Source organism: Lactuca sativa, chromosome 8 (assembly GCF_002870075.4).
Source record: "Lactuca sativa cultivar Salinas chromosome 8, Lsat_Salinas_v11, whole genome shotgun sequence".
NCBI classification, from domain to species: Eukaryota; Viridiplantae; Streptophyta; class Magnoliopsida; order Asterales; family Asteraceae; genus Lactuca; species Lactuca sativa.
The window spans coordinates 77,964,591-78,036,679 of NC_056630.2; the positions used below are offsets into that span (position 1 = coordinate 77,964,591).

General features: G+C 37.4%; 4 protein-coding genes and 1 long non-coding RNA gene across 8 annotated transcripts; 2 read left to right on the forward strand and 3 right to left on the reverse strand.

Moving 5' to 3' along the window:
* Positions 1 to 20,365: 20,365 nt before the first annotated feature.
* Positions 20,366 to 25,160, forward strand: LOC111916984 (receptor-like protein EIX2). 2 transcript variants are annotated; one of them, XM_052766085.1, is made up of 2 exons: positions 20,366 to 21,470; positions 21,628 to 25,160. In XM_052766085.1, the coding sequence occupies exon 2, from the start codon at positions 21,865 to 21,867 to the stop codon at positions 25,000 to 25,002; it is 3,138 nt and encodes a 1,045-aa protein (XP_052622045.1). In that variant the 5' UTR covers positions 20,366 to 21,470; positions 21,628 to 21,864; the 3' UTR covers positions 25,003 to 25,160. The 2 variants fall into 2 exon arrangements, with proteins under 2 accessions (XP_052622045.1, XP_023768398.2); XM_023912630.2 differs by lacking the exon at positions 20,366 to 21,470 and having other exon boundaries at positions 22,165 to 22,303; positions 22,375 to 25,160.
* Positions 25,161 to 27,999: 2,839 nt separating this feature from the next.
* On the forward strand, positions 28,000 to 31,377 carry LOC111897154 (uncharacterized). 3 transcript variants are annotated; one of them, XR_008225421.1, is made up of 12 exons: positions 28,000 to 28,513; positions 28,745 to 28,816; positions 28,891 to 29,050; positions 29,142 to 29,323; positions 29,405 to 29,442; positions 29,530 to 29,672; positions 29,766 to 29,879; positions 29,989 to 30,127; positions 30,212 to 30,258; positions 30,354 to 30,424; positions 30,527 to 30,580; positions 31,165 to 31,377. It is a non-coding gene; the product is annotated as an uncharacterized LOC111897154 (long non-coding RNA). The 3 variants fall into 3 exon arrangements; XR_008225420.1 differs by lacking the exon at positions 28,745 to 28,816 and having other exon boundaries at positions 28,003 to 28,513; XR_008225422.1 differs by lacking the exon at positions 28,745 to 28,816 and having other exon boundaries at positions 28,003 to 28,513; positions 29,601 to 29,672.
* Positions 31,378 to 31,530: 153 nt separating this feature from the next.
* LOC128127542 (TMV resistance protein N-like) lies at positions 31,531 to 34,537 on the reverse strand. Its single transcript, XM_052766087.1, has 4 exons — positions 33,650 to 34,537; positions 32,997 to 33,566; positions 32,147 to 32,222; positions 31,531 to 32,052 (listed from the first exon to the last, which is right to left on the reverse strand). Exons 1-4 carry the CDS (start codon positions 34,511 to 34,513, stop codon positions 31,913 to 31,915), a joined length of 1,650 nt encoding a protein of 549 aa, XP_052622047.1. The 5' UTR covers positions 34,514 to 34,537; the 3' UTR covers positions 31,531 to 31,912.
* An 11,474-nt stretch (positions 34,538 to 46,011) lies between these two features.
* LOC128127765 (uncharacterized) lies at positions 46,012 to 47,610 on the reverse strand. Its single transcript, XM_052766449.1, has one exon. The coding sequence runs from the start codon at positions 47,608 to 47,610 to the stop codon at positions 46,012 to 46,014; it is 1,599 nt and encodes a 532-aa protein (XP_052622409.1).
* A 2,227-nt stretch (positions 47,611 to 49,837) lies between these two features.
* Positions 49,838 to 52,383, reverse strand: LOC128127766 (disease resistance protein Roq1-like). The gene is made up of 4 exons (XM_052766450.1): positions 51,737 to 52,383; positions 50,230 to 51,337; positions 49,930 to 50,136; positions 49,838 to 49,888 (listed from the first exon to the last, which is right to left on the reverse strand). The coding sequence occupies exons 1-4, from the start codon at positions 52,225 to 52,227 to the stop codon at positions 49,838 to 49,840; spliced, it is 1,857 nt and encodes a 618-aa protein (XP_052622410.1). The 5' UTR covers positions 52,228 to 52,383.
* Positions 52,384 to 72,089: the final 19,706 nt, after the last annotated feature.

Genomic DNA, 72,089 nt, shown 5'->3' on the forward strand with positions numbered 1-72,089 from the left:
AGTAACTTTAACAATTATAAGATGGACGACTCAAGGTCTGTTACTGAACAATTCAATGAACTCCTTGGCATATACAGTTACTTTAAACTGCACCATATGAATATGGATGAGTCCATTGTTGTGTCAACCATCATTGACAAACTGCATCCATCCTGGAAAGACTTCAAACATAACTTGAAACTAATGGGTTTATACAAACAATCATATGTGTGCATGCAACCCTAGAGTTGGATCTATGTTTTCACTATTAGTTATACAACTTTATGAACACAAAAAGAAACCTGGCATGCTATTATTATTTTCGAAATCCATATAAAAGAATAGAATACATAAGTTTTGTTGTTATATAGTAATAACAACTAGTTCCTTGAATTTCCTTAACTCTTGAAAGCAAGTACCACAAGTGTAGTACCTCTAATGGCTCACAAACACACTAGGTGAAATGACAAATATTGGAGAGAGGAGAAAAGGGTATCTTGCCCTAGATTTCGTCCCTTTTAGGGTTTCCTAAAGCTTGGACGAAATCTTAGTGCCTTAAGGTGCTATTTATACTTAAGGCTAACTAGGGTTTCAAGGTGTAAACCCTAATCCCTTAGCTTAGAGCCTAAGCAAGTCCATGGACTCCTTTCCTTAAGCCCTTGGACGAAAACTCCTAAATCCTTCTAGGATTTTCGTTCAAGCCTTAATAAAGGTGATCCAATGGCCCAAAGCCTCAACTATTGAATAATTACAAAATGGCCCCTACACTTTCAGTCAGTTCCTTTAATCCCAAAATTAATTCCTAATTAATTTCTGATTAAATACTAATTAATAATATGATTCCAAATTAATATATTAACCATATAATTTATTAAAAAAATCATATTTATACCCTAATTTATTATTCTTAACAATAAACCAGCCTCTCTCCTCAACAATCATCCTGTCTAGTCACCGGTGTGAAGGCAACCCAAAAGGACCATGCACCATCGGGTCAAGTACATACCAAAATAATTATGGACTTAGACACTAATCCAACAGTCTCCCACTTGGATAAGTCTAATAACTATTCTGCATATGACTTTAGATCCTGGTCTGCAATCGTAGCTTTCAAAAGCCGTTGTCAACTCTGATCTTATCAGAAGCATGTCCTTTAGATAAGGGATCATATGTTCCTCCATTCTAGATATCGTATAGACTGAGACATGGATTTAAACCATTCTCTCTATACTGTTCCCCGATTTATGACAACTGATAGCAGACTACAATTGAACACATCAAATTAGTCCATTTTGGCCAAGCGCTTATGTGACATCACTAAATCATCGAGGGGCCCACAGATATCGCTTTCATCCTACTTTGGATAAAAGGAACAGATAAACTTTGATTCAATGCTTTCTTGCACTCACTTACCGAATCACACATAACAATATGTTTTATAACACCAAGTTACTGGTGCGTTTACATATTATCAATGTGTAACCGACTCGCAAGATACAACTCACACATCTCGGTTTCAAGAATATAAGATGTTATCGTCTCACCAATCACTCATGATACAATTCATGAAGTGATCCAAGTGAGCGTAGGTTTAATCCAATGCTCAAATCATATTCATAAGCACTCATGAACGTTGCAACAAACATTTGCTTATGTCTAATACACTTTAGACAATCCACACACCAATTCACGACAGTCTTCATTCATACCTACTTCCAACATATGAACGACTGTGGTCCGTTCGAATAATTTGATTATTCTGAAATAATTAATTATTCAGGAAGTCAAAACATTCAAACTGAAACACAAGAATAATACTAATCCCATATGGCCCCAAACTCTGGGTATAAATAAAAACATTTTATTTAATCACCATATTGATTACTCATTATTTGTTGTTTCGGGTAATCAACTTCTTTCTTGAATTATTACTACACTTGTCCCATGCTCTCAGCATGCACACAATGTTTACTTATGGTCCTTACTTTGTGATCAAATGAACACATTTCCAATCATACTCATTTCACAACTCCCAATCCTTATCACAAGTGTAAGAATATCAAATTCTTGCCACTTATAGAATATGCTAGATTCTAACATTTTATGCAATGATCCTTTCGTAAAGTCATAGCTCAAAATCATCAAGACTTGGCCAATCTCTATGATGTCTCTCACTCAAAGTACATTCCTTTAAACATCCTTCTTGCATAAAAGTTTCTAATCTAGACATAGATTCTCAATATTCAGCTCCCAATATGGAAACATTTCCATATTTGCCATATGACAACTCATTCTTAATAGAATCTTATCTATTCATAATAATGTCGATATGGTCCATCCAATATCATATTTCCAACTACTCACAAGCGACCAATCCTCAGCGAGCTTTGGATCGTCCTTTGATAGTTGTTTAATTATCTTAGTCAAAACGGATTCTTGTCCTTTTTCCCTCTTAATGCGCTAGACATTTGGAAAATTTTAGAATGGTCAAATATTATAGCATTTTCAATCGATCCTATACCCGAAGTGTATGAGACACAATGCATAATGTCTTACATAAAGATACGATACTTTATCAATCTTCTGCCATAATATGTTATGTGTCACGTTCTTATAATTCGAATTATGAAGAGGGATGCCATAATCATAATCGAAATTTTGAGAAGGCACTATGTATCGTTGACTAAATTTATTAACATTCCACAATCTAAGCCTTTAGATTTGAAATGAAGCATAATATTCTCTCCCTTAATTATAGCAAAACAATTATTCAACCCTTACGACTTTGCAAAGTATAACTCTTGTTTTCTATAATTAATATTGCTAATTTGCAATACTTGCTTGAATAATCATACAAGCACAAAATTTATGCTCCCACTATCATGATGATTATTATCATATAAGCATAACACTTATGCTCCCACTAGCTTTGACATGTATTCAGAAACCAGCTTAACTTCCAGAAAAACAATACCTATTGAATTTCTTAAGTTCATATTTCTAATACCTAATGCTTTGATAATCCTTTATCTAAGCTTCTTAATCTTATACACCTTTGCCTTAGATAGCTCATATGTGTGTCTAAACAATTCAGACGAATTGCCAAATCTCACAATTCGAATCATGGAAAGGGATACCGTAACCATAATCGAATTTAAGAATGCAATTTTCACAATCACTATCTTCTTAAAATCTCTCTTAGTGAAAGCATTTCCTCACATTCATTTTCATGAAGGAGGGAATCTTATGACACTTAGATTTTAATGGTGTATGTGTTCCTATCTATGCGAATTTGTCAAAACCAAAGCTTGCGACAAATCCAAACTCATATGAACCGAACTTTCTCAATCTTGATTTCTTGCCTTATGGTAACACGAGTGCCCACCATGTCTTCCAAGTAGTTAAGCAGCTCACCCTTTCCTATCAATGTACTTTTCATTGATCAAGGTGCTTGCCTTTTATGTGTTCAATTTAGAACTCATAGAACTCACATGCATAATTAACTCAATTGGAATGGCACAGAAACAAAATAATGTCAACACGATAGGTTATAAACCTCAAATTGTGTGCTAGTGATGATCGATAAGGTTTATTCTTGATTTGTTCTTGAGACCTTTCAAGACCATTGAGACTCCCACTGGCTCCTTGACATGTAAGATTCTCTTGTCAATAAACATTTCTCGACAAACAAATATTCAAGAGTTGGTGTAGCTTTTATCAAGACAAAACACTTCACAAAATTGGTCCTAGTTTGTCTTTGTCTTCTTCAAGACATCACAACTTTCCAATTTCAAATGTGCAAGAATAAGAAAACCTTTTCAAATTCCACATTTGATGAATGTTATAAACCTTCTTAAGACTTGTCACTCAATGTCACAATCTTAACTCTAAGACTTGTTTTTGGAACGAAGTATGATTGACTTCTTGATTTAACCATTTCTTCAATTCTTGATTCCTCTTCTCAGACATACAATTGTACTAAGATTCATTTAGAGGATCAATTGAGATACAGTTCTTAATCATAAAGACCTATCATAAAACATAATAAAAGGTACTCTCCCTTCTTCTTAGAATAGAGAAACTTTTATCTTTCTGCCTACTTGATTCTTCTGCTATTTATTGAAACTCTTTCAATCAATTCAGAATTACACTTAATCTTATAAGTATAATCATATTTACTAAACCTTTAGTAAATCATGATGAATATCTTTGTCACTCTTGTGGCGGACTTGATCAACACACAACTTTGTGTACTTGATCTCATAGTCCTTCACTTGACACTTTGTCAACGAATTAGTCTAATTTCCAAATATGAAATTTTTCATTCATCATGCAACCAAGTTGCATGATTCCAAGTTTCTGTCCAATTGAAACTTGGGCGATGAGAAACTCTCCCTATTTGGTAAATTCTTGACATTTCCACAAATAACATACTCCATTATTGCTAATAACTGAAACATTCAAACATCAATTTTTCATACACACCATTGCAAGGATAAATAAATAATATAAAATCAAAATTTATTTTATTGCGGAAAAATTTGTCCTTACAATGCAATTCAATTGGAAACTATGTTAATACATATTTCATAGCAATCTATTCTAACTCCAAGTAGTAGCTCAAAATTCTAATCTTCAAGTAATGCGATCGAAATCCATTTCTTCACGATTAGATTCAGCTCGCGTCTTCCCTTAAGCTTCCTTTCTTTTCTTCGATTCTATAAAACATCAAAATGTAATCTTATCACATCATGTATTAAGAATCTAGAATAAGAACTTACAAGAGTTAGTTAATGGATTTTACCTAAAGCAGAGCCATACGTTTTAACTCTCCCATCTCTTAGACCTCTTAGGTAAATGGGGCAACTTCATCTCCAATGCCCTTTCTCTTGGCAATAGAAGCAAATTGACTCTTTTGGAACAGCACACGGAACTACTTTAGACTTTTCCTTTCTCTTATGATCAAACATTTCGATCATGGCATGTCTTTCGTTGCCATTGCCTATATCCATAGAGGTCTGGAAGGCAGATTCACCAATCAACTTTGCTTTTTCTAGTGCACCAAATCATTGTTGATTCAGCAGCAATAAGCATATAGGTGAGATCGATGAGGGTCACATCGTGGTTCATCATATAGTACTCTCTTACGAACTTACTATATGAGTCAGTAAGCGGCTGAAGAACCCAGTCAACAGCCAGCTCCTCACAAACAACGGATCCCAACATTCTTAACCTATCAATGTGTGACTTCATCTCTAGGACGTGTGCACACACTAACTTTCCTTCTTCATGTTTACTTGCCAAAAGGGCTTAAGCGAGTTTGAACTTTTCAAGGCTTCGAACTTGTGGGTTAGGGAGAGTAATTGGAGGAGGTGGAGGAAGTGAAGCATGATCTCTTGTTCCTCGATCATATCGCGGAATATCATCTTCATGTGGAAAGCTTGTTCCACGGGATTTGGGAAGGCCATAGCTGTCATACTTTGACATCTACAAAACGGGATATTATTCAAGTTAAGTTGATTCGAATCCTTGATGTGACACCCAAATGAAACATCAAGGCTAGGATCCAACACAATACTCTACAACCTAGAAGAGGGATGTCGTAATATAGTTACAGAATATTTGAAGGTAGGTAAATGACGATTTACCAATTTCTACCATGAAAAACGAAAAGGAAACTTAAGTTTTAAATGTATTGAAAACTCCTAGATCTTTTGAGATTCATTGAACTTTTCAATGGCATGTTTACATCTCGATATGCCCCTCGATTTGTGACTAGGATGCCGAGGATCACAAAACAGGGTGTGAATAACCATGCAAACTTACATGGTGCCCCCAATGTTACAATCACCTATTCGATGTCCCGGTTAACCACACACGCTCCACCGAACTATGACAAACATTGAGTCACCCTTTGCTATTTTTGCTTAGAACCATTTAGTGTGCCGGTTAACCACACACGCCCCACTAACGTCTTTGCAAGGGCACAAAGTGTAATTTCATGGAATTGCATCAATTCACTTTTGCCTAAAGTAACTAAGATTGGGAATTTTGTAAAACATTTAGTTACCTTATACTTCATTATACTTTTAATGGAAATGGTTTGCCCTATCCTACCCGTTCGGCTAACGACCCTCCACCAATCAAGGAAGCGGTGGGTGAGAGTGGACACCCATTAAACGGCCATTTTATAGGCCATAACCTTATACCCCCCTTTTCAAAACATAAGCAAGAACATTCTAGATCAAATTACAAATAATAATAATTAACCAATTAATTAGTAATTATCTAAATATGACCTAATTCAATTTCTTGCAAGATAATCTATCAAATAATTCAAATAAATCAAGTTTATCACATAAGGAAATGATTATCTAATTAATTTGACAATTATCTTTTACTTTGGTAAGGATATCTTTTAAACTAAATAATTAATTTAATCTAATCCTGTAAATCCCCTAGATTTTGAAATTATGGGATGGGATAAATCAAAATCTTTAATTACCAAATTTAAACATTTAAAGGATAATTACAAGATATTATCCAAATCCCTAAAATTTAGGATCTAACCTTGGGGAAGGAGGCAATTTCGAAATCCAAGGGTTGGATAACCCTAGATTTCAAAATCTTGGAGGCTAAGGAAAGGGTTTAAAAACCCTATCAAAAAAGCCAACTAGGGTTTTGCAACCCAAATTGCGAAAATTACCAAGCCCTAGGGTTTACGAGCTATAGAACCTAATTTGTCAAGTTCATACATTTGAATAATGCTAATTGAAAACAAAAACCAATGGCTCTGATACCACTGATGGGTTTTATACAAACAATCCTATGTGTGCATGCAACCCTAGAGTTGGATCTATGTTTTCACTATTAGTTATACAACTTTATATATGAACACAAAAAGAAACCTGGCATGCTACTATTATTTTCGAAATCCATATAAAAGAATAGAATACATAAGTTTTGTTGTTATATAGTAATAACAACTAGTTCCTTGAATTTCCTTAACTCTTGAAAGCAAGTACCACAAGTGTAGTACCTCTAATGGCTCACCAACACACTAGGTGAAATGACGAATATTGGAGAGAGGAGAAAAGGGTATCTTGCCCTAGATTTCGTCCCTTTTAGGGTTTCCTAAAGCTTGGACGAAATCTTAGTGCCTTAAGGTGCTATTTATACTTAAGGCTAACTAGGGTTTCAAGGTGTAAACCCTAATCCCTTAGCTTAGAGCCTAAGCAAGTCCATGGACTCCTTTCCTTAAGCCCTTGGACGAAAACTCCTAGATCCTTCTAGGATTTTCGTTCAAGCCTTAATAAAGGTGATCCAATGGCCCAAAGCCTCAACTATTGAATAATTACAAAATGGCCCCTACACTTTCAGTCAGTTCCTTTAATCCCAAAATTAATTCCTAATTAATTTCTGATTAAATACTAATTAATAATATGATTCCAAATTAATATATTAACCATATAATTTATTAAAAAAATCATATTTATACCCCAATTTATTATTCTTAACAATAAACCAGCCTCTCTCCTCAACAATCATCCTGTCTAGTCACCGGTGTGAAGGCAACCCAAAAGGACCATGCACCATCGGGTCAAGTACATACCAAAATAATTATGGACTTAGACACTAATCCAACAGAAACATCAAAAGGAGGAACTGTCTTTGGTTCAACTTTCTAGTCACATTCGTATTGAAGAATCTCTTTGTACGAAGGAAAGTGACAAATCTGAAAAACCCAAAGGAAAAGTTGAGCCTGGATAGCCCTCGGTTCATATGGTTGAAAACAAACCAAGGAACCAGAACCACAAAGGACATGACATACATAAGTAGGAACATGTCCCAAGCAACTCCAACAAAAAGAGAAAGGATCTGGTTTGTTGGAGGTGCAATCAGGTTGGGCATTGCAAGCGTGATTGTTGTGTGAATTGGGGCAACAATGGTGCTGGAAACAATGGAGTCAATGGGAAAGTGAACGGGTCTTCGGCCCAAGTTAAAGGAGGCCAGTTTTTGACTAACTTTGATAATTCTAATCAAAATTATGTTTACTATGTTTCATTTATCCCTGAATCATTCTATGTGCAGGATGATGATGTTGCTTGGTGGATCGACTTCGGAGCAAAGAACCATGTATGCAAGGATAAACGAATATTTGAATCATTAACTCCGCTTGAAGATGGGTCGGTGCTGAAAATGGGAGACGATTCTTTTATTCCTGTTTGTGGTTTAGGTGTCATTTGTCTTGAATTTACTTCTGGAAATACAATTAAGTTATTTGATGTTTTGTTTGTTCCCAAGATTCGCAAGAATCTTGTTAGTTCTATTTGTTTGAATTCTGCTGATTTTAAACAAGTTATTGAGTCGGATAAGTTTGTTTTGTCTAAGGGTGGAATGTTTATTGGCTTTGGATATTTAAATAATAGAATGTTTCGTTTAAATCTTGTTGACAAATCATTACCTGTTCAAAATTTTGCATTTGTATCTTTTGTTTCTAATGCTGATAAATCTATGATTTGGCATGTAAGATTAGGTCATGTCAACTCTAAAAGGATGCATGAGATGTCAAAAGACGGATTAATTCCAGTCTTTGATATGGCATCTGATAAATGTAAAACATGCATGCTTACAAAAGTGACAAAACATCCCTTTCATAGTGTCGATAGAAATTCAGCTGTTTTGGAACTTGTACACAATGACCCAATTAAAAAAACTCCTGCTTATATTTCGACTCACTCACATTATACTTTTAACCAAATTTGTACTGAATTCCTCTTGAAGGTTACATGAAAAGATTAATCACATTCTTTATTTATTTTCATTCTAGTTGCCCATTCATTTGTTTTTCCTAAGATTCAACGATTACTTTTTAGTACATATTTCAGCTTGTGTTATTCGCCTAATACCAATGCAAATTATATTTAGTTGGTGCTTAATATAATCAAATAAAAATAAGATTATTTATGTAATATCTGTTGGATTAAGGTGTCTAAGGTCCTAACTAAATTGGTGTAATGTTTATAAATAAAAGTAAGTCCTTTTTAGGTTGCCCTTGTTGGATTAAGTGTCTAATCCTTAACTATAATTGGTCTATACTTGATTTGATAGTAGCATGATCCTTTTGGGTTGCCTTTACTCATGCAACTTGACATGATGATTTTTGGAGAGAAAAGTTAAATTTATTATATGGAATAATAAATTGGAATAATTAATTTAATAATGTGTAAACCATAATATGCTCAATAATTTGCAATTATTGATGAAAAAATCAAGAATCGACCCAAAATCATGCATTGATTGGTGATATTCTACACCATGTTTAGCTATGGTCGTTAATTTTATAATTGACCCAAAATCATGCATTGATTGGCTTGATTCTTTGTTTTGCAGCTTCTCGATCTGTGTGTGAATGCTAACTCAGGTGATGCCTTCATTTGATCAACTTAGTGTGTTTAGCCTTAAAGAGAAATATTATATACTCCCTCTGTTTTAATGAAATTGTTTTAGGTTATGTATCTTTCATCTTATGACTTATATTTCATGTCACATTTGTTTTAAGGTTGCTAGAAGTTACATTTCTGGTATAAAGGGTGTCCCTGGTTGTACTTGCATACTTTGTTAGTCAGTATTAGATACATACCATATATAGGTTATGTTGTAATTTAGTTGCTACCTACAGTCAAAGTCAAACCATTCTTGTTCCATTCATATATGTTTTTTTACAATTAAGTTTCATCACGTGCATTGTAGCAATTATTCTAATAAACGTTTATGGGTTGTGGTCTTTAATGCTTGCAGATCTCGAAGTGGTGGTTCGATGGACTCACAAAGTGGGAAACGAAAGGAAGAACAAACGAAGAGACCGATAAGGGTAACAAAGTGGGCGTGATAAACTCATTAGGACATTGCTTTATTTATATAAGGGGGACCAGTAACGATGTGTCCAATCTAGGGGACCAAGGGTTGACTGTGGACCAGAGTCAATTGCCACATAAGCTGTGACTAGGCAACCACCTTACCGGTAAAAATACTGCTTTGTTATGGAAACGTTTTATTACAGGTCAAGGGACCATTTCAACCGGTCAATTTATATGTCGTTCCCTTAATGTACAAAAAAGATTAATTGGGTGACCTTTTAGTACAAACTTGACAAGTTCGTTAAGATAACATGACATTTTCCCTTTTCCTATTAACAAATCCACAAGTTCGTGTATCTCATTTCCGACTTAGATATATCGAAATCATAATATCGGTATTTAAATTTACAATTTCGTGTATCATTTCAAGAGATTGTAAGTATTAGATTACACTTTGGATAAGTTTCAACGTGCTCCCAACCTGTTTCTTTCTTTGCCACTTTAGCCCAACCAATTTATCACTTTTATTTTAAAAAGTTTGTCATCTTATTATTTATTTATTTATATATTTTGCATATGAAGGGAACCAACTTGTGTTTTACCGCTAATTTATGTAACAAACCCATTATAACCGGTTAGTTTGTTATTTGCCTTTTTTATTTGGCTAGAAAGTGTTGACATGTAGCTTCGTCATTCTAATTTCTTCCCATCTGTCAAACTTTCATCTACATATCAATCATATGGCGGTTGGTTTAGTGATAAACTGATAACAATTAAAAATTCTTCCCATATGTGGAGATAAAGGCAAGAGAAAGGCGCGCACACACATACATACACATTGCTCAGTTTCATCCCCTGCCTCCCCATTACCAAAACTCTGCCTCCCCATTACCAAAACTCTAGTGCGCACAGAGAAGATCAATGGAGAAGTACTTAGCAAACGAGTACACAAGAGATGCATGTGTTTATACACATCTCTTTCCTTTTCAATTTCAGTTATTTCTAACATTTTTCTCAATTTCTCGATGCCTTCCTTCGATTGTGTGTTTTGTCCGTTTAGTTTCTCATCGAACATAATCACTCTATTTCTATTTTAGGTATAAACAAATTGAGATTTTCTATTAGGGATTCTGATCATCAAATTTTACAGAAATGTTTTTCGTTTCATGTTTTAGAGTCCCATGGAAATTTAACTTGAAGTTCGATATATAAAAAGAATCGCTTGATATAAATTATGTGTTCTTTCTGCTTGTCAGTTTTCAAGATGAATTTGGGAATGGTTTCTGGTCGGTGGTCAGCTAACTTCAGGAAAATTGATTATCATGTTCAGAACCGTCAGAGCTCGTCCCATGTGTGTTACTGGAAGGAGGTTAATGTTGTCCAAACACGGTGGCGATTGAGTTGAGTTACACACTATAGTGATAAACGACCCCTACAAAGAATCTGGTAACTCCACCCTATACTAGGCTTTTGTGATCGTAGGAGGCGGTGGTTAGATCAGAGGGCGACATCGATGGGGGTTGTCGGAGATGATAACAAGGAGACATTGTTTTTTGAGAAGATTGATCACAAGCAAAGCAATTTCGAGTAGTTGATGATCTACAACGAGTATTTTGGTCTCAGAGTGTGTGAGAACGGTTGTTGAATCAGAACAGCAAAATAAAGTTCTTACATCGTCGGAACATTTGGTGTCAGCGTTGCTACCTGCAGTGGCAGCCAGGATACAAAGAATCATTGTGGTTCTCGTGTAAAGAACAATATGCAGAGGAGTAAGATGTTGGTGATTTTAGTTTCACCATGTCATTTTATATAACTTGAATTATCATGTGAGCTAAGGGGCTTCTTAGTTTGTTTTCTAATATGTGTACGGGTTGGTACGGAGTGCACGCATGTATAAGATCAACTTAGTAGCCGATTCGATGACTAGTCGGGGGTCTAGAGCCAGCGCCCCTGGGTCTGGGGTTTCCAAAAGGGCAACACCCCTTTGGCGGGGTCTAGGGGCAGCGCCCCTAGCGGGGTCCAAGGGGCATAGCCCTTAGCTGGTGTCCCGCTAGTGTGATATTTCGATTCTTGAGAGTGATTATGGTAAAACTAACGAAACTCGTTAGTTTTGGTAACCCTAAATCCTCATTAAAATCCGGATTACCCTAACTTCCTTCCAAAGGAATCCATAGCGGCCCAACCTTAATGAAACCCTAATATCGTTTATTATATAAACGACTATTCTTTTCAGAAAAATGGGACGATCTTAAGCTCTCGTTTTCATCATACTTTCAAAAATCCTCTAGCATATTGGCTTACGATTTCTGTGCCTAGAATCGTAAGTGTCCACTATGATTATCCTAGGATGAATTTCTTGTAACCCAGACCCAGGGTAGAAATATCAGTTCGGAAAGTGATATTACGATCCAAGTTGGTATCCAGATCTCCACCATAAACCCTAAATTTCCCAACATTCAAACTGATATTTACTATTTTTGGAGATGGGTGACTCATTCCGCGAGATAACCACTAAGTTTACAAAGCTGGAGAAGTTCGAAGGCGTCGACTTCAGGAGCTGGAAGAAGAAGATGCACTTCATGCTGACAACTCTGAAAGCAGCATAGGTGCTGGTACTCCAAGACCAGCGGAGCCAGAGGAAGGTGTTGTTGAGACTATTGAAGAGATAAGGAGACAGAAGTGGGACAACGATGACTACATCTGCAAAGGTCACATTCTTAACGGTATGCCTGATGCTTTATTTGATATCCATAGTGAAGCCTTGTGTGCCAAGGAGTTGTGGGGCACCCTTGAGTTGAAGTATATCATCGAGGATGCTTCTAGCAAGAAGTTTCTGGTCAGTACCTTTAACAATTATAAGATGGACGACTCAAGGTCTGTTACTGAACAATTCAATGAACTCCTTTACAGTTACTTTAAACTGCACCATATTAATATGGATGAGTCCATTGTTGTGTCAACCATCATTGACAAACTGCATCCATCCTGGAAAGACTTCAAACATAACTTGAAACTAATGGGTTTATACAAACAATCATATGTGTGCATGCAACCCTAGAGTTGGATCTATGTTTTCACTATTAGTTATACAACTTTATGAACACAAAAAGAAACCTGGCATGCTACTATTATTTTCGAAATCCATATAAAAGAATAGAATACATAAGTTTTGTTGTTATATAGTAATAACAACTAGTTCCTTGAATTTCCTTAACTCTTGAAAGCAAGTACCACAAGTGTAGTACCTCTAATGGCTCACAAACACACTAGGTGAAATGACGAATATTGGAGAGAGGAGAAAAGGGTATCTTGCCTAAGCAAGTCCATGGACTCCTTTCCTTAAGCCCTTGGACGAAAACTGCTAGATCCTTCTAGGATTTTCGTTCAAGCCTGAATAAAGGTGATCCAATGGCCCAAAGCCTCAACTATTGAATAATTACAAAATGGCCCCTACACTTTCAGTCAGTTCCTTTAATCCCAAAATTAATTCCTAATTAATTTCTGATTAAATACTAATTAATAATATGATTCCAAATTAATATATTAATCATATAATATATTAACAAATCATATTTATACCCCAATTTATTATTCTTAACAATAAACCAGCCTCTCTCCTCAACAATCATCATGTCTAGTCACCGGTGTGAAGGCAACCCAAAAGGACCATGCACCATCGGGTCAAGTACATACCAAAATAGTTATGGACTTAGACACTAATCCAACAGTCTCCCACTTGGATAAGTCTAATAACTATTCTGCATATGACTTCAGATCCTGGTCTGCAATCGTAGCTTTCAAAAGCCGTTGTCAACTCTGATCTTATCAGAAGCATCTCACAATTCGAATCATGGAAAGGGATACCGTAACCATAATCGAATTTAAGAATGCAATTTTCACAATCACTATCTTCTTAAAATCTCTCTTAGTGAAAGCATTTCCTCACAGTCATTTTCATGAAGGAGGGAATCTTATGACACTTAGATTTTAATGGTGTATGTGTTCCTATCTATGCGAATTTGTCAAAACCAAAGTTTGCGACAAATCCAAACTCATATGAACCGAACTTTCTCAATCTTGATTTCTTGCCTTATGGTAACACGAGTGCCCACCATGTCTTCCAAGTAGTTAAGCACCTCACCCTTTCCTATCAATGTACTTTTCATTGATCAAGGTGCTTGCCTTTTATGTGTTCAATTGAGAACTCATAGAACTCACATGCATAATTAACTCAATTGGAATGGCACAGAAACAAAATAATGTCAACACGATAGGTTATAAACCTCAAATTGTGTGCTAGTGATGATCGATAAGGTTTATTCTTGATTTGTTCTTGAGACCTTTCAAGACCATTGAGACTCCCACTGGCTCCTTGACATGTAAGATTCTCTTGTCAATAAACATTTCTCGACAAACAAATATTCAAGAGTTGGTGTAGCTTTTATCAAGACAAAACACTTCACAAAATTGGTCCTAGTTTGTCTTTGTCTTCTTCAAGACATCACAACTTTCCAATTTCAAATGTGCAAGAATAAGAAAACCTTTTCAAATTCCACATTTGATGAATGTTATAAACCTTCTTAAGACTTGTCACTCAATGTCACAATCTTAACTCTAAGACTTGTTTTTGGAACGAAGTATGATTGACTTCTTGATTTAACCATTTCTTCAATTCTTGATTCCTCTTCTCAGACATACAATTGTACTAAGATTCATTTAGAGGATCAATTGAGATACAGTTCTTAATCATAAAGACCTATCATAAAACATAATAAAAGGTACTCTCCCTTCTTCTTAGAATAGAGAAACTTTTATCTTTCTGCCTACTTGATTCTTCTGCTATTTATTGAAACTCTTTCAATCAATTCAGAATTACACTTAATCTTATAAGTATAATCATATTTACTAAACCTTTAGTAAATCATGATGAATATCTTTGTCACTCTTGTGGCGGACTTGATCAACACACAACTTTGTGTACTTGATCTCATAGTCCTTCACTTGACACTTTGTCAACGAATTAGTCTAATTTCCAAATATGAAATTTTTCATTCATCATGCAACCAAGTTGCATGATTCCAAGTTTCTGTCCAATTGAAACTTGGGCGATGAGAAACTCTCCCTATTTGGTAAATTCTTGACATTTCCACAAATAACATAATCCATTATTGCTAATAACTGAAACATTCAAACATCAATTTTTCATACACGCCATTGCAAGGATAAATAAATAATATAAAATCAAAATTTATTTTATTGCGGAAAAATTTGTCCTTACAATGCAATTCAATTGGAAACTATGTTAATACATATTTCATAGCAATCTATTCTAACTCCAAGTAGTAGCTCAAAATTCTAATCTTCAAGTAATGCGATCGAAATCCATTTCTTCACGATTAGATTCAGCTCGCGTCTTCCCTTAAGCTTCCTTTCTTTTCTTCGATTCTATAAAACATTTCATTTATAAATATAGTATGATAGTATGATATAATATGATATAGATATAGATACTTATTTTGATTTATTTTGATTAAGAGAAAATTAAAAAGGAACCACGACCAAAAGAATACACGATCGTTGATACAAATTGTCCATTGACTTCCATGTTGACTTTAAAGTCATGCGGGGCATACAAAGAAACTACTTGGATCTCTTATGTATCATTTTCCTGTGAACAAATTCACGAGTTCTGTGTATCATTTCCGACTTAAATCTATTAAAATAATAATATATCTTTTCTAAATTCATACAAGTTTATGCATTTCAATATATAAAAATAATACTATAGTTTTTAAATAATGTGATTCAAGAGATTATTGCAAGTATTAGATTACGATATAGTTTTTTCATCCACATGAAAAGAAAAATAGCCTATGGCCAAAAAAAAAAAATTTGTGGATACAAATCAAACGTCAATTTCCATGTATATTACGTTTGTCATTGGAAAAATAAATATAGATAAAGGCCAAATACATATGGATACAAAATTCCCATTGACTTTCAAGTCTCCCATCACAATGTTTGATTGATGTACTCATTAGTTTGTAACTTGTAACTTTAGTGTGATAAATTAAAATTATTGTTTTCATATTATAAAATAAGACAAATAAAACAACCAAATGAGACAAATAAACAAAGTGAATGTTGCATGTGATTTGGAGAGACTGATGTCTCAAATGTGAGGTCTACATTGAACATCTTGGTTAAATATCTTGAAATTTTTTTTAGAGTAAATTACAGAAACGGTCACTGCTATTTTTTAATCAACAACAGTGTTTTCAATTGTAACCCACCGCCATTATGATTTGATTTGGTTTTGGTTAGGCTATGCTCCCTAACAAATATTAAGTGATTAAATTGCCCCTAACATATTATTAATTTTTTTTTTCTAAATTATTCTTTTTATTTTTTATTTTAGGGTAAATTACAGAAAGAGTACCTGTGGTTATACAATAATTTTGGATTGGGTCCTTGAAAGATTTTTATTGCTGATTTGATCCCTAGGGTTTTAATTTATTTTGAATCAAGTCCCAATCATTAGCATTGTTTATTTTCTTCCGTTAAATACTTTTAAATTACTATTTCACCCTTGATGTATTATTCACAAACCCATGTCTGCCCACCAGCCCTTTTAGATCTCTTGTCGTCGGTTTCTCACACCCATAACAAAAAACAAGGGTATTCATTTATTTGGAATTTTTGTTCATGAAAGGAAAAATGTTTCATTTATAAGTTTACTAGACGAATTCACGTACGTTGCACAACATATATATTGTTAAAATATTGAAAAATATATGTTTAAAATGGTTATGTTGTTAACATTAACTTTGACATAATATTTTGAACAATATTATTCATTGACATCAACCCACATTCCTCATTAATAAAATTAAATACAATTACCAATTTAATATTATTTTTAACAACTGTTATGATTGGTTAATTTAAATTTTTTACTTAAGTGATTATTTTCTAATTTAAATAATGATGTTCATTTAAAATACAATTTATTTGTTGTTAACGTTATGTAATTTATAAATTGATGTTATTAGCATTTAAAATTATTGTTCTTTAGTTTTAAACCACTTATTACTATTATTAAGTTAAAGAATATTTTTAAGAAACACTTAATACTACTATTAAAATGTTAAACACACACTAAATAATAAATTAATAAGATAGACAATTTGCATTCAAAAGAGACCTACATGGATAATATGACATATCCATGATTTTTATAATTTGATTTTATTATTTATAATTATTGTTATTAGTTTTAAAACTACTTATTATTAATAATAAATAAAAGAAAACTTTTAAAAGACACTTATTATTATAATTAAAATGTTAAACATGTACTAAAATATAAAGTAATAAGATAGACAATTTGCATTTTAAAAGAGACTTACATGGATACTATGGATAATATTGCATATCCACGATTTTTAATTAATTATTACTTTGAAACAACACAAACATACAAACATATATACAATATTTAATTAAATATTATCTATATAACTTTCTATAACATATGATCGATAACATGAATCTAATCTAATTTACATTAAAGTTTCAACCACAACATGACTGTTTTAAAAGAATACTTAAACCAAGAAAAATATAAAATAAGAATTAATATATAACAAACTTACAAACTAAATCTTTAAAATAATAACATGGCTCGAAAAATGGTCCAAAGCCTTGAAACCAACACAAAACCTTTAAACTTATTTTCTTTGTAAATTATGCATGTGATTTGTATTTGTGTGTCTACTCAAATAGAATGACATTTTTATAGTAGACTGTATCTCATAGGTTTAACTGTGATGATAGTGGTCCGGTCGATTTATTTTATGTTTTCTTTCATCCATTGTTTAGACTTTATTGGGTCTATAGGATTTTCTGAGCAAACTTTTTTAAGTAAACTTTCAATTTTTGAAAAAATTTCTTGGTTAAGTAAAAAATTTGAACTCTTCCTCATTCTCCCACATTTTAAAAGACAAGGTTTCTTCAATTTTTCTTTGAGAGATGTTGACAGGTTATGGTTTTTTAAATTTTGTATTATTTTTCATTGATTCTAAAAATCCATGTTTTCCACTTCTATAAGCGTTTGTGATTTTATCAACAATGATTTGAGCACCATTGTTGTGGAAAGTAACTCTTTTGAAATTTTGTACAAATGGTCTATACAAAAGCATAAGTTATTTTCTAGGATGAAATTTATTCCACATTCTTGTTGGTATATAGAGGGGATATGGAATATTTCTCCAGCAAGTCTTATCTGTAAATCAACACATTTTTTGTTGATAATTACAGTTTCTTTTGCTATAGAAACCTTTATAGGTTTTGGAGTGTTAATCCAATGTTCTTTTGGAATAACATATTTACTTGCGATACAAAGACTGGCTCCTATATCAATATAACAATTTAAATCAATTTGTTTGTATCCGACGAATCTAAATTGTAACGACGTAAATTTTCAAAACAATTTTTCATTTTTCAAACAACATAATTATCATTTAAACATTCTCAAATCTCATGTTCAACAATTGTCATCAAATAAAAACATATCCCACGATCACAAATAAGGTCTTCTGTCTGTGTGTACGGATCATGTCGGCGCCTTCCCGCGATCGTCACTAGTACCTGAAACACATAACACATAACACTGTAAGCATAAATGCTTAGTGAGTTCCCCAAAATACCACATATAACACATATTAGCCACTCGAGGCTATAACTCTGTTTGACCCCCTGGTCAATATGTCTCAGTGGGACCCTCCAGTCCTATAACTCAGTGGGCCCTCTGGCCCTAACTCTGTGGACCTTCTGGTCCTAACTCTGTAAACTCTGGATCATACATAACACAAATCATATAAAATCATATCATATAGATAGCATACAAGATACTCTGTCACATAGCTCTAATTACCACTCTAGGTAAAGTACAGTGAGAAGACTCACCTCAGGTAACTCGGTAAATCTTGAACTCGGTAATACTGGTCTAGCCTCCCCCTAATTACATGGAATCATTACTCTAATCAATACAACTCTCAAGGCTAGACTAATCCCTCTCTAAGTTCTCCTAGAAGGTTAAAAGACCATTTTACCCCTCTCATGGCTCAAAGACCCAAACATTGACTAAACCCTAAAAGTCAACAAAAGTCAACTCTCCGGGTTACGCTGCGCGTGCCAAACCTGTAAGCTGGGTGTACCCGGCCACCTCACAGAATCGGGGAACGTGACCCCCTACGTTGCGCATACTGGGATTACGCCCCGCGTAAGTCCCAGTTTCATACTCCTTTGATTTTGGGTCTTAAACGGTTAAGACACACGTCTAACTTTCAGATCTGACTGTCCCTAAGCCTCTTAATCCATAAAGTCGGTGACTTTAAGCCTTTCCATGGCTGTAAAAGTCACCAACACCCAAATCATTCCATTTCCAATACTTTAAAGCCCATAACTCAAGCATGACTCCATAATGACGACCAAGTTGCGATTTTTATGGATCTGCAACACATATATCACTGAAATGGGACAGATCTAGGTCCATGAAGTCCCTTTTGCTCATAAAGTCTCCACCTTTGGAACTTAAACCCTAATAGATAAAGATATAGATATAGATATTAATATAGATACTTATTTTAATTAAGAGAAAATTAAAAAGGAACAAAGACCAAAAGAATACACGATTGTTGATACAAATTGTCCATTGACTTCGATGTTGACTTTAAAGTCATGCGGGGCATACAAAGAAACTACTTGGATCTCTTATGTATCATTTTCCTGTGAACAAATTCACGAGTTCTGTGTATCATTTCCGACTTAAATCTATTAAAATAATAATATATCTTTTCTAAATTCATACAGGTTTATGCATTTCAATATATAAAAATAATACTATAGTTTTTAAATAATGTGATTCAAGAGATTATTGCAAGTATTAGATTACGATATAGTTTTTTCATCCACATGAAAAGAAAAATAGCCAATGGCCAAAAAAAAAAATTAATTTTGTGGATACAAATCAAACGTCAACTTCCATGTATATTACGTTTGTCATTGGAAAAATAAATATAGATAAAGGCCAAATGCATATGGATACAAAATTCCCATTGACTTTCAAGTCTCCCATCACAATGTTTGATTGATGTACTCATTAGTTTGTAACTTGTAACTTTAGTGTGATAAATTAAAATTATTGTTTTCATATTATAAAATAAGACAAATAAAATAACCAAATGAGACAAATAAACAAAGTGAATGTTGCATGTGATTTGGAGAGACTGATGTCTCAAATGTGAGGTCTACGTTGAACATCTTGGTTAAATATCTTGAACAATTTTTTAGAGTAAATTACAAAAATGATCACTGCTATTTTTTAATCAACTACAGTGTTTTCAATTGTAACCAACCGCCGTTATGATTTGATTTGGTTTTGGTTAGGCTATGCTCCCTAACAAATATTATATGATTAAATTGTCCGTAACATATTATTAATTTTTTTTTTCTAAATTATTCTTTTCATTTTTTATTTTAGGGTAAATTACAGAAATAGTACCTGTGGTTATACAATAATTTTGGATTGGGTCCTTGAAAGATTTTTATTGCTGATTTGATCCCTAGGGTTTTAATTTATTTTGAATCAAGTCCCAATCATTAACATTGTTTATTTTCTTCCGTTAAATACTTTTAAATTACTATTTCACCCTTGATGTCCGGCCACCAGCCCTTTTAGATCTCTTGTCGTCGGTTTCTCACACCCATCACATTGTCTGTCACTACAACATCGACCCTCTGTCGTCACTCACCACCCCACTCAACCCCTAACCTAAGCACCCTTACCAGGTAGTTCTATTCCTTCTGTTCCCTCTCGTTCTTCTCTATTTGCGGATATCTGGAGGTAGAAGACGAACGCGTCGAAGCCATTAAAGTTGTTGTGGTTTTTTGTAAATCAATTTATGATTTTTTTTTTTGGTTTCTTGTTCATTGATATCTAGGGTGCGCAATCGATTTCTGGATTTCTTGTTCAGGAATTATTATTTTTTTGGTTAAACGAGTGTACTTGCGTTTTTTATTCATCGATTTGCACAGCCCAAAAACCCCATTCCCCAATCCAGGTTCTAAAATTTCGACCACAGCGGATGGTGCGCCAAAGCTCGTATCAGGAAGGAACCAAAAACAAGGGTATTCATTTATTTGGAATTTTTGTTCATGAAATGCATATGGGTCTTTTGTTAATGGTTTGTATTAGAAAGTAACACAAAAAGAGTGACGCCAAAACCTTTTGAAGATTTATGGACTGCATGTAAGATGAATATTGATGGATTTCCTGGAGAAGATGAAGTTGTGGTCTTGTGGGTGGTTTCCCGGAGAAGAAGATGGTGAGGGGTGGGTTGGGTAGAGGAGTAATGGGGTTAATATTTGGTTTATAGAATCGATTTGAAGATTGTCATGAATGTGCAGGTTTTTGAAAGGCTAATATGTAGGTCTGATGCTTGGCAATTGGTATCAATTTGCATATTTTATAAGGGATATTATTGAGCTTTTCATTTGGAATTGATTTGCAGGTCCAATGCTTGGGATCGATTTGCATTCATCCGGTGGATATGAAGATGTGGAGGAGAGGTAAGGCTATATAAGTAAATTCACATACTTTTAACATTTATGAACTAAACGGTGTTAATAATAGGTGACTTAACTCAAAATGAATTGAAGACCTAGGAATGAAATCAGCACTAAAAATCTTTTAGGGACCTAATCCAAAATTTTCATATAACTGCAGGGACGATTTCTATAATTTATCCTTTATTTTAAAAAGAGTTGGCCGGCCAAATTTTCATTTGAGTTGTGGATACAGATTCTCCATTGACTCAGTCTTCTAATACTGCAACAAGTTATTCTTCATTTATGTCTTTATAAATGTACTCGTTACTTGATCATAATAATCCATTCTTACATCATCACAACTCATCTTTCAGTTTAAACTTTCTTCTAAACTAAAATTGAGTTAGGGTTCATAATGGAAAATCGGAGGGGTTTGGGGCTCCATCTCATTTTCGTATGTGTTTTTTTGTTTGCAACCACATATACTTGTTTGGGGATTGGAAATGTTAGCGTCATCTGCTCTGAGCACGAACGACTTGCTCTTCTCAACTTCAAACACAGTATCCAAGATCCTTTTGAAATGTTGTCATCATGGGTTGGGAATGAGTGTTGCATGTGGGAAGGAATCCAGTGTGATGGTGTGACCGGAAATGTTCAACGCCTTAAACTTAATGCAGATTCCTACTATGACTTCTTTCCTCGTAATAAGGTGAGCTCTTCTTTGGCAGAGTTGAGGCATCTCAAATACCTTGACTTGAGTGGGAATGGTTTTTTTCTAGGAAGTCTGATCCCTGAGTTCATTGGATCCTTGAAACAGCTGACCTACCTCAATCTATTTGATGCTGGTTTTGAAGGTATTATTCCTCCTCAAATTGGAAATCTTTCTAATTTAAAGGTTCTTAATCTCGGTTCAAACTTTTTAAAGGCAGATGAAATTGCATGGATTTCTCGCCTTCCGTCACTCGAGCTTCTCGACTTGAGTTCAGTGGATCTTAGTGGAGCACAAAACTGGGATCAAACTTTGCTTCACATGACTCCCTTGTTGAAAGAGTTAAGTTTGTCGAATTGTCTACTTTCCAATGTTGACCTTGGTGCTTTTCTTAATTTGAGTAGAATACTTCCCAAAATCAAACACCTCGATCTTGGCTTCAATTCTTTCGAAGGTCCACTACCCACCTTTTTTCAAAACATGACCTCCCTCACATTCCTCGATCTTTCCGTCTTTAATCTTAGTTTGGCATGGAACTTTCCAGACCTACTAAGCATGATCCCTTCTCTATCAGAGCTGCATTTGTTTGATTGTGGGCTTGATAGGACACATCTATCTTCCCCTCGTCTTAATTTCAGTACACTTTCTAACATCCAACACCTCGATCTTAGCTATAATCCACTTGGAGGCATATTTCTGTCCTTTTTGACTAACATGAGCTCCCTAAGAGTCCTTGACCTTTCGGATACCATGTTGAATTCATCCCTTCCTATTATGCCTAAACTTCTAGAGCTTCATCTTTCTTATAACATGTTTAAGCAGATTGAGCATGTTGGAATCTGGAGACAGTGCCACCTGCAACAGTTGAGAGTGACAAATAATGAATTTGGTATGGAAATGATTGACTCACCAAAAAACACATCAGAATGCTCCCAGGATTCTTTGGCGAATTTAAGAGTTCTTGATCTATCGTACAACAGACTGGTTGGTTCAATCCCTGAATCTCTGAGTAGATTAAGATTTTTAGAAGTGCTAGATCTATCTCAAAATCACTTGACTGGTCCTGTTCCAGAGTTCCCTGGTAACCTTACCAAACTTGACCTTTCTTCTAACCAATTGACTGGTTCAATTCCAAAGTCCCTTGGAAAATTAGCAGCTTTAACAGATTTGAATCTAAGTTCTAATTTGTTAAATGGGTCTATTCCACTTTCAATAGGGAAACTTGCCAAACTCCGTTCTCTCGTTCTCTCCAACAATTCTTTAGAAGGAGTAGTTACCGAAGCCTATTTTGCCAACCTTTCCATGTTGAAGGACTTGGATGCTTCTTCTAACACTAAGTTGACATTCAATGTTTCACGTGGGTGGATACCTCCATTCCAATTAAAATCTCTTAATCTCAGTTCTTGCAATATCGGTAATGGATTCCCACAGTGGCTTCGAAAACAACGGAAGCTTCAAATCTTAGTGTTGTCAAATGCTACACTTTCAGGACCTCTGCCCACATGGTTGCGGAAGATGCCCATCATTCCTGTCTTAGATCTCTCTCACAACAAATTCAGTGGACCTCTGACAAACCTTCCCAATGGTGGAAATGATAAAGTGTATACATATTCTCCTGAGCCCGCATTACTTCTGGAATATAACCTTTTCAATGGGTCGATTCCAAGGTCATTGTGCAGAAGAACATATTTAGTAGGACTTGATCTTTCCAAAAATATGTTAAGTGGGAAAATTCCCAACTGTTTGGGGAATCTGAAGGATTTGACTAACATGATATTAAGCTCAAATCGGCTCTCTGGTGTCATTCCAAGTTCAATAGCTCTTAATTCATCATTATTTTGGTTAAGTTTGAATGACAATAACTTTATTGGTGAACTTCCACGAGAATTGGCAAATCTACAACTTTTGCAAGTCTTAGATTTGGGTGATAATAAGTTCTCTGGAAATATACCAAAATGGATTGGAGAAAAATTTATAGATTTGGTAGTTTTGAGGTTACACAAAAACAACTTCACCGGTAGAATTCCTCGATCTCTGTGCAAAATTTCAACTCTTCAAATTTTGGATCTTGCATACAACAACTTAACAGGGACCATCCCCCGTTGTGTAGGAAAGTTAAATGGCATGGTTGAGAGTCACTCAATACCTTTGTATCATTCCGCTTCCGATTATGATAAGAATGTGATTCAGGGCATGAAAGGTGTTGATCTTGAATATACAACAATTTGGGGTATGGTTTATAACATGGATGTTTCAAGCAATAAGCTTGTGGGAGAAATACCGGTCGAGCTAACTGCGCTTTCTAAGTTGGTGGGTCTCAATTTGTCTAATAATCATCTCAGTGGGGAGATTCCACACAACATTGGAAACATGACAGAGTTATTTTCTCTTGATTTCTCAAAAAACGAGTTGAGTGGGAGGATCCCTTCAAGCATGGCAGCTTTGACTTTTTTGAGCCATTTGAATTTGTCACACAACAACTTGTCGGGACAAATTCCAACAGGAAATCAACTGCAAACGCTTAATGATCCTTCAATATATGCTGGGAACAAACATCTATGTGGGCCTCCATTGCCAAACACTTGCTCAAATCATCAAGATCCAACAACAACAAGAAGCAAGAAGAAACACAAAGCAACTGATGAGTGGATGAAGGTATGGTTGTTTTACGGGGACATAATGAGTGGTTTTGTAATAGGGTTTTGGGGTGTTATTGGAGTTCTGTTGTTCAAGAAGCAGTGGAGACAGAAGCTTTTCATGTTTGCTGAGGTAATGGTAGACAAGATATATGTTGCAGTCATGGTAAGAGTTTCCAAAATCAGGAGAGGAAGAGAAGCTGCATAGATCCTCTGGAATGCAAGTAGGTCTCCAGTATATATTATCAATGATTGTTTTTCTTTTTAGAAATGCTATTGTGCTTATTATTATATAATAGTTTTTTGTATGACTTTTGTAATATATATGGTGTTGTTTAGAGGTGGCAATTTACAAAATTTATATTGTATTGGGTATTTATACATGATCAAGTTGTAGATTAGACTACTATGGATTTGAGTTGTAGGATTTTTTTTTTTCCTTTTAATTCTGCTATCTTGCTTCCGACCTTCTGTTGCTGCTCTTGCCCTTGACATGCTGTTGATCCATCAACTTTCATCCACATTGGTCCAGATAAGTAAGAACCAAGTAATCTACTCATTATTTATTTCTTCATTTGTAAATTTTCTAGTTTTTCTAGTGAAGAAGGATGTGTGGGTGAAAGGTGGAAATTTTTTGTTGGATTTGGTATTTATAAAAGATTAAGGTCTGCTTGTATGAATACGCAATGGTAGTGGTCTTGGTTGATTATTTGGTTCTACTGCTCTCATGAGTTTGCATGAAAGTTATGAGATTAGATGAAAGGTTAATCGGTATGTAAAATGTCATCCTTTTTTTGTTTGTATGTATCTAGCTCTTTTTCCTTATAAATTTTCCATCTATCTGTAATTTCTGATTTTTAACATCTTTGTAATATTTCACCTCTTGTTTTTGTCCTGCATGATTGATACGAATAGGTAGGAGTTTGTGCATGAACGATTCTTACGAAAGAAGAGGTAGATTTTATAACATTTAGTCAAATATATTTCCGCAAATATCCTTGTACTTTTCCTCTGAATTTAACCTGTTTGTGCAGTGAAAATAAACCCGAACATATTGCTTGAGTTTTTTTTTTCATCTCCTATATTTTTTTTGATTTGACTAAGATAGTTGTGTTATTACCATTTCATCGGGTGTTCAAGCCCTTGATGTGTATTTGAGCAATTTCTTGATGTTCCTTTTTAGTTTGTCAATGTGCATAGATTGACATGACTCATGAGTCCATGTCAATGATATAATGAATATTTGATTGAAAACTTCTTTTAAGAGAATGGACATTTAGTTTGTCAATGTACACAGGCTTGGTATCCTTTTTGTTGACTGCTTTTAGATGTAAGTAATGAGTCATTGAAGCATGCATAGTCTTTTGTTTGATAAAGTTGTTGTTCATCTCTACTATCTTGCTTCCTTGTTTCTTTTGAACCATCTCATCATTTTACTCAATTTTCTCGTCACATATGATTCATATTTATCATCTTTTGAGGCATGAAGTGAGTTACTTTTGAGTGCTACCCCTTTAACCGTCCTTCCTTGTAAACAGTTTCTGTTCAAAATTTTACAAAGACAATTGCTTCTTCAATAGTAGCAAATTTGAATTGTCCGGTAAAGATCTTAATGCTATGCTCACAACTAGTTTTCAAGAATTAATATCATGAAAAGTGTTGATCAAGAAAATGGAAGAAGTTGGCATATAGTTTGAACATGGACCTTTCAAGCAATAAACTTGTGGGAGAAATATTGCTTGAGCTAACTGTACTTTCTATGTTTATAATATAGCTTAAGATAACGTTTTATATTATCTTTTTATTAATTTATTATCGAGGGAAACAACCTATTTGTCAAATTTTTCATTTACACAAATAAAGAAATTTGTAGCTTTTTTTTCGTAAATGTTGGTGATTTAATCACCAAATATATTTTAGTGTAATGGATTTAACAAGTGTTTTAAGAAAAGTGTTTTAGTTATAATACAAGTTAGGAGGTATGGGAGTGCACACTTGTATTTACTAAATATTGTTAGTACCGAACCCTGATCTACTGTGTCAAGTCTGAAAGTTGAAAACTGTTCTCGTTTTATCCGTTGTGTGGATAAGTCCGGGAAACACAACGACTTCATTGAAACACAGAAAAACGGAAATCGATTTCTTCTTCATTCTCTATCAAAATTGATTCTGTGTTTTGTGCCTAAAATCATAACCATTTTTCAGGAATTATCCTAGTTTGGATTTTGTGATACCCAAGGCAATTAGGGTCAAAATATCAAACAAGGAAAGTGTATAACACAATTCCTGTTTGTGATCCAGATTTCTTATAACCAAATTTTCGAAATTCCCCAATAGTAAATGGAATAAGCATACAAGTATTGAAGTAAATATAAAAACATGTTTAATATATAAAGAAACATGAATGTTGTAATATTATCTTGAGGAAAAAAAATCAACCCATAGTTTTAATTACAAGATGAGGGTGAAAGTGGGAGACGTGCATACGGAAATGTCATTTAATGTTTATAATGATGTATGACGAAACCCCTGAATAAGTTGTATTCTGAGCAATTAATCTGTTGCAACTTTTTTTGTTTGAATTTTAATTTATGGCAAAATGAGGTAGAGTGTGGTCACTACAAGAAAATACCTTATTAGTGACTAATTTTTAGTGACGACCTGAAATTTGGTCACTAAAAGCATCTTTAAGTCACTAGAAATTAAGTGGTCACTAAATTTTGGTAATCCTACAAATTTAATAACGAATAATACGTGATGGTCACTAACTCGGTCACTAAAACGCGAAAAAATTAAACTGCTTTTGTTTCATATCATAACAGCTATTTCGTGACTAAAAATAATTGTCACTATGTTAACTATATAGTGACTAAGAATAATGGTCAATATGTTAGAAATTTAGTGACAAAAAAAGTGGTCACTGCATTGGAGGTTTAGTGACCAAAAATAATGGTCACTACCTATTCTTATTTAAAACTACACGTTTACTCTTTAAAATGGGGAAAAACAATTAGTGACCACCCAATAGTGGTCACTGATGGATTATAAGAAAAAAACAATTAGTGACTATAAAGCAGTAAATAAGGACACTTGACTAATTTTGACCAAATTATAATTACACAGATAATTTTTATAAATACGATTAATTGGTTTAGTAAGGGGGATAAACAAGGTTGACTAATTTTGACTACCAATAAAGATTACTATGCCCTAAATCGACTCAGCACATCTCTTTTGCCCTAAATTGATACACAATAATCTCCAGTTTGACAACATCGCGCCGACCTATCATTGTTGGACCATTGTCGCTGGTCCATCGCCGCCTGTCCGTCGCCGCCAGTCCATCGTCGCTCCATCACATCTCTCTCCAAGCATTCAGATACTCCGAGATAAGCGCCCTCATTCGCTACAATGGCGTTACAAATTCATCATGTTTGCCGGCCGATTCTGTCGCCGCCATCAACTGGATCACAGTCATTACGGCCGACTAAACAATTTACCATCGGCAGAGACGTTCAGCGATCCGTTGCTTCAACCAAGTCAGTCGATAGTAAAACCAAAAAATACTTGAGGTCTTTGGTGAAGGTGAGATCTCGCTTAGAGATGTCCGGTCCAACGGTCGTTGTAGGTTAGATTACCGAGGTTGATAAGGATACATTTTGGCCAATCGTTAATGTCGTCGGTGATAAGATCGTTGTTCTGGATATGTACACTCAATGGTAATTAATTAGCTCAATTATATTCTCCTGCATTTGCTATTATTTAATTCTTTGATTGCTTTTCTGAGGAGGTCAAATAGGGTATACTTCTCTGTTGTGATATCAAAACCCTAGACTTGGCTCCGTAGAGTGTTTGTTTATGGAATAAATCATCAGAATCAACAATTTACAAGTATCATAAAGGAAATTGGAAGTTAATGTCTTAATGAAGTTTTCATGTATGGAGGGCAGGGATTAAGGGATAAATGTGTTAAAAATATTCTTGTGTCCTAATGATTTTGAATATGGATGTAGGAAACAAATGTAAGCTTTCTTGAATCTTGACATACACCATTTTACTTAGTTTTCTACATCTATTCATAAACATACAAATCCAGGTTGGAAATTAAGCAATCAGCTGAAGGAACACAAAAAGTTCCTGGACTCTCAGAGGTCCCTGTGTACAAGACATGAAGTATGGGAACTGCTCAAAAGCGGGAGTCGTGTCAGATCTGTTGGATCTACCAATGCCAATGAGCTAAGTAGCCAATCTCACTGGTAAGTGTGTGTGCGTGTGTGTTCAGTTATAGCATTGTAGTTGTGAATATAAAATCAAGGTGGAATCTTTATGGAAAATATTGTTGTGTAGCTTATTGAGAGTGACAGTTCGTGGGGAGAATTTGGTGAATGGACAGTTCGTGGTTATTTAATTTGGTGGGAAGTGAACATGTGGAGAAGATTGAAGGAATCCGAATTCATAAATAAATCACTTTCAGCTTTAGGAGATGTGATTTCAGCTCTTGCATCAAAGATTTCTCACATTCCTTACAGGTATGTCTCTCATCTACCCCATCTTAGATTATTTATTTATTTATTTACTTCTTATTTCAATCTTCTTTTTGACCAAATCAGGAACTCAAAGCTTACCCATAATCTTCAGAGCTCTCTAGGTGAGCTTTCTTTGTACATAATGTTGTGATAAAATTACAATACTACAATAAATAAATTAGTAAAAGTAGATTGATATTTTCTTGCAGGAGGTGATTGTATGACATTGATTTTCATCGGATTTGGGAGAAATAATTTGTTCCCTGAATTTTGCATGCAGAGTGAGAGGTGTTGAATATGACCAGCTAGAAAACAACCTAATGTCACTGAGCTATTCAAGTACAAACAACTGGTAATTAATTAGCAAAATACTTTCATTTATTTATTATATTGTTTTCTTATATAATTAAATTAATTATTTGTTGTTTATTTTCTTAAAAAATAGACTGAGAAAGCAAAACATGATGAGAAAGAAACCAAAAAGTTGCAGGATAATCTTCAGTCTGTGCAACTCCGTCTTTCTGCAAGAGAACACATATGTAGAACTCTACAAGAAAAGGTAAATCAAGATATAATAACAACATTAAAGAACAATTATTGATTATTATTATTATTATTATTATTATTATTATTATTATTATCATTATCATTATCATTATCATTATCAGGTGCCTAACTACAATATCGGAAAAAATACCTCCCTCTCAGAAGAATCACAAAATTTGTGTCCACTCCCAATTTCAGCAACATTGCCTCAAATAAGTTCAAGATTGTATGTAGTGGGGAATCCTTTATAGTTTTCCTGAGGTTAGAGCTTTCTTCCTTTTAGTTAATAAATTTTTAGTTTTATTACAATTTTACTAAGATAAAAAAAAAACTTGATTGTGACAGGTTCAAACACATCCTATTGTTAGCTCTTTGGCTTATATCCTATTGAGGTAAAAAAATATTTGAGCTTGAAGAAATGGAAGAAAAAAAAATAAATGATTTCATTACTTTGTAACCATATATTATTTATGGTGTTGATAATTAGATTATTAGATACTCTTTCTTTGGGACAAAGGAGACATTTGGTTCTACTCCATACTGGCTTTTATGGCTCAGGTTTGACCTTCATTCTTTGGTCAACTAGGTTCAAGATTTTGTTTCTCATTATTTTTCTACTCTCTTTTATAAAAATTGTAACTTTTGGTTGTGTGAGTGTAGGTATAGCATCTCAGTGAAATTGCTATGATCTATAATGCATTACCTTATATGAAGGTAACAACCCTCTATTCCTACTACCATCTAATATGATCATTTTACTCTTTTCTTTTCCTTGACTTTTTGTATTAAGTAGAAAAGAGACACATATATAGATAGCTTACTAGATTTTTTCCCATGAAGTCGTGTATGGGTATCTAGTACTAGAATAAACTATCTGAATCCGAGTAAATGACCATTTTACCCATCTAATTAGAAATGATTCTTGTTAACAAAGAAGTAGTGTCTAACTCTTTCTTGAGTAAATGGTCATTTTACCCTTCTCTTTGGCCAATGATCATTTTACCTTTCTATTTAAAAACAATGCTTGCTAACAAGGAAACAGTATCTTAATTTTGTTAGATTAAATGATCGTTTAACCCTTCTATTTAGAAACAATGATTACTCACAAAAGAAATAGTATCTTACTCTTGTTTGAGAAAATGATCATTTTACCCTTCTATTTAGAAACAATGCTTACCAACAAAAGAAACAATATCCTACTCTCCTTTGACTACATGACCATTTTACCCTTCTATTTAATGAATGACTATTTGACCATTCTATTTGGTAAATGACCATTTTATCATTGTATTTTGCAGGAGTCTGAAAAGTATTCCATAAGGATGCCCAACAAATGGAACTTTTCATTTGATTACTTCTATTTTGCTTTTGTAGTGTTAGTAGCTCTATAATTTCATGTATAATTTAGGTGGGAAATCATCCGTTCTTATATGAAGATTTATTTGGTTATTGTTGTATTATAAACATTTATAGCATTTGCCTTTTCTTTTGTCTAATTGGATATTATTATATTTCGTTTTAAAAATGACATTTAATATTTCAAAATTTCTTAATTATTGACCCTTTTTTGTCTAAAAGGCTAAATCAGTGACGACCAGTTATAGTCACTAATTAGATAAACCAGTGACCACTTTCTATGGTCACTAATCAGATAAAACAGTGACGACTTTTATTGGACACTAAGTAGATAAAATAGGGACGACTTTCATTGATTAGTGACAACATTTAGTGACGAAGCGGGTCGTCACAGATTTAGTGACGACTATATTTTAGTCACTGTTTAGTGACCACATTTATATCTGGTCACTAAATCGGTTTTGTGACCGACCTATAGTGACGAAAAGTGACGACCGAAATTTTGGTCACTAAATCATTTAGTGACGACTCATTCTATTGTTAGTGACCATTTCGTTTTGGTCACTAATTGACATATTTTTTGTAGTGGGTATTGCTGACATCACTCCCTCAAGTCTAAGAGCTCAGATATAACACAATCATTGTGACACTCTTGTACGATTTCAGGATTGAAGGTCCTGCTGAAAGCTTCTACCAACCTTTGGCTGTTCCAATGGTCACTATCTCTGTGTGGCAATACTTTTTCAGTTTTCCGACGATAAAAACTGGATCAACGTCCCCAGTGACAGTCAGTGTCTTCTCTTTCATGCTGAAAGCTATGGACTCGACCCCTGTATGTATATATTTCAAAACGAGCTTTAGTCAAACATATGGTTTCACGTGAAAATAGAAGGAAAACAAAAACAAACACAATATATTATTAACCTGAAAGGGTGGAAACTGCCTTCAAAACCTTCCGCTTTCCTTTATCATCGTGTACATTCACTTTGACAACCACTTTCTGCAATTGAATACAAAGTAATAACAACCAACTATGAAAGTTATTCTCCAGAATTAATTTAAACGAGGCTAAAAAGAGTAAGTTTGGTTTTATTTTTGCAGCATGGTTTTAGGCTTTCTTCTGCAGATATAGACAACATATCCATGTTCTCATCTGTAATAGCTAGCTAGGTTCAGCAGCAATTTTATTTTACCTTTCCTAATTTCTTACTTCATTTTTTGGACCACAGGTATATGATTCCACGAGCCAACAATCTTTTTTATGAAATATCCCATTGAATATGTAGAGAATTAATTCACAAAAGTATTATATGTTGGAATGATATGTGACAAGAATCATTTCTTTTATTTTTTTGAAGTATTTATGCAGTTTGTGTAAAAAAAAAAATCAATTTTCAGGAAAGTAATTTAACAATTTTTATAATTATCTAAAATGATTAGTGAAACAGATAAGATAATTACGAAAGAAGAGCAATTTTGTCATTTACCATATATACATGTCAAATCCTTTGAAAGATTTACAAACCAGATTCAAATGAATGGACTTTAGTGGGTGTCCAAGAAAAAAAAAACATATTTGTTTGGAAAAACCGACAGTTGGTAAGATTTGGAATCTATAATGTGTTTGGTTGGTTGGTTGGATTTGAAAGTTGGAGACAGATGGAAATATTATTTTGTAGATCGACTTTGGTTTTCAAAAACACACGTTACCACTGACTATCAAATGAGAACATGCAAAAGAAGAAGTTTCAGAAAGTGAGTTAAGTCCACAGACCTGTGTGTAGTAAGGCCGCCATAAGATCTCAACAGAAGACTTTGAATCATGTTGTCGGATTTTAAATGTGTTTGAACCATCTTCATTTTCCTTGTCCCAAAATTCTGAGCAATTTGTTGTTTTCACCTCATCCCCTTTACTTCCCCAAGGAATGAGCTCACCTCCAACATAACTGTTAGCTGCTAAGCCACTCAGATGCCCTCCGTCTATGGAAAATGATATCATATTGTATGAAGAATTCAATAATGTTGTGTGCCTCAGTGAACTAAAGGAAACATATCCTATGATTGACCCACTTCCATCATATTTAGGATCTGCTGGTGCTTCACTAGACTCTTGCCAAAGCACGGAGAGAATATCTTCATCCACATCCTGCCTGATGATTATATTTATTCGCGGATGTCTTGCTTTGGTAACAATGCATATTAAGAACCCACAAAAGTCTTTGTACCAATCATATGGAAGACGCAATGTAAATGTTGTCCCCTTAAACAGCCTACCAACAAACCCCCTTGGAATCATCTTATATCCAAGATTGACACTGATAAAGTGATCTTCAAGAGCATTTCCCTGCCATGGAAAACACGTTCAATTATTCTGCTTTTTGGATTTTATATAAAGAGTGAAATTCCAAACGTAAAGGTAAAGTAAACCTGGAGCATGGAGTCTAGTAATATGTCACCAACAAGTGGACCAAGTTTGTTGTACCCACACAATGAGACTTTCCACAACCACTTACAGTTTGAAATATCTCCAAAGCTTTCAAGTGACCAACAATTATCCGCTATAACAACAGCTATACTTGATGGCAGATCCCACAATTCTACAAGTAATTGGCACCATGACACGTCCAGCCATTTGAGCTGAGGAAGTCGCCATCGACTAAAATTTAATCTTGAAAACTTATTTCCTTTTAGATTGAGTTCTTCCAAGTTGGGAAACTCCCAAACAGCAGAGTCAATGTCTTTATCTCCCAGACTGCAGTACCGGAGATTTAACTTTCTTAAGCCTCTGGGAAAAAACCGTAACACTGTATTGTTGTTGCGAGGTAAACAAGGCTCCTCTAAACAACATTCTTCTACATCAATCAGGTCCTCTGCTGGGTTTCTAATTTTTGTGTCACCACACGTCCAACAAGTAACGACAAAGTTTGAAGAATACTTTTTGTAGGATGCAACTTCTTTCCCACTAATATTTGAATGAAGATGCAGTAGACCGTTCATTTTCTGTTGGATCCCCAAGAGCTTAAAAAGTTTGGGGCAATCTGATAATGAAAGGGTCTCGAGTTTCTTTAGTCGCTTAATCGGTGGAAATATCTTAAGACCAGAACAAAACTCTATAGATAGGAAAATGAGCCTTTCCAAGTTTCCAATCGATGGATGAATCTTTTTTAAACGCTGGCATCCACGAAGAATGAGTCTTTCAAGATTTGGAATTCTATCAAAATCTGGTGTCATGATTAGGTTATTCAATCTAACAAGTTCCAAGATCTTCAGATTTGGAAGATGCTGTTCCATACAAGTGCAAACAAGTCAAAGTATATCAAGGTAATAAGAGCTTAAAGTAAATTAAAAAATATATACACATGAAACAAGCCAAAACATATGAAATATATACTAAAAAAATTATACTATTTGCAAAAGTTTGGGCTTCGGCCGGCCCTATTAAAAATGGGTACTGATTCATACACAACAAAAAATTTCCATACAAAAACATTCGACAACTCCATAAAACATAAATTGTTATGTATGGAGAAAAATTGTTGGGTGCGAATCACTTCCCATTGAAAATATATAAAACTGGGACTAAAACATCCGACAAGCTATTTATTTGGTTTCACCCGAAAATCAAAGAACAACACAATCCAAATAACCAGTTTAACAAATGAACTGGACAGGTTATAGTTGACCTGAATCATGAACACTTCTAACTTGACGAAGGGAGATTCCTACCTTACATAATGTGGATCTTTTTTAACAAGCCTTTGATATGTTTTGGTCGTGTTTATCACCACCACAAATGAAGAGGGTTACCTTTTATATTTAATTAAGATTAGTATTTCCTTAATAGTTATCAATTTAATTTTGGTAAGTAGGGTTCGACAAACATTATAAGTATGACGGAATTGAAGAATCGATTATTGGAACGCTTCCGACCATCTAATGACGGAACTATGATACAACTGGTCGTTTCGGTCATGTTTATCAGCGCCCAAATAAAGAGGGTTATATATATATATATATATATATATATATATATATATATATATATATATATATATATATATATATATATATATATATATATATATATATATGGGTAAAGTGAATATACCTAACAACCTTATATAAGCTTAGGTACCTAACTCCATAATACTACATCGGTTTGTATCATATTTACATTGTAATTTCCTAAGGTTCTTAAACTTCAACCCCATAACTTGATTACTTCCAAAATCTTTGGACTTTCAAGAATATATCTTTCTTTTACATCACGTTTTTTCTATCGAATACCACCTGATGGGCTTCATATACTACCGCTACAAATGAAAAGATATAGGAGAAATATAATGATGAATTTCCAAAATTTTTTGAAGTAAATCAAGTTTAGGGATGAACTTTAAGAACCTTGGATGATTGCAATGAAAATTTAATGCAAAATAACGTAGTTTGATGAGGTTAGGTACTTAAGCTCATTGTTTTGAAAACCGGACCGGACCGGCCGGTTCATCCGGTTTAACCGGGAATCGGTAGGTCTACCGGTTCTCTTAAGTCTGAAAACCGCTTGTAAACAAACCGGTAACGAACCAGCGGTTCAACCAAAAACCGGAAAAAACCGGACTGGTCAAACCGGACAAAACCGGAAACCCAATAAAATATTATAAATTTTATACTAAAAAGAAGTTAAAGGGACCCTCGCTGTAATATGGGAGATCCGTTCCTTGGTCTTTAAAAACCCACTCACTCCATTCGTTTTATACACCTTTCCAAAGCCTCCATTTTAGTTTTTTGGGCGATGTGGGATAGACTTGAACAGTGACTTTGAGGATTCTTTTCTACATTCAATAAAATATTTTTTTTTTCTTTTGGCATTTCCTTTTTTACAAGAGTTTAAGGAGTAAGTTTATAAATGATTTTAAGGAGTAGGCTTATAAATTATTTGAAGTTGAAATCGGAATGTGCCGTTTCATTTTAAATGTTCAAAAATCATGATATATATATATATATATATATATATATATATATATATATATATATATATCGTCCGGTTCATCCGGTTTTTAGGACCGGTTCGACCGGTCAAACCAGTTGAACCATAGAACCGGTAAGACGAGCGGTTCAATGTCCGGTCCGGTTTTCAAAACATTGCTTAAGCTTATATAAGATTGTTAGGTATATTCACTTTACCCATATATATATATATATATATATATATATATATATATATATATATATATATATATATATATATATATATAGAGAGAGAGAGAGAGAGAGAGAGAGAGGAAGGATCATTTGAGAACCTATAGTTTCCCGAGAACCCGAGAATTAAAAGTGGACCACTAGATCAAAAAACTGAACGGTCAAGATCAAAGATGGCAATATGGTAAATAAACATAGCTTCAATGGTATATGTGGTTTTTTAACAAAAAATTATAGGGGTAAATTAGGTGTATAGATTTTCTGAATTCCTAAAATCAAAACTACTAATTTATCATCACCATCCATACCTGTCGCCACCTCCTTTCCCTCTCCAGCAACGATGCCTGCTCCTCCTTCTCCTTCGCCGGAGACGATTGATGCTTCGCCAGATCTAGATACTCATGCCACTCATTCACCTTCCGATAGCAGCTCCGCCAGAGATCTCTCTTTTTCTTCCTGTTGTTTAGCCTTGAGAAAATCAACGCTAAATCCTCCATCTCCCGCCTCACATTTTCTCATCCTCACCGGCAATAAATCTTCGTCTCGTCTTTGATTGTCGATTCGCATCTCTGCTATAAGCTTCGATTGTTGAGCCTTGCTCTATTTGTAAGGTTTGCTTATCTCTCATAAGATTCGATCTTTTATGTTCTAATCTCGCTTAGCGGAATCCTTTTTTCTGGCCTTTTAATCTTCTCTCGTCTCCTTGAATTTCATATGTTGTACTACCATTGATGAATAGCAGCAGAGTTCCTATCGAGCTCTGAACCAAATTTTTATAGTTCATGGAAGTGGTTTTGACTTTTAACCTAAGTTTGATCTTACTCTGCTTTTCAATCGAACTCATTACACTTAATTTAATTGTTTAATAGGTGAATGTGATGCTAAAAAAAGCTAGTTTTCTAATCCATTATGATGATTTTGTTGCTGGCTCCAAGAATACCTGATAAGCATATATCTGGAATGGTTGATGAATCAACAAAACTTGCAAAGGTTGTTTTGCTCTGACTAAAATAAAGAGACACAGTAGGTATTAAAATAGTTCAGAGTTATATTTAGTTTAATGCACGTTTCCTTATTTGTTTTTATTTCAAAAGTAGAAAAGAATAAGTCAAGGCCATGTGGATAGCGTCCCCTGGTCTTTAGCTAGCAGTAGAGTAGTTGCTATTTTTATGCTAATTTTTCTCTTAAATAGTGAGGTATGTACGAGGAGTTTTGTATCCTCTTTTCTCTTCCCAGTTTTTGAATAAGAAAAGTGAAGCATTTCTGTTCCTGTGTATTGTTTTTGTCCCTATTATCTTTATTGGTTCCTGTTGAGGTCAATAACTTCAATATATACCAGATTTACCCTTCCTTGATAAAACCAGTCTTTTGTCCCCTGTTGTGTTACTTTCTGCAAAAGGACACTCATACCCTTGTGAAAGACCAACACTTGGTATCAGAGCGAATCTGGTGCATGCCCAAGTATCAACCACGACCCGAAGAAATGTCAGGAAATGGTGAGAAGGATGGTCCGATAACGTTGCATTACCCAATGCTTTCTAGGAGCAACTATGCAGCATGGGCCATTAAAATGAAGGTCTTCATGCAGGCCCATGGCGTATGGGAGGCTGTTGAGCCAAGAACCACCAACACCCTTGTGGAAACGAAGAAGGACAAGATGGCCTTGGCAGCAATCTACCAAGGAATACCTGAAGACCTACTACTGCAACTGGCTGAAAGGAAGACGGCTAAAGAAGCATGGGATGCCCTCAAGATAATGTTCATGGGAGCCGACCGAGTGAAAGTGGCGAAGATTCAGACCTTGAAGGCAGAGTTTGAAGCCCTGAACATGAAAGAATCTGAAAGTGTGGATGAGTTTGCCGTGAAGGTGAGCAATGTTGTGAGCACTTTACGAGCATTGGGGGACACAGTGGAAGAGTCATATGTAGTAAAGAAGGTATTGAGAGCCGTGCCATCCAAGTTCCTACAAATTGCTTCAGCCCTAGAGCAATTTGGTAATCTAGATGAAATGTCTACTGAAGAAGTGATAGGCAGATTAAAGGCTCATGAAGAGAGGATGAAAGGCCATAGTGAAACAGAAGAAAAAAAACTTTTGTTAACCCATCAGGAGTGGACTGAAAGAAACAAGAAGAGAGGTGGAGAAGACTCAAAATCTAAAGGAAATAGAGGAGATAGAGGAAGCTCTGGGAGTTCACGTGGAAGAGGAAGAGGACGGGGCAGAGGCCATAATCAGACAGGTCGAGGTGGTCGTGGAAGGAGTGGTCCACACAATCAAAAGGATGGGAGTCGTGCCTCATCCAGTAATCAAGACAAAAGTGGTGTGCAGTGCTACAACTGTCAAGAATTTGGCCACTATGCTGCTGAATGTAAAAATCCAAGACGTGAAAGAATTCAAGAAAACAATCTAATACGAGATGATGAACCTGCACTTATGTTGGCATCTTTTGAAACAGGAGAAGAGATGTGTGAAGTCTTCCTAAATGAAGAAAAAGTAAACCCTCAACTGAAAACAAAAGGAGATGAATCAAGTCAAACAAACCTGTGGTACTTAGACACAGGGGCTAGCAATCACATGACAGGTGATAAAAGGAAATTTCGTGATCTTAACACGGCAATTCAAGGCTATGTAAGATTTGGGAATGAATCTAGAGTTAGAATCGAAGGGAAAGGGAGTATAGTTTTCCAGTGCAAAAACGGAGAACAAAGGAAGCTACAGGAGGTGTATTATATACCTGATCTCTGTAATAACATCATAAGCTTGGGTCAACTATCTGAAGGAGGAGACGAAATCAGAATCAAGGAACCATTTCTATGGGTTCATGATGTAACCGGGCGACTATTGATGAAAGTTCGACAATCCCTGAATCGCCTCTACAAGATTGAGTTAGAAGAAATAAAAACAAATTGCTTAATTGCGAAGTTGAGCAATCCGACGTGGTTGTGGCATGCAAGGTTGGGGCATGTAAACTTCGATGCACTCAAATTAATGTCTGATAAGAAGATGGTTGAAGGAATGCCGAAGATAGACATCCCCTCACATCGGTGTGATGGCTGTTTGGTTGGGAAACAGTCAAGAAATCCATACCCATCTCACACAAGTTACAGAGCACAAAGGAGGTTGGAGCTCATCCATGGGGACTTATGTGGACCAATATCACCTCCGACACCAGCAGGGAACCGATATTTCTTGCTATTGGTAGATGACTACAGCAGAGTCATGTGGATGTACTTGCTAAAGTCGAAAGATGAGGCTTTTCAATTCTTCAAAAACTTCAGGGTAAAAGTGGAGATAGAAACGGGTGAGAAGATAAAGACACTAAGAACAGACCGTGGAGGTGAGTTTCTCTCGATCCAGTTCACAAAGTATTGTGAGGAAACGGGGCTTGAACATTACTACACATCACCGTTTTCACCACAACAAAACGGCGTGGTAGAGAGACGCAATAGAACCATTCTGGAGATGGTTAGATGCAACCTAAAGACGATGAGCATGCCAGATGTACTGTGGGGTGAAGCAGTGAGCTATGCTGTTCACATTTTGAACAGAATCAGTACCAAAGCTCTCAATGAATCAACGCCATACGAGATGTAGACCGGTCGTAAACCACAAATTAGGCACCTCAAGGTTTTTGGGTGCCTGGCGCACATGATGATTACTAAGAGCCATTTAAAGAAATTAGAAGAAAGAAGCAAGTCTGTGGTACATTTGGGAATTGAGAGGGGAACGAAAGCATACAGGTTACTAGACCCAGACACTGGATCGATCCACATAAGCAGGAATGTGGTATTTCATGAAGATCGAACATGGATGTGGGAAAAGGCGACAAAGGTACGAGCAATACCAGGTTTGACTTTCACAGTTGAAGGTTTTGATTTCGATGATGATCAATTAGTCGTTGAAAGCGAGACTATTGAAGGAGATGGGGAAATTCCGGGTACACCCGATGGACAAGATCCATCATATGATATGGGTTGGGCTGGCACCGACTCACAGCCCACTAATCGCCAACTGGGCCCCCAATCGGATGAGAATGAGAGTCCACTGAACTCATCACTTGCGTCAAATTCCCCGTCAACGCCAAATTCTCCGACTTCAACAAATTCGATTGCATCTACCCCAGACTCCTCAGGTACAAATTCAAGCTCAACTGGTGGCGGTGCTCCCAAACGTTACAGGTTACTCACAGACCTGTACGACGCCACAGAACAAATACTGATGGTCTGTGAAGATGAAGAACCAACCACGTTTCTAGAAGCCAAGAAAAGTGTCAAGTGGGTGAATTCCATGAAGGCAAAGCTGTCATCGATTGAGAAGAACAATACGTGGAGCCTTGTGAATCTGCCAAACGGGCGAAAACCAATTGGTCTAAAATGGGTATTTAAGGTGAAACGAGATCCAACAGGGGAGATAGTGAAGCACCAGGCTAGAATCGTAGCAAAGGGCTACGTCCAAAAACAGGGAATCAACTACGAGGAAGTCTTTGCTCCCGTTGCACGAATTGAGACGGTACGCTCTATTCTAGCTCTTGCAGGCTCCAACGGATGGGAAGTGCACCATCTTGACGTGAAGTCAGCATTCCTGAATGGGAATTTAGATGAAGAAGTATACGTAACCCAACCTGAGGGTTTCGAGAAAAAGGGGAAAGAAGGAATGGTGTACAAACTCACAAAGGCTCTCTATGGGTTGAAACAAGCACCCAGAGCCTGGAATGCTTGTTTGGATAAGTACTTGAGAAGTTTGGGATGTCTTAGATGCCAGCAAGAACACTCTGTTTATACAAGAAAGAAAGGAGGACACATCTTGATCATTGGTGTGTATGTGGATGATCTTCTAGTAACAGGAAGCAATCAAAAAGGTGTGGAAAAGTTTAAACTGGAGATGAACAACAAGTTTGAGATGAGTGACCTTGGCTTGCTCACTTATTATCTGGGAATTGAAGTGAATCAAAGTGAAGCTGGAATAACTCTGAAGCAAGAAGCATATGCCAAAACTATCCTTGCTAAGACCTGAATGTTAGAATGCAATCCCACTAAAACTCCAATGGAGCATAAGTTGAAGCTAACTAAAGATGAAGGAGGAGAGCTCGTAAATCCTACTGAATACAGGAGCATAGTAGGAGGACTCAGGTATTTAACTCACACTCGCCCTGATATATCATTTGCAGTTGGAGTTGTTAGTCGTTTCATGGAAAGACCAACCATGAAACATCTTCAAGCTGTAAAAGGTATTCTAAGATACGTAAAGGGCACCTTGGATTATGGCTTGGTGTACAAAAAAGGAGAAAAGAAAATCACCATCACTGGATACTCAGACAGTGATATGGGGAATGATGAGGTTGACAGGAGAAGCACAGGTGGGATGGCTTTCTACTTGAATGACAACCTGGTGTCATGGACGTCCCAAAAACAACGGTGTGTAGCCCTGTCTTCATGTGAGGCAGAATTTATGGCCGCAACTGTGGCAGCTTGTCAAGGAATTTGGTTACATCGCCTTCTTGTGGAAATCACTGGTGAAAACATACCCCCTGCAACTCTGTATGTTGATAACCAGTCAGCCCTTGATCTCATGAGGAATCCTGTATTTCATGGTCGAAGCAAACATATCGATATTAGGTTCCATTTCATAAGAGAATGCGTAGAAGATGGGAAGATAACAGTGGCTTATGTTTGCAGTAAAAGTCAGAAGGCAGATATACTGACAAAAACAATGGCGAGGGTGAAACACGAGGAGATGCGAAATCTAATTGGAGTAAAGCAGGTCACCAACTCTGAACTAAGGGGGAAAATATTAAAATAGTTCAGAGTTATATTTAGTTTAATGCACGTTTCCTTATTTGTTTTTATTTCAAAAGTAGAAAAGAATAAGTCAAGGCCATGTGGATAGCGTCCCCTGGTCTTTAGCTAGCAGTAGAGTAGTTGCTATTTTTATGCTAATTTTTCTCTTAAATAGTGAGGTATGTACGAGGAGTTTTGTATCCTCTTTTCTCTTCCCAGTTTTTGAATAAGAAAAGTGAAGCATTTCTGTTCCTGTGTATTGTTTTTGTCCCTATTATCTTTATTGGTTCCCTGTTGAGGTCAATAACTTCAATATATACCAGATTTACCCTTCCTTGATAAAACCAGTCTTTTGTCCCCTGTTGTGTTACTTTCTGCAAAGGACACTCATACCCTTGTGAAAGACCAACAGTAGGTGCATAAGAAAAAAAAGACTAGGAATCAAAATAAAATATTGCTCCTCTGTCTCTTTTTACTTTGGATTTAAAGTGACTAAATGAAAAACACATCCTAAAAACACAGTTTAATTTGGAAAGAAATCTAAAATGGATAAGAAGGAAAAAGTAATTTGAGCAAATTTAATTTCCTTTATAATTATTTACATCAAAATTAGTTGATACATGTACTAGTAAAGTTTCCCCATCGTTATGGAACTTGAATAAGGTTGATTCCCTTAATTTAGTGTAATTATCCTATTGGTTGTATAGCTTTTTAAGATTTCAAAACATTCACAATATGAATTCAATTGCACACAAATAGAAATATATGTTGATATTTAGGCACCAAGTTGGCTACCATGGCTTGTGTTTTTGTTTCTAAATCCTTGATGAAAACGAACTATAACTCATCTGTTTTTTCTTTGATTTTTCTATTTAGGCAATGCCTCCGATTACTCTAATGACATTAGCAAGAAACATATGGGTTACTGTTTTTGCACAAAGCTAAGAGATTAGTGGCATTGATTACATTATATTTTCATTTTCACCATTAAAATTGCCATAATTTTCTTTTTTTCATAACTGAGTTTTCTTTTGGAACCTTATTGCAGGTTGCAAAAAGGGGATTACATATTGTTGCATAACATGGGTGAGTTATGCTACATTTATGATTAATTGTATATCGTATTTGTGTTTCTTAAATAATTACTAATTTCCATATTTTCCATTTAGATTTTAGATTAAAATTAAAACTAGTGATCTTTGCAAGTAAGCAATCTATTCAAAATGATTTTTCTGATGGGAAATTCAGGAAGCACAAGCACTTGTTGCTGCTGCAGCTGAAACTGTTGCAAGCAAAAAAGAGGTAACTTTTTTTTCTTTTTTTTCATATTTTTTTATAAATGGTAAAAAAAAATAGAGATCAATTAACTTTTCAAGTAATATCCATGAATTATTATTTTATATGAAACAAGAAAGACAAAAAAAAAAAAAAAAAGGACAACCATTGGAAGCTAAGAATGCTAAGCCAGCCCAATCTGTTGCAGAAGCTGCTAGTCAACTTTTCACCAATAAGGTTTGTTCTTTTTATATGGATATGTGTGAGGGTAATTTTGGAAATATCAACATATAAGAATTGTTGCTATGTTGCTTATTATGACTGTATATCTTTTTGCATATTTGTGCAGAAACTAAGTTCAAAATCAATTATGATGCAATGAACAGACTCTTTGATGATGAGGTACTCTTTCTTCTAATTAAAAGTGGCTTATAATTAATTAGATCATAACATGTATCATGATATGGGAATAATTATCTTTATAAGATTAAAAATCTTTTTTAATTTAATTATTCATCATCTTCGTTATAGAAAAAACATAAAGAAAAAGTAGTTTATAAATTCATTTTTTTTGTCCTTTGTTTCCAGTGAATTGAACTTGGAATTCTTTTCTTGAAACCAGTTCAAAAGATTTCACCAATGTGGAACAAACTTTCATTGCCATGACTGCTTCCATCAAAGGTACTCAATATTTTTATTTTTTCTTTTTTAATAAAAGACCAAAATGCTCCCATTACATATACTGAAATAAATAAAAATAGAAAGCTTAGTTTTATGCATTTATAATAAACAAAAAATATTTAAATATAAATAAAGATTTCATTTTTATTATTGAATTCCATTCCAGCCAACCAAAATTTCACATTCCGATTTCAATTCTAATTCCAATCTTGAATTTACATATCCACATTTGTAGTATTCCAATCATAACAACTTTCCACTCTTTAATTTACATATTTACCACCTTTAAATTCACATGTAAATCACATGGAATCATGTATGAATTATATGTAAATCACAATTGAATCACATATGAGTTACATGTTATTCATATGTAATTTACATATGAATCACATGTAATTCACAAGTAAATCACAAGTGATTCACATATGGATTACATGTGATTCACATGTAAATCACATGCAAATCACAAGTAAATCACATATGAGTTACATGTGATTCATATGTAATTTACATATGAATCACATATAATTCACAAGTAAATCACAAGTGATTTACATATGAATTACATGTGATTCACATGTAAATCACATATAAATCACAAGTGAATCCCATATGAATTACATGTGATTCATATGTAATTTACATATGAATCACATGTAATTCACAAGTAATTTACAAGTGATTCACATATGAATTACATGTGATTCATATGTAATTAACACGTAAATCTCATATGAATTACATGTGACTCACATACAAATCACAAGTGAATAACATATGAATTACGTCTATATGCACATATGTATTTTTTGTGAGTTTTCTTGCATTAATCAATTTTTTTTTTCATTTTCTTGTAGATTTGGAAGAATTTCTGGAAAATATTGAAGAGGTGAAAAGTGATGAATTAAAGAAAATATGGAAATCTTGACACGAAGACATAAAAACATTTTGAAATTTTGTAGCATTTTTTGGTTTTTGATATTTTATTTTGTATCGAATAAAATACTTGTATTATTGTGCTTATAGATTATTAAAAAAAATGGATTTTTATATATGATTACTTATGAATATTATAGTATAAGAAAGATGCATATATGTAATTGAAAAATATGCATATATGCACCTAAAACTTTGATTTTTTTGGTTAAAAAATTATAGTTTTTTTTACAAATATTGCAGTTTTTTTTTTTAATTTATTGATTTTTCAAAATTTACTGTTTTTAAAAGGTCCAAGCAGTTTTTAAAAAATAATATTTTTTCAATTTTTTAAAAATTTAAAGTTTTTCAAAAAAAATTAAAAAATCTATATTTTTTAAAAACTCTAAAATTTTTATTTAAAAAAAATATGAAATTTCGTATTTATTATGTTAATTTTAAGACTTTTAATAATATTTCCAATAACACAAAAAATTGAACACTAAATGAGATTGTTTAGATGACGATCACACCCTTAATGAGTTTACTTTGATCTAACGCTCCACTTTTAATTGTCAGGTTCTCGGGAAACTATGAGTCATAGTTACCAGAAACGCGGTACGGTACGGGGAACGAGGTACGGTACGGTACGAGGTTCGAGACATTGGCCGTATCGGGTACGGGGGGTAGGCTCATTTCGGTACGAACCGGTACAGTGTATTGTATAGTCCGGTACAGTGTGCCTAGTTCTAAGACATTTCATAAAATATATGTAATTATGTATTCTATATTTCTATTACTTAACAATTTAACACTTCAAAGTTATAACATGAAATACTTAATAACAAAAGTACTAATTATCAAAACAGGAACAAAAGAAATACCACAATTACTTCATCGTAATACTTAATAACAAAAATATTAAAATATCATAAAGGCATAAACTAGTTTATCCGCTGCCTTTTTCCTCTTTCATTCTCCACGCCTTCATCATCAAGGTTCTCCCACACCATTTCTTCTAGACGAGCACTTGAACATTCAATGTGATCACTTTCCGGATTGATGTCCCATTTTTTGTTGGGTCCGACTTTGTAAGATTCTGAAAATCGGGACAAAAGTCTAATATTAGAGTGAATATACACAAGTTTATCCGCTCTTGGGCCATTTAAACGATTCCTTTTGATGCTCTGTATATGAGAGTATGTACTCCAATTCCTCTCAGCTGAAGAGCTACTAATCGGTTGCGAGAGGATTCGTTTTGCCACGTCCGCCAAATCCGGAGTCTCCGCTCCATATGTTGCCCACCAGTCAATCGCATCCATAGTCACCGCATCGGCTTGTGTCCCGGCCAATGAATAAATTCCTTTCTTCATGTGAAAGGTTGCAAATTGCTCTCTCAACTGTTTCTCTTCTTCTTCACTCTCCGAAATTTTTTCAAATGCTTTCAAAACACCAACAATTACTTCTCTGTCTTCGTTGGGAGGATTTCTTTTCATGCCTCCTGGTGCCAACTTTGCAAGGTAATGCTTGTCATAATATTTAGGATTTAAAGCAAATCCTAAACAATGGAGGGGGATAGTCATCTTGTCCCACCTTTCGAGCACAATTTCTTCAACTTTATTGTAATACATTGAGAATTTATTGTCCCTCATAGTCATAGCCTCTTTGATTTGACCCATCATATTGTCCATCCGTTCATATATTTCTGCCATTTTCGGACCTTCATCATCACAAAACTTTACCATGTAAAAGATAGGTTTTGTGACGGCCAAAATGTGAACAATATCATCCCAAAAATCTTCATCTTTAATTGTATCCGCCACTTTATTAGCAAGTAGCCGAGTGTGCTCATCCGCCTTGTTGACCCATTCCCGCCACGACTTTACGACAATAGTAGTAGCAAGTGCTTCCCTACACTCGGTTAGTCTTTTCAACAATATGTAATGTGATGCAAATCGTGTTTGTGCAACCTTCAACAATTGCAAATTCGAGTTGTCTCTAAAGAAAGCTAACGCGTGTGTGTGGTTTAAAAAAAACGTGACAATACCCTTTCCTCTATTATATGTATCGGTCAGCCAGTCAAATTGCTTCGCCATGTCTTTAAAAATCAAATTTAATGAATGTACACAACAAGGGGACCAGAAAATATGTTTGTATACCTTTTCTACTTCTCGTCCAACCGCCTTGCAATTCGCCGCGTTATCGGTTACAACTTGAATAACACTACTTGGACCAATCTCCTCAATAGCTTGTCGAAGAAACTTAGCAATCTCCACCCCCGTCTTCTCAATCCCCGAAAAGGCCTCCGCATACATAAAAGTTGCACCACGTGAATTTTGTGCAATAACATTTATAAGCGGTTCATTTTTTATATTAGACCAACCATCCGAGATAACGGATACTCCTTGCGTTAACCACGTGTCTTTGACTGGATCAAGTTCTTTGCCCACATCTCTCACACATTGATCAAGCAACGAAGTTCTAACTTTTTCATATGAAGGTGGCTTGTAACCTTCCGGTGCTTTCTTAATAGCTTGAATCATTTCAATGAATTGTGGGTTCCGTAACACATTAAAGGGAATCCCATTAGCACACAAGCCTCGAAGTATCTATATGTCAACCTCCTCTCTCTCGAGCATCTTAAATGCATCTTCAATCCTTCTTTTTGGAGCTGAGTTTTGTGAGAGCAACGAATTCTTCAATGATTTGGTAGCAACACCATTCTTTTCCGCTTCTTTCACCCTATTATATAGAACGTCATAATACGGGTTACTTTTAACAAGAACCGGACACCTTTTGATCTCAGCTGTTTTCCCTGCAGGAGGTCCAAAAAAATGAACATGGATTCTAGTATAAGAGCTGGTATATTTGCCTTTACAGTGGTTACAGGTCCAACGTTTAGAACCTCCACTATTCTTGTTGTTTCCTGTAACTTCTTCATATGTAACTTCTTCATGGAGTGGTTTTCTTGGATCTTTCTCAACACTGTTTTTTGGGGTTGTTTGTTGAACCTCATCATCAACATGGATTGTTGTTTGATCTTGGGTCTCACTAATATGAGTGCCTTCTGTTTCACTGTCGGAATGAGTTGGCTGAGACTCTGAAATTTTTTTTCTTCCAAATGCCATTCTTCACAATGGGATACACAATTTATAGTGGAAAGTGGAAATTGAAGACACAAAGCTGAAATGGAAATTGAGTTTGAAATTGAATGTCCGATACAAGATTACAAGGTCTATATATACTAATCTCAAAGATTTGCAATTAACACTTTTACAGTGTGAAATTAAAATTGAAAAGGCTAGGCATCAATGATCGATCCATAGTATCTGGCCGAGTCAACGATAGTAGAAATTGAAGAGGCTCTGTGAAACGCGGCCAAACTCCCGCCCAAATCGCCATTCAGCGATGCATAAAACCGGATCGACAGCAACAAATCGACTTCACGTACACTCTATGTTGACTTCAGGGACGTCCGATTTTGACTCCGGGTACGATCGATTTAGACTCCAAGAACGTAAATTGGTTCGATTGGGATCGCTATCAGGTACGATTTGGATCACGATTGGGGTCGCCAGTTTCAATCTCGAGGTACGTACACATATCACGTATCGGACCGATTTTTAGTCGTTTGGGTACAGGGCGTTTCGGTACGTGGTACGCCACTACTTTGACGTTTCTGGTAACTATGCTATGAGTTGTCAACGGATCTCATATATATATATATATATATATATATATATATATATATATATATATATATATATATATATATATATATATATATAGTCAAGATCAAATAAGAAGGAAATTTTTGATAGGAAGGTAAGAAGTTTTTTTTCTACATTTTTTTTTCGCGAACAAACAAACTGAATCATTAGATGATTCATTTGTAAGATGATTCACAAGAAAAAATTCTCAAAAAAACATCTCGATGATTCATTTATATAATGATTTTGTTGTTATTCACTAAAATTATCATAAAAATGATTTTTTTCTTAATTTACTTAAAAATGAATCATAAAGATGTTTTTCTGGGAATTTTTTTCTTGTGAATCATCTTATAAATGAATCATCTAGTGATTGATTTATTTTGTTCGTAAAAAAAATATGTAGAAAAAATTCTTACCTTCCTACCAAAAAAAATTTCTTACCGGATATATATATATATATATATATATATATATATATATATATATATATATATATACACACACACACGGGACGGTTCACTTGAGATTAAAAAAAATAGAGATCTTAAGATTCAACGTCAACCACATATTTCTCATTTGCCGCTCTAACGATGTAGTGTACCGACAGCAGCAGGGTATGCCTAATCATAAATGATTATACATATATATCTATTCACAGACTCACAGACTGAGTAATCATATATGATTATGGCAGTGGTAGAAGAGGTGGTTGCAACGAAGTTGGCGGCGGTATAAGTGACAGAGGTAACAGTGGTGGGGTGTGTCAGAGATGGTGGTAGTGGTGGTGGCGGTTGTGCTGGTGGGGATGGTGGCAGAGGAGAAAGGAATGGGTGGCGATATATAATCATTTATGGTTATAACAGGCCTACCGCGCCGGTACGCCGGAGGGTTAGATTAAGATTAAAAATAAAATAAAAATATTGATATTGCTTCATAGATTAAAATATGTATGTTAAGCCCTACTTACCAAAATTAAAAACATACCAAAATAAAGTGATATTGCTTCATGACACCAATGACGAGTGACATAACTATGTGCTCATAGCCGTATAACTACTTATAATTTCATCTCTGAATTAGGCAAGTAAGGTCGATAATTCTTCATCCACTTTGTTTTAATTTGTTATTTAGATAGAGTATAAGAATTACCTTATAACCCCTCCAAAGTCGTTTCTGCGAGATGTCATCCAATATCAGACAACAAAGGTTCTTTGGTGGAAAGTTAGTAGGAAATGGACTTGCAAGATCACCTCTCCAATCAATCCACCGAAGGTTTTTCAGGTTTGCAACCGAAGGAAGTTCTACTAGATCATAGCTATTGCATTCAAATCTTACTGCTTTAACCATGTCAAGTTCCTGTAATAGATGCAAAATGATATCAGGATTCTAGAACATCTTCCTTCTTCCAAACTATACATATATAACATGCATAGATAGCTTAATCATTACCTTCGTCGCATCCATAGCACAAATTTTTAGAACATCTTCCTTCTTCCAAACTCTACTATGTTTTTCTGGATTCTCAGGGTGTTCCCCTCTAACAATGTAGCGTCCCATTTCTTGCAACAGATCATGCATATCAAACCTTCCATCTGAAATTGTTATGAGCGCCTTTTCTAACAACACCTTTATGCCTATAACAGGGTAAAAACCACAAGCATCAAGCATTGCCATTATCCCTTCATTTTTATACTGACCTCTGAAGAAGCATGCAATATCAAGAAACAACTCTTTCTCAACCGGTGTAAGTCCATCAAAGCTGATTTTTAGCTTTTCCACAATATTTGTATCTGGGATGTCTTTCAATCTGGCTATTGCACTCCTCCACTCATTAATGTCTTTTCCACATAGAAAACAACCAAGAACTGTAAGTGCTAATGGGAGTCCACCAGCATAAGAAACCACACTTTTTGAAAGCAGCTCATAATCTTTTTTATGTTTGTGACCACATGGTGCATGCTTGCAAAAGAGCTCCATAGCCTCATCATCGTTTAACAAGCTAATATTGTGTATCTCATCTACTCTGGGCGCAGTAGTTGATATTACATGTACATCTCTTGTTGTGATTATTATTCGGCTTCCTTCACCAAACCAATCATGTGATCCAGCTAAAGCTTTTAATTGGTCAAGCTGATCAACATCATCAAGAACAATCAGCACCTTTCTACGGCATAACCTATGTTTTATCATGTGTTTTCCTTCCTCAACTCTCTCTACCTGCACTATCTTCTCTCTCAAAACACCATAAAGAATTTTTTGTTGCAATTCTTCTAACCCTTTCTTACTTGATTCCTCCCAGATATTTTCTAGAAAGCAACAACCATCAAACTTTCTAGATATTTCCTCATAAACAGAAGATGCAAGAGTAGTCTTACCACCACCTCCAACACCCCATATTCCAATCATCCGCACACCACCTGAACCAATTTGTAACTTCAATTTCAAACTTTGCACACGAGATGCTATTCCAATAAGGTTGGCATTTGCGCTTGGACTTACTAGCTGCAACCTCTGTGAAATTTTTTCAACAATTTCTATGATAACCTTTGATTCATGCCTACATGTTGAAATTTGGACATACAACAATAATTAAAACATGCTCACATTACAATAGAGGTAAATTTGCTTTATGCTCCATGCTCCATTAAAATGAAGAAAAGGAGTATTAATCACCCTTTATATTTCTTAGAAGTTGTAAAGTCAATAGCACAAGTAGTTTGTAACTATTTTCTTAGGAAAAGCAAATGATATCAAATAGTTAAAACTAAAGCAAGATGGCTTTGTTGTTGTAAATTGAAGCAAGGGATTAAATACAGAATTAAAATTAGAATTAGAACTCAATTAAGTCTATAACAGTTCAGGTAGACCAGGATATGCTGGAGTTTTGGTTGAGGTTGCTGCTGATAGAGCACACATGATTTAAGCATAAACAGTGCAGAAAGAGAAAGAAGATTACCCGTTGGCAATGTGCTTTGGTTCCCATCCAGAAATGTTACTTGCATCCACAAGTGCTTTTCTCCATGATTCAACCTTTGTTTTGTTCTCCAACTCATGCTTAACAAATGCTTCTCCATATTTTTGTTTCTGTTTTCGAACTTCAGATGGATCAACGCCATAAAATATGGGTATAACTATTTGGCCTCTCGTATCTTTGCATTTCATGATATGTGCAAGTTCATCTAAGCACCATGAAGAATCGGCATAGTTTTCAGAGAATACGATGACGCCAATCTGTGACTCTTCTATAGCCTTCATAAGAGATGGATTGATCAATTCGCCCCGAGGAAGTGTCTCATCATCTTTGTAAGTGTATATCCCTTTTTGTACAAGAGCTGTGTAGAGATGATCCACAAACGTCTTGCGAGTATCTTCTCCTCTAAAACTTAGGAAAACATCATGATTCCATGATTGAGAAGAAAAGGCCGGAGATGATGATGAAGATGCCATTGGTATGTTGATTTGTTGTGAGAGAATGTATGCAGTTCCAGCACCTCAATGAAACAAACTATGTCTGTAGAAAGAGAGAGAGATGAGTTTCCAAGAAATTTCCAATTAATGAAAGCTCAAGAAATATCTCACCACTTGACATGTTGACTTGTTGAGATAGCTATAATATATACAAACACACACACACACATATGGAGAGAGAGAGAGAGAGAGAGAGAGAGATTTGAGTTTCCAAAAGAATTCCAATTTCCCAAAAGCTTTAAAAAAAAAAGATGAATCGAGTTGATTTCAGATTGATGATATGCCAATATAAGCAAGGCACTTTATTTATTATCCACATTAGCAAAAACTTACATTTTATTCACCAAAATTACCCAATTTGTAATCTAAAACCTTATAAGATGATATTTGGCCCAAGTTGTTGTCATTTCATCCTCCACATCATTTTCTAAGTATACAAAACATGATGAGGAATAAAGTTCTACAATTCAAATTATCTTAAAGTTATTAGCATTATTATTGTTATTATGACTAATAATAAAAGGGTTAGATACTTATTTATGCAACGATGTTTTAACTTTTTTGGACCTCATGCAACATTGTTAATTTTAATACAAAATAGACAATAAAGTTTCATGTTAGTGCCAAAACATGGGTTATGATCTTCTAAATCGGTTACTTTTAATTTTTTGGCTCGTAAAAGAAATCCACCTCTCTATCTCTCTATCAAGGAAAACGGTGCCATAAAAGTGTTCTTAAATTTAGTAGGAGGATTCATGGTGGGGAAACAAATAGTTCGTGGTACCAAGGTTCTAAATAACGTAAGGCGTGACTTGGCGGCAATGTCAAGCCTCAAGCTTTTCCGAGCCTTGGCGAGTCATGTTGTAACGACCGAAAAACACAACAGATTTTAAATTTTTCAAAAACATCTCAATTCCAATAATTCTTTACAAAAAGGTTTTCAATTCAAAATATTTATCGTATTCCCAGAATCATAACACCATAAAATTTTGAGGAGCGGTACGATCACGCCTTCGCCTTGCCACGATCTCCTGAAGAACCTGAAAAACATGAAACCACAACTGTAAGCCCGAAAGCTTAGTGAGATACCCCCAAAATACCAACCACAAATACCATACACGCACAACATGCCATAACATATCCGATCATAGAACAGCCATGCTCTCCGGGTCTACTGTGTGACTGGTCCGCCGCACCGGCCAACAGTCCACCGGGTCCACCCTCTGAGTCAATCCGCATACATCGAGTCTGCAGTGTGATTGGTCCGCCCGTTCCCTGGCCTTCAATCCACCTGGTCCACTCTCTGAGTCTACAGTATGACTGGTCCGCCCGCACCGGGCCTTCAGTCTGTCTGGTCCACTCTCCGAGCCTTCGGCACGTCTGGTCCGCCCCTACCGGGACCTACAGCCTATCCGGACCGCTCGCTGGGCCTACGGGACAACCGGTCCGCCCTGGGTATCTTGGCCTACTGCACACAGCAGGACCCGCCTCAACCCAACTCCAGTCCATACATCCATGTGCACATATACATACAATCATCTAACAATTCACAGATAACAGGCAGATCAACAAATCACATAACATGCCACTATCCTCGCCAGGATACCGACCTAACATGTCACTAACATAGCATCTCTCTAACTCTTTGGATACCGATCTCAATCAGGTCTCTAGCATATACCATCCTAACTCACAGGATGCAAACATGATAAAACAGCAACACAAAAACAACTACCCGGATCTCAATCCGATAAGGGTCGGCCTTGGTGCCTTAGACCCCGTTGATATAGTGAGGATAACTCACCTCGAAGCTGCCGACTGAACAGATAATCCGAGCTACTCCGACCACTGATACGATCTCCACCACTGGTCAACCACCAATGCGCTGAACTCAAAACAACAAACAATAATTACCAAAATGCCCCTGGACACCATTGGTCAACCCTTGGGCAAAGACAAGGTCAAAGTCAACTCCTGACTGACCCTACTCGCCGAGTCAACCCTATGACTCGCCGAGTTCCCATGCTCAGACTTCACTCCATCCGCGACCTAACTCGCCGAGTCACCCCGAGACTCGCCGAGTCCAACAACTCAGAGACCACTCGTACACAACTCACCGAGTCATCCCTTGACTCACCGATTCTCGACTCAACCAGAGAATATCGGAACTCTTCGACAAGACTCGCCGAGTCCAAGAACAGACTCGCCGAGTCCAAGGCTATCATCACCATACTCGCCGAGTTGTTCATACAACTCGCCGAGTTCAAGGCTATCTTCATCCGACTCGCCGAGTTGTTCTTCCAACTCGTCGAGTCCCAGCTCATCTTCAAGCAACTCGCCGAGTTCACCCATGTGACTCGCCGAGTTCCACCGATCTGAATCCTTTCAGAAGCATTATAGGCCATGCAAATGATCCAAAACATAGATCTAGCGTTATACAACTCATTCATCACGTAAAGTGGCAAACTTTACGTGAATCCCAAGAGATCTAGGCCTTAATCACTTATAACTAGGGTTTGGGACTTGCAAGCTTCACTAAACCCTCCAACACAGGGACTTTCATGCTCTCTGATTCTCCTCCCTTCCAGATCTGAGGTAGCAACCTCAGGTCTACCCTCAAAACATCCATTTACACCCTTAAACATGATCCCACAAACCCCAAAATGAAGAAACAACATACAATCAGACCAGGAACGAGATATTACCTCCAATGGACGCCCCCAACTGCAATGAAGTTGATTCCAAGCAAAGCCCCTTGCCCCAAGCCTTCAATTCCCACAAATTCCTTCAAAGATTACTTCTCCAAGCTTCAATCCACTCAACAATGGATCTCCTCTGCGATTTAGGGTTTCTAGCACTCAAGAGGGAAGTAAAGAGGCTGGGGAAGGAACATAATGTTCCTTATATAGGGCTCAACCCCGAGAATTAGGGTTTTCTCCACCCAGCGCCTACTCGCCGAGTCCAACTCATCGACTCGCCGAGTCGGCTACTTAACACGCGGTCAAGCCGCGACTCTACTCGCCGAGTCCATCCATGGACTCGCCGAGTCACTCTTTCCCAACTAACACTCTTGGCCCTTCAACTCTACTCTCGCTATTTCGGGATGTTACAATTCTCCCCCACTTATATTAGGCTTCGCCCTCGAAGCCTATAGCAGCTCAACTCCAAGGATACTCCCACAATGCTCCACCTGGCCTTAACCAGACCAGGTCCCACAAGGCATACCCAAACGAACTCGAATACACTTTCCTTCCCTCACGGTGTCCTGACCACCGTCTCCAATAGGGCACCGGATTCACTCTCTAATATCTTCGCTTAACCCCTGAGAATTACCCATACTGAAACACTACTCCAAATCACAACCATCACTCGACTCATAAAGGCTAGAAAACCATGAACCATCAGATCCCCGATCCGAATCCCACTCTGTCCATTCCGTGACGACGGAAACCCATTCTCTATCTCAGAGCACTCCCACGAGTCCTCCTCTTACAAATACTTACACATGCTGAACTAGCTCCAGTATCCTCAGGTTTGGAAAACCCGACACACTGATGACACCCTCAAACATCCCCCAGGATGAACCACTATTACATAACCAATACCCTGAACAGAATCATACTGAGAGTCCAGGACTCTCCCCCTGCATCCTTTCCAAGCCTCTGGGCTCTACACCTGCGGAATTCCTTCCACAACCTCAGCAGACATCCCAAACCGGATGAGCTCCTACTTCACTGCCGTGAACACGATGCTCAAAACCATACTCGAAATACTCTAATCATAATTCTGCTCTGCAGCTTTCACTTTCGCGAACTTGCACTCCCCCTTTCGGAGTTACACACCTTTCTCTCTTCCTTTTCCAAGGAATCCACTTGGCCACATAGCCACTCCAACACGTGCCACGGTGCTCGCCCAATGCGACACCACCCTTTTTGCGTAACCGCGATTCACATACTCTGGCTCTCATTGCAGGGGCTCTCAATCCCAAGCATTCTCTCAACTCATCAAAATCACTACCCCGGGCCAGACCTTCCAATGCAATTACACTGCAACATACACAATCAGCAATCTCAAACTGAACCAACAATACCCGCAGAGTCTTCAGCATGACTGGACCGCCCCATCCGGCCTTCAGTCCATCTAGACCACTCTCTCAGAACCTTCAGCCAATCTGGACCGCTCCCAGAGCCTTCAGTTTGGCTGGACCATTCTCCGAGCCTTCGGTCTGACTGGTACGCCTTCCAGCCTTCAGTCTATCCGGACCGCTCACTAACAACCAACATTCCATGCTATCCCCTCCTCAGGATTCCTCTCATGCATACCGTTCTAGCCCTCTAGGGGTTCTGAACTCTAACTCCATTGACACACTCGATCCCAGCCTGCTCCCAGGCCTCCATAACCAATGCCCTAGGTCTGCATCCCGCCCCGCATGCCCGACACTCGCTCCTATCAGCCTATACTCTAGGCTGACAGAACACTGCTGAAACCCAACAGCTAAACACCCTCAAATACTCATCAATCTCCCGGAGAATTCTCCAATTATCCCTTTCATGAACGAAGATGCTGCCTGACATATAACCCAATGCCGCATCTCCACTAACAACCCTTACGAACGATAGCCATCGAAAGCACCAAAACACTAACCATAATCATATCAAACCCTCAGGGAGCAACGGATACCAAGACGAAAACCCGAAACACAAATCCATAACCCAACCACAACCCAAAAAATGAAGAATATCACAACGAAAACCAAACAATTACCGGCTCACGAACATTACACCACAATAATCACAAGATAACAAGACATCAAGAAAGAAACATACCCGCAGCTGTCTCTGGCACTGCCCCGACCTCCTCTGCAACAAGCTGAAAAACACGACCCTGAGCCCTTGGGGGCTCCGCTCCACCCTGACCTCCACCAGTGATCCTCAAAGTGGCCGGTGCTGGAGCCTGCACCGATCCAGCAGCAAGCTGTGGACAATTGGCCCTCAAATGCCCAACCTGATGACAATGATAGCAGATCCTCAAATCCCGAACTGGCGCTGACTGCCGACAATCCCTCGCATAGTGCCCATCCCTTCCGCACTTGCGGCATGCACCACCGGTCCTACAAACCCCGGTGTGACCCTTCCCACACTTCCCACAAGTGTGGCTGCTCAAATCCCCCACTCTAACATCAACGGTCTTGGACCGTTTCGGCGCCGGCTGCGACTGCACCGGAGCCTGCCTCAACTTACGCATCTGCAACTCAATCTCTAACTCACGCCGCCTAGCGGCCTCCTGCAACTCCAACAAGGTCTCGCATCTCTGCGCAGACACAAACTGCCTGATGTCCCTCTTGAGCATGCTCAGATATCGAGACATCTGAGCCTGCTCTGAAGCGAACTCTGGGCAAAACATCGCCCTCTCAGTGAACATCCTGGTGATCTCAGTCACCGACTCCGAGTCCTGCTTCAGCTCAAGGAACTCCTGAGCCAATCTCTCCCTCTCAACCTGCGGAACATAACGAGTACTGAACATTTCTCTGAACTGATCCCATGAAACCGCAACCCTCTGCGCCTCTGAAAATGACCCCGTGGTCAATCTCCACCAATCCTTCGCCCCGAGCCTCAACAGGTTCAGAGCACACCTCACCCTATGATCAGCAGGGCATGAACACGTGAAGAAACATCCCTCCACGTCGGACAACCACCTCATGGCAACAATTGGGTCCTGAACTCCATCGAATGTGGGAGGCTTCGTCCTATCGAAGTCCCGATACTGAAAACCCCGACTAGCTCCTCCCCCTGCCGCTGCTACAGCTGCTGTAGCCGCCGCGGTAGCCGTCTCGGTGAGAGCCGCATAACGCTCATCAAAATACTCAACCATGGCGGTCTTAATCGACCCAAACAGCTCCGGCAACTCAGCCCGGAACAACTCCGCAATCTCCTCACGCAGGATCTCACGAATCCTCGCGTCCAACTCGCTCGTGCTCATCTGACCGACAATCTCGGGCGGCACTGATTCGCCCGGAACCTTCTCTCCAGCTCTCGATCCTGACCCGGATCCACTCTCATCATGCCTCGGAATCTCCATACTGCAAGGAAACACCACACAAGATCTCAGACTCTTCCCACACCCTGGGATCCAACCCTCTCTCAACCCACCCTAGAAATCATGGTTTCCCTGATACGCATATGGGTCCTGTGCTTTCAGTAGTACGGGCCCATACTACCTTCCACACCTACCCACATTTGTATGAAGTACTACCACAATACCCTAGAGAACAAGCATAACAATAATCATCCCTCACCACTAGAGAAACACTGAGAATCTCCCATAAGGGACCCTAGGCTACAGGCATCACAAATCAGGCAACATATCATGAAATCCTGAAGGTCCCTAGCCTAACACTAGCATGCTGTTCTATCAAAGCTCAAAACAAATAACATGCATGGTATTTTGGGGTTACTTACTGGCTCTGGCTGATCGTACCTCCGCGTCCTCCTTTACTCATTTTTGAAAACCGTTTTTAATTACTCTTTCAAAAACTCTCCTCGATTTGAGACTGGAGTCACACGAGTGTTTCTCCAATTCACTCAAACCAAGGCTCTGATACCAACTTGTAACGACCGAAAAACACAACAGATTTTAAATTTTTCAAAAACATCTCAATTCCAATAATTCTTTACAAATAGGTTTTCAATTCAAAATATTTATCGTATTCCCAGAATCATAACACCATAAAATTTTGAGGAGCGGTACGATCACGCCTTCGCCTTGCCACGATCTCCTGAAGAACCTGAAAAACATGAAACCACAACTGTAAGCCCGAAAGCTTAGTGAGATACCCCCAAAATACCAACCACAAATACCATACACGCACAACATGCCATAACATATCCGATCATAGAACAGCCATGCTCTCCGGGTCTACTGTGTGACTGGTCCGCCGCACCGGCCAACAGTCCACCGGGTCCACCCTCTGAGTCAATCCGCATACATCGAGTCTGCAGTGTGATTGGTCTGCCCGTTCCCGGGCCTTCAATCCACCTGGTCCACTCTCTGAGTCTACAGTATGACTGGTCCGCCCGCACCGGGCCTTCAGTCTGTCTGGTCCACTCTCCGAGCCTTCGGCACGTCTGGTCCGCCCCTACCGGGACCTACAGCCTATCCGGACCGCTCGCTGGGCCTACGGGACAACCGGTCCGCCCTGGGTATCTTGGCCTACTGCACACAGCAGGACCCGCCTCAACCCAACTCCAGTCCATACATCCATGTGCACATATACATACAATCATCTAACAATTCACAGATAACAGGCAGATCAACAAATCACATAACATGCCACTATCCTCGCCAGGATACCGACCTAACATGTCACTAACATAGCATCTCTCTAACTCTTTGGATACCGATCTCAATCAGGTCTCTAGCATATACCATCCTAACTCACAGGATGCAAACATGATAAAACAGCAACACAAAAACAACTACCCGGATCTCAATCCGATAAGGGTCGGCCTTGGTGCCTTAGGGGTTGTTTGTTTGGCCTCTTAATGATCCCATAAAGAGGACGGCTCTGGATCATTCAGATTCAGAGCGTTTGGTTGAAATTATTTTAGCCTCTTAATCAACCAGATATTAAAAAAAATGTCTTATTCGCTCAGATATGATAGGAACTCTGGATGAAACTTTTTCCTTTGATGCCCTTACCCTAATCACCCGCCTCTTTTTTTCTTTCCTTCTTCTACTTCAGCGAACAACAAAAATTGGCTTCCTCACCTTATCGATTTCAGCTTGCAGTCGTCCTACAGCACCGGTTTGCCTCCGCCTGCGCCGCCTCCACCTGCACCGCCTCCACCTGCGCCGCCTCCCTCCTCGTCGCCTCCCCCTCTTCGCTCTTCGCTGGTAAGTTCTTCCAATCACTGGAGCGATTTTTACAGAGTTTTTCTCTCTTAAAATTGTTTCTATGTGTTGTGTTATTGTTATGTTCTTGCTGTCTTGCTATGATGGCTGATCAATTTGATTTTGGGTGAATGATTTGTGTGAAATCTAATTGAGTTGTAACCACCGATTTCTCAGTTTTATGTATGTTTTTGTTGCTGGATTGTTGTGATGTTGAATTGCGTTTTTTGGTTTGAATATTGGGGTTGTTTGTGTTTGATCTTTATTCTTGCTGATTTTGCTGCTATATATGCTTTGAAATGTTGAATTTTGTTGCTGAAATGTCCAAAAAATTGATGAAAACAAATTAGGGATAATAAGAATAGATGTTGCTGAAATCTTATATCTTCTTGTTGTGATTTTTCTTCTATATGTTGTTGAAATATGCTATTTTTTGTTTAATTTTTCTGTTATGTTGGTCTAGTTGTGGTAGTTAATTAGTTTTGTTGCTGAAATATATCATTGCTGGATTTTGAATATTAGACATGGCAATGGCACAAAAAAGGCCTAGAATTAATTGGAAACAAATAGAAGGTGTGGAAAAAACATTCCTTGAAGCTTGTATTCATGAAATTACAACTTACGGACGTGAAGGGAGTAGTTTAAAAGCAAGCTCATGGAAGAATGTAGCTGAAAGATTGAAAACAGAATACAATTTTGTAGTTGATCAAAAGCAAATGAAAAACAGATACGACTACCTAAAAGCAAAGTTTGGTGCTTGGTTGAAATTAAAAAACAAAACAGGCAACGTTTATAACCCTATAACTAACACGTTTAACATGGAAGAAGACGAATGGCAACTAGAGATCAAGGTATTGTGATTTTTGATAAGAAGTAATATATCATAATATTTTATAATATTTCATAATATTAATTTATAATATTTTCAAGCAGTTGAACAAAATGGTAGAAACATTGAGAACTTCTCCACTAGTGTACCCTGATCTTTGTGTTCAGTTGTTCGATGGGTCGGCTGCAACTGGCATTCATGGATGGGGGCCATCTTCTACACTTCCTCACCCTTCTCATGACTCGCCGGACATTAATTTAAGTGACTTTGATGGTATCAATGTAACTCACATGGAAAGTATGACTTCACCCGAAAGTCCAAATGAAGGAACCTCTAGTGTTTCCAAAAACAAAGGCGGTAAAGGAAAAGGAAAAGCAACAATTAATGCCAAGATCATTGAAGTTGGTGATGAAATTAGCAAAGTTGCAAGGATGTTAGTGGAGAAACATAAAGAGCACGATATGACTTCATGTATGGAAAAGTTGGTGAAAATGGAATGGGGAATATCTGATCCAAGATACCAAACGGCTGTTTTGCTTTTTGGTGAAAGTGCCGATCTTAGAAAAGTTTGGTTATTTCTTCCGACGGAAGCTTGTGAGATGTGGTTAAAGAATGCTGGATCAAAGTATGGGTTGATGTGATGGTTTTTTTAGGATTTTTATTTGATGTGTGTCGTTATGGATTTAAAATGTTGAACTTTTTTAGGATTTTATTTGACGTGTGTCGTTATGAATTTAAAATGTTGAACTTTTTTAGGATTTTATTTGACGTGTGTCGTTATGAATTTAAAATGTGAACTTTTTTATAATTTTATTTGATGTTTGTTGTTATTGTGTTTAAAATATTAAATTTTATATGTTGTTTGAAGTTATGTTTTTAAAATGTTTAATTTTATATGTTGTTTGACAGGTTATTTATGGATATCGATGATGATATTGTGTATTTCATGCTGCTTTCTTGGTATTGGATGTTTTTGGCTTCGACAAGAATAGAAAGGATAAGCGACTTGAATTCGGCATTGACCGGTCATGAATTTACGCAAGAATTGTTATATGGATCTTCTTTACAATGTCATGAATTGATGCGTCTTTCACGGGAATCATATATACTACTATGCAACCATTTTAAACAAAAAAATTGGTTGCAAAGTAGTCGGTCAATAAGTGTTGAAGAAAAGTTAGCTATGTTTTTGACAGTCATCGGACACAATGAGCGGTTTCGAATGGTTAAACGCAGATTTCAACATTCAACCGAAACAATTCATAGGTGTTTTCATGAGGTTAGAATTGCGATGATGAATTTTGCAAGAGAAGTTATTGTGCCAACATCTTCCAATGCAACCGCAAACACATCAAGACGACATAGAAGGTTGAAAGAAATATTTCCGGGAGCGATAGGTGCGTTAGATGGAACTCTTGTTCATGCAGTCGTGCCCGCTGATCAACAAACTCGTTATAGGGGAAGAGGAAAAGGCGAATGCTATCAAAATGTTATTGGAATTTGTAATTTTGATATGATATTCACATTTGTATGGGCCGGTTGGGAGGGCATAGCACATGATTCACGAGTTCTAAAAGAAGTTGTATTTAACCCAACTTCCGGTTTTCCAATTCCTCCACCAGGTTTGTAATCTTTTTTTTTTTTTTTTTTTTTAAACTTTGATTATTAAATACTTTATATATTTTTATATTATATAACAATTGAATAATTCACGTTACAGACAAATATTACCTTTGTGATGCTGCATACACCAACACTCGTGGATTTATGGCTCCCTACCGTAATACGAGGTATTGGTTAGCCGATTTCCGAAGACATCGTGCATTAACTAAGGAGGAAAAGTTCAACCATGCTCACGCACAACTCAGAAATGTTATTGAGCGCGCTTATGGAGTTTTGAAGGCCAGATTCCCAATCCTAAAGCAAATGGCTCCTTATCCTTTTCCAATACAAAGAGACATAGTGCTTGCTTGTTTTGCGGTCCATAATTTTATAAGGAAGTGTAATATTCATGATCAATTATTTATGGACTTTGAAGAAGACACTATGTTTACTGCTGAAGTAGAAGGTGGAGGAAGTGATGACCAAAACGTACACGACATTCAGTGGGGTAACCAAGACACTGAATATATGGCTAATTTGCGTAACCAAATTGCAAATCAATTAATTTAAAGTTGTATGCTTAGGTTTATGTTTAATTTGGATGTTGTATGATGTTTAATTTGGGTGTTGTATGAATTTTAATTTGGATTTTGTTCTAATTTTAATTTGGATTTTATATGACATTTTGTATTTTATTTGTAGTTACTTACAAATTCAGTATCATTCAGCACAGTCATTCAGATATCCAACCAAACAGTAACAAATAGTTCAGAGGGTTAAAATGGTCATTTTTACCATTCAGAGACATGCATTCAGATGTATAACCAAACATCAATTAATCATCCAGATACAGATTCATACAGAGTCTCTATATCATCCAGACCTCTATATCATCCAGATATAAATAATACAGATGCTAACAAACAGCCCCTTAGACCCCGTTGATATAGTGAGGATAACTCACCTCGAAGCTGCCGACTGAACAGATAATCCGAGCTACTCCGACCACTGATACGATCTCCACCACTGGTCAACCACCAATGCGCTGAACTCAAAACAACAAACAATAATTACCAAAATGCCCCTGGACACCATTGGTCAACCCTTGGGCAAAGACAAGGTCAAAGTCAACTCCTGACTGACCCTACTCGCCGAGTCAACCCTATGACTCGCCGAGTTCCCATGCTCAGACTTCACTCCATCCGCGACCTAACTCGCCGAGTCACCCCGAGACTCGCCGAGTCCAACAACTCAGAGACCACTCGTACACAACTCACCGAGTCATCCCTTGACTCACCGATTCTCGACTCAACCAGAGAATATCGGAACTCTTCGACAAGACTCGCCGAGTCCAAGAACAGACTCGCCGAGTCCAAGGCTATCATCACCATACTCGCCGAGTTGTTCATACAACTCGCCGAGTTCAAGGCTATCTTCATCCGACTCGCCGAGTTGTTCTTCCAACTCGTCGAGTCCCAGCTCATCTTCAAGCAACTCGCCGAGTTCACCCATGTGACTCGCCGAGTTCCACCGATCTGAATCCTTTCAGAAGCATTATAGGCCATGCAAATGATCCAAAACATAGATCTAGCGTTATACAACTCATTCATCACGTAAAGTGGCAAACTTTACGTGAATCCCAAGAGATCTAGGCCTTAATCACTTATAACTAGGGTTTGGGACTTGCAAGCTTCACTAAACCCTCCAACACAGGGACTTTCATGCTCTCTGATTCTCCTCCCTTCCAGATCTGAGGTAGCAACCTCAGGTCTACCCTCAAAACATCCATTTACACCCTTAAACATGATCCCACAAACCCCAAAATGAAGAAACAACATACAATCAGACCAGGAACGAGATATTACCTCCAATGGACGCCCCCAACTGCAATGAAGTTGATTCCAAGCAAAGCCCCTTGCCCCAAGCCTTCAATTCCCACAAATTCCTTCAAAGATTACTTCTCCAAGCTTCAATCCACTCAACAATGGATCTCCTCTGCGATTTAGGGTTTCTAGCACTCAAGAGGGAAGTAAAGAGGCTGGGGAAGGAACATAATGTTCCTTATATAGGGCTCAACCCCGAGAATTAGGGTTTTCTCCACCCAGCGCCTACTCGCCGAGTCCAACTCATCGACTCGCCGAGTCGGCTACTTAACACGCGGTCAAGCCGCGACTCTACTCGCCGAGTCACTCTTTCCCAACTAACACTCTTGGCCCTTCAACTCTACTCTCGCTATTTCGGGATGTTACACATGTCGTTTGTAAGGCGTGATTTAAGGCGGCAATTTTGTATATAATTCATATTTTTAAATGTATTTTCTACTATTATTCATTTTTATACACATATATCGGTCAAGGCGGCGTTTTGGCAAAGCTTGGCGGCACATGCAAGCCTTGGAGTCATGGCGTGCCATGGCGGAGCCATGGTGAGCTTTTTATAACCTTGGGTGGTACTAATTGATAGCGGGGCATCCCATAACTTCACTTTAATGAAATTTTAGTGGAAAAGGAGGGATTAGCAATCTGGAGTACCCTCCAATGGGAGTGGCGAGACGGTAGAAGGCGAAGGCGTGTGTAAATCCATAAAATTTTGGATGAAAGGGATCAAAATGCTAAACGATTTCTTCCCTCGTTGCTCGTTGGGTTGCATTGTCATGGTGATTCAATAGTTGGCTTCATTAGGTTCGATTCAAGTAAAATGGAAAACATAGGGAATGAAGTTCGAGTGGAGAAGTGAACATGTAACTTTGAGAGAGAGCACGTCGTTAAGGAGATCCTTGGTCTCATAAAAAAGTTTATGGAGAGACACTATGAAGAAACGATAGTATGTTCTAAGAGATCGGGGGTATTGGACGCATTTGATGAAGTATTTCAAAGACGCAAAGGGTTACCATCCGATCACGGACGTAAACATGGAATTGTATTGAAGGACATAAAAGAACCATTAAATATCCGTCCGTATTGATATCCTAATTTCAAAAATATGATGTAGAAAGATTAAAAGAAAGGCTGGTAACAGAGTTGTAAGAGGCGGAATGATTAAGTATAGATGGGGCGCTTTCTCGAGCCCATTTTTGCTAGTGAAAAAGAAGGATGGGTTTGGAGATTTTGCATCAATTATCCTTCTTTAAATAAATAGGTTCCCAATTCATATAATCGATGGATCATGCATTCATTATTTTCCTTTTGTACCACATCAAATAGATGATAATTGAGGAGGTGGTGACACTTGGTTTAGGCCTGAACAGTGAAAGTGAGTGTCAGTTTCAGCTTTTTTCGGGTTTGTTAGGAGTGCTGAGATGTGTGTGTGTGTATACAGATTAGAGAGGGGACGACCACTTTTTTGTAAGAAACTTTTGGTGGGAGATAGAGAGTCAACCTCTTGAAAGTTGACAAGTTTTTAGATACAACTATTTTCCTTCTTTTATCCGTTCTTATTCTTTTATCAATTTCTTTCTGCAATTTGCAATCAAATTGTATCAGACTCTTTACCTATATATACCAGCGTCATAATCCAGCATGTTTGTAGTTATCTATCAATTCCAACAAAGAACATCATCATGTGAATAATAAACAATTTCCTATAACTTACTATCATTATTCAACTAACGATGCCTAATGTTTCAATTTTGAAACACCGTATCATTCAACATATGTTAACAACAATCTATCATGTGCCTATGGTTTAGGTATTATTTATGTTTTTGAAATAAGACTTGCATCATATCCCAATCCAAAAAGAGTATCTTTGATCTGATTACAATGTTATGCACTAATGATATAATCCCCAATTATCTGGTGCTTAATCCCTCCAATTACATACCCTTATAACATACAAATCAGCATATTAACTTCACAAATTCTTTAATTTAATCATCTAACAATAGAAATTAAAAACTTCACAACATTTGACTAATTTGGGCCAAAATACGCTTCGCACAATCCAGATCGACGTTTTTTTTTAACTCGTTGATAAAGTTTAATTAAAAACTCATATAAATTTCATTAACACTTCAATTTCATTATCGATGATTTAAACTTCATCAAGTTATCAGTTTGAGGAACGTACCTCAAATTCTCAGCATAACCTAGTAGACTCCTTTTCTGCAGTCAACTTATTGGCAAGCTTATACGTACTTCAATTTTCATAGCGTTCTTCTTCTAGTTTCTTTCAGCGTGGAACGATACCTTTCCTCTAGCGTTGACTTCTTTCTCTCAATTCTCTAGATCAGTTATCGAGGGGATTAAATTAATGAGAAAGTAGTTATAATTTCCTTTATGTATTTACTCAAGTTATGGAGTTTCAATATCTAGTCCCTAGATTTCTGTATTCAACGTTCTCGCCTCCAGAACTTTAAATTTTGATAATATATCCTTAGAATTTTGTTTTGCCCTATCTATTTTGATAATTTGTAAATTATTTATCCTTATATATACACCTCCAAATTTCATTATTTACTCCGGCTCCGAATTTTATAAAAACCAGTATAATTTGGAACCTTTTTTATTTAACTTGGAAAATTTTATGTTTTAGTTATCAGTTGAGACTTAATTTGTTTTATATCAAAATTTTATTTTTTTTATATGGTGCTTGATGTAAAAGGTAGTTTTGGTTCCTTCTGTTTACCAAAATTCTAAATTTTGATCCCAGTATTGGCTTTTTTGCTATTAATGGTTCAGGATTTTTGGTAACACTAGCACGGCCGTTCCAATAACTTTTCCAAGAATCGTTTGGCATGAAGCTCGTTTATGAACAATCAAGGGCGGAGCTTTATAGGGGCAATGGGGGGGGGGGCTGTGGCCCCCCTGATTTTTTTGTTATATATAGTCCTTCTACTTTAATTTTGTACATATTAGGCCCAAAAATATACAAATTTTGGCCATGGCCCCCCCTGTTCATCGATTTTTATGCATATTATACTTTCGGTCCCCCCAAATCAAATGTTGAAGCTCCGCCCCTACAAAAAACAATTGAACATGTATGCACATAAAAGAAACATAAATGAACGAGCATAAATGAAAATAAACGAACAACACAAATGAACGTTTATGAATATAATTAAACGAACGATACCATTGTTCATGTTCGTTCGTTTAACTAAACAAACGATAATTTTTGTTCAAATTATCGTTTGTTTAGTTAAACGAACGAACATGAACAATTGTCTCGTTCGTTTAATTATATTCATAAACGTTCATTTGTGTTGTTCGTTTATTTTCATTTATGCTCGTTCATTTAAGTTTCTTTTATGTGCATACATGTTCAATTGTTTTTTATTACATTACTCTATTATATGTTTGTTTATGTTCAATTATGTTTGTTTGTTTTCGTTTGGTTATGTTTGTTTAGTATGTTCACAAACATGAACAAGAAAACATGTTCGTTTGTTCGGCTAACTTAAATGAACATGACCATGAACAAACCCTCATTTGTATTTGTTCAATTTGTTTATAGTACTAAACACCGTTGGTGACCTTTGAGACTATTACCATCCGTTAAGCTTAATTACTAACATTATGAAAGGACTAAAATGCCCTTAAGCTATAACACCGTAAATTTCAAACAATTTTTTGCATTTTATAAAAACCATAATTCATTCAATATTCATATAACATCAAAGTTTGAAACTCAATTTATGCCATATAAAAATCCCAAGATCTCATAACATAAAAATCCCGTGTGTGTGTACTGATCAAGTCGGCGCCTTCCCACGGTCAACACTAGTACCTGAAACAAATAACACCATACACTGTAAGCACAAAGCTTAGTGAGTTCCCCAAAATACCACATATAAAACATATTAGCTCCTCCTTGCTCTTGCCACCTTCTTCTTGCTAAACAAGGAATAAAAAGGCCCAAAAGTGACTTCCTCTCTCCCAAAACGAATTAGCTCTCTTAGGGTTCTCTCAAGGGACTGGTAGCCGCAATGAGAGGCTATAAGTGCCCTTAAATAGGCTCCAAACCCGGGGAATTAGGGTTTCATTAAATAGCGTGGACTCGCCGAGTACAGACGCGAACCCGCGTCCAAAACCGCGATCCTACTCGGCGAGTTTGAGCTCCAACTCGCCGAGTCTCCTCACAAAATACCAAAAAAATATAAGAATGAATAATACCTGGGAATCCGGGCTATTACAATTCTCCCCCACTAGAACTAGACTTCACCCTCGAAGTCTCGCTCTGCAAATAACTCCGGATGCTGCTCGCGCATCTCACACTCTGGCTCTCAAGTCATCTCGGAGCCCTTCCGATGCTGCCACTGAACCAAAACCAAGGGTACCTCCTTGTTCCTCAGAACCTTGATTTTCCGATCTCTGATTGTCACTGGTCTCTCAGCATAATTCAGGCTCGCATCCACCTGAATATCCTCTAATGGAACCACTGCCGACTCATCGGCTATACACTTCCGCAATTGCGACACATGGAAAGTGTCGTGAATCTGCCCCAATTCTGCTGGCAAATCCAACCGATAGGCTACCCTGCCTACCCTCGCGACCACCCGAAATGGACCAATATATCGGGGCCCTAACTTGCCCCTCTTCCTGAATCGAATCACTCCTTTCCAAGGAGAGACCTTCAGGAGCACAAAGTCGCCGACCTGAAACTCAAGCTCTGACCGGCGTCTGTCCGCATAACTCTTCTGACGACTCTGAGCGGTCAACAACCTCTGTCTGACCTGCTGGATCTGCTCTGTCGTCTGAAGCATGATCTCTGTACTGCCCATCACACGTTGTCCGACCTCTCCCCAGCAAATGGGGGTCTGACAGATCCTCCCATACAACAGCTCAAAGGACGGCATACCAATGCTCGAATGATGACTGTTGTTGTAGGAAAACTATGCCAAGGGCAAGTACGTATCCCAACTCCTCCCGAAATCCAACACACATGCCCGGAGCATGTCCTCGAGCGTCTGAATCGTCCGCTCACTCTGTCCGTCTGTCTGGGGGTGATATGCGGTACTAAAATGCAGCCTAGTACCCAGCTCCTCATGAAACTTCTTCCAGAATCTGGAAGTGAAGCATACATCCCGGTCTGAGACAATCAAGATCGGCACCCCATGCCGAGATACCACCTCCCTCACGTACATCTCTGCTAACTTCTCTGCGGAGGAGCTCTCACTAATAGCAAGGAAGTGGGCGCTCTTCGTCAACCTGTCCACAATCACCCAAATTGCATTGACTCCCCTAGTAGTCCTTGGCAGTTTGGTGATAAAATCCATGGTAATCTGTTCCCACTTCCATTCGGGAACCTCCAACGGCTGCAACTTACCATGCGGCCTCTGGTGCTCGGCCTTAACCCTACGGTAGGTTAAGCACCTCTCAACAAACCACGCAACATCCCTCTTCATACAGGGCCACCAATACTCCCTCCTCAGATCCAAATGCATCTTAGTGGCCCCAGGATGGATCGAGAATTTCGACCGATGAGCCTATTCCATCAAAATGGTATGCGTCCCTCCCACAAACGGTACCCAAATACGCCCTTGAAATGTCATAAGCACCCGACCATCGGTAACGAACTCCGATACCAACCCAACAACTCGCTCTTTCTTCTGGTTTTCCGAACTCACTGCCTCAGCCTGTGCTCCACGAATGGTGTCCAACACCGGAGCCATTACGGTCAAACGCAAACATACACCTCGCAACGGGGCGCTCTCCGCCCTGCGACTCAGGGCGTCGGCTACCACATTAGCCTTGCCCGGATGGTACAGGATCTCACAATCATAATCCTTAACCACATCCAACCACCTCCTCTGCCGCATATTTAGGTTGGGCTGATCCATCAAATATTTCAGGCTCTTATGGTCCGTGTATATCGTACACCGAACCCTGTACAGATAGTGACGCCAAATCTTAAGGGCGAACACCACTGCCCCCAACTCTAGGTCATGGGTGGGATACCTCGTCTCATGCGGCTTCAGCTGCCTCGATGCGTATGCTATCACATGCCCTCTCTGCATCAGCATCGCTCCTAACCCCAAGATTGACGCATCACAATACACCACAAAGTCCTCCATCCCCTCTGGGAGGGCTAAAACCGGGGCTTCGCATAACCTTTGGCGAAGCGTCTCAAAGGAGGCATGCTGCTCGGGGCCCCATGAAAAAGCGACACCCTTCCGGGTCAATCTGGTGAGTGGCACTGCAATCTTAGAGAAATCCCTGATAAATCTCTGATAATAACCGGCCAACCCTAGGAAACTCCTGATCTTGGAGGGTGACCTCGGCACCTCCCAACTCATCACCGCCTCAACTTTGGCCGGGTCGACCAATATCCCTTCCTGGTTAACGAGATGCCCCAGGAACTGGACTTCTCGCAACCAGAAATCATACTTGGAGAATTTGGCATAAAGCCTCTCTGATCTCAGAACTCCGAGGATCTCCCTCAAATGCTCCTCATGCTGCTCTCTAGATCTCGAATATACCAAGATGTCATCGATGAATACAATCACTGACCGATCCAGCATCGGCCTGCACACTCGGTTCATGAGATCCATGAACACTGCCGGGGCATTGGTGAGCCCGAAAGGCATCACCACAAACTCGTAATGCTCATAACACGTCCTGAACGCTGTCTTCTGGATGTCCTCATCTCGCACCCTCACCTGATGATATCCAGACCTCAAGTTGATCTTGGAGAACCAAGATGCTCCCTGCAACTAATCGAACAAATCGTCGATCCTCGGCAACGGGTAACGGTTCTTGACCGTTAGCTTGTTCAACTCCCGGTAATCAATGCACATCCGGTGTGAACCATCCTTTTCTTGACAAAAAAGATAGGCGCTCCCCACGGCGAACTGCTCGGCTGAATAAAACCCTTTCCCAGCAGCTCCTGAAGCTGCGAGGACAACTCTTGCATCTATGGAGGTGCAAGGCGATAAGGCACCTTGGCGATAGGCGCGGCCCCCAGGACCAAATCGATACTGAACTCCACTTGCCTCACGGGAGGTACACCCGACAACTTATCTGGAAATACATCTGGGAACTCACGCACTATCGGAACCTCCTCAACTGACCTTGGCCTCTCGGAATCAACCCGCGTATCCATCATATACGCCACAAAACCCTTACAGCCCTGCTGTAGACACTGCCTCACCCTAGCGGCCGAACAAAACGCTGACCCAGAACGTGTACCCTCGCCGTACACCGTAAGAACTCCCCCACTAGGGTCTCGTATGGTCACCAGTTGTCGCTCGCAGTCGATAACCGCACCGAATCTACTCAACCAGTCCATGCTCACAATGACACAGACATCACCCATCGCAATAGGAACCAAATCAATCGGGAACTCAACACCGAAAATCTCGAATACGCACCCATGGATCACCTCCGTGGCATATATCACCCTCTTGTCAGCTATGGAAACTCTCAGAGGCCGACTCAGCGCCTTGCGACTAACACTGATATGCTGACTAAAAGCCAAAGATACAAAAGACCGACTCGCACCCGAGTCAAATAACACCAAGGCAGGTACAAAATTCACAAGAAAAGTACCTACGCATAACATAATATAAGCATAATATCTC

What these genes read in the sequence shown, in the direction of transcription:
- LOC128127766 (XM_052766450.1), bottom strand. Translation starts at nt 52,227, where the DNA reads ATGGCATCTTCATCATCATCTCCGGCCTTTTCTTCTCAATCATGGAAT. An exon ending in CCAAAGCACATTGCCAACGG is followed by an intron (nt 51,338 to 51,736) that starts GTAATCTTCTTT and finishes TTCAACATGTAG; the next exon opens with GCATGAATCAAAGGTTATCA. An exon ending in GTGCTATGGATGCGACGAAG is followed by an intron (nt 50,137 to 50,229) that starts GTAATGATTAAG and finishes CATCTATTACAG; the next exon opens with GAACTTGACATGGTTAAAGC.
- LOC111916984 (XM_052766085.1), top strand. Translation starts at nt 21,865, where the DNA reads ATGGAAAATCGGAGGGGTTTGGGGCTCCATCTCATTTTCGTATGTGTT.
- LOC128127765 (XM_052766449.1), bottom strand. Translation starts at nt 47,610, where the DNA reads ATGATTCAAGCTATTAAGAAAGCACCGGAAGGTTACAAGCCACCTTCA.
- LOC128127542 (XM_052766087.1), bottom strand. Translation starts at nt 34,513, where the DNA reads ATGGAACAGCATCTTCCAAATCTGAAGATCTTGGAACTTGTTAGATTG. An exon ending in GGCGGCCTTACTACACACAG is followed by an intron (nt 32,223 to 32,996) that starts GTCTGTGGACTT and finishes ATTCAATTGCAG; the next exon opens with AAAGTGGTTGTCAAAGTGAA. An exon ending in GGCAGTTTCCACCCTTTCAG is followed by an intron (nt 32,053 to 32,146) that starts GTTAATAATATA and finishes ATATACATACAG; the next exon opens with GGGTCGAGTCCATAGCTTTC.